The sequence below is a fragment of the Mya arenaria genome, chromosome 8 (assembly GCF_026914265.1).
Source record: "Mya arenaria isolate MELC-2E11 chromosome 8, ASM2691426v1".
NCBI lineage: Eukaryota > Metazoa > Mollusca > Bivalvia > Myida > Myidae > Mya > Mya arenaria.
The window spans coordinates 40,799,636-40,855,329 of NC_069129.1; the positions used below are offsets into that span (position 1 = coordinate 40,799,636).

At 36.4% G+C, this 55,694-nt stretch overlaps 3 protein-coding genes across 3 annotated transcripts; 1 reads left to right on the plus strand and 2 right to left on the minus strand.

Annotated features, from left to right (window-relative positions):
• Positions 1–1,673: 1,673 nt before the first annotated feature.
• Positions 1,674–2,612, plus strand: LOC128244188 (uncharacterized). The gene has a single exon (XM_052962204.1). It carries the CDS (start codon positions 1,674–1,676, stop codon positions 2,610–2,612), a length of 939 nt encoding a protein of 312 aa, XP_052818164.1.
• Positions 2,613–11,421: 8,809 nt separating this feature from the next.
• LOC128244189 (protein wech-like) lies at positions 11,422–16,257 on the minus strand. The gene is made up of 2 exons (XM_052962205.1): positions 15,363–16,257; positions 11,422–12,248 (listed from the first exon to the last, which is right to left on the minus strand). The coding sequence occupies exons 1-2, from the start codon at positions 16,255–16,257 to the stop codon at positions 11,422–11,424; spliced, it is 1,722 nt and encodes a 573-aa protein (XP_052818165.1).
• Positions 16,258–34,723: 18,466 nt separating this feature from the next.
• LOC128244190 (E3 ubiquitin-protein ligase TRIM71-like) lies at positions 34,724–43,500 on the minus strand. The gene is made up of 3 exons (XM_052962207.1): positions 43,418–43,500; positions 40,122–41,025; positions 34,724–35,553 (listed from the first exon to the last, which is right to left on the minus strand). The coding sequence occupies exons 2-3, from the start codon at positions 41,023–41,025 to the stop codon at positions 34,724–34,726; spliced, it is 1,734 nt and encodes a 577-aa protein (XP_052818167.1). The 5' UTR covers positions 43,418–43,500.
• Positions 43,501–55,694: the final 12,194 nt, after the last annotated feature.

Below are 55,694 nucleotides of genomic sequence, written 5' to 3' on the forward strand. Positions count from 1 at the left end.
TGTAAATATTTTGTCATTTGACCATTTAAAAACCATTGCTGCTTGGAAAAACGTATATGTTACAGTAAGATTGTGAAACCAGGGATTTCATGAAATCCCTGAAAATTTCAGTAATTTCACGAAATTACTGTTTCACTCAGGGAAATCATGAAATCCCTGCAAATTCCAGTTATTTCATGAAATCCCTGAAATATGGGCAGGGATTTTACACTATCTTACTGGCTGATTTCAGTAAATCTGTGTAATTCTGTTTTAGTTAACTTACTATACAGTTGTTGTTTTTTTTCTGATTATTACATCACTCATTAGCACAAACAGTGTCAGGAAGTCAATTCTACTGATGTGCACTACCAGGAAAAAGGTGTTGGTCAGGACAATAGGGGTTGTCTGTCTGACCATATGTCAATTATTTCTAGTCACACCAGGTCAATAGGTGTGAGCCTGGCAAATGGCTTCACCTGAGGCCTGTCCTATTAAAAAGGCATCCCATCCCGGTTCAGCCCATTCAGTATATATTTACTTTCATGCAAGGTGTCTTCTGATAGTATGGAAGACGTTTTCAGGCAAGAGTTGTTCAAAAGATATGAAGTATGTCAGAAGAAAAGAGATGACCAGGAACGAGTGTACCACAAAATCCCCTAGGTCCAAAAATGGCTAGGTAGTCAAAATCTCCTAGGTGTAAAATACAGCATACTCAAAATCCCCTCGAAGAATAATAGTAGAATTTTCTATATATGTCTTTATAAAATTATTGTAGAATATAAACAGCTATCATTACTAGATGATAGATAGACAGATAAATAGAGAGGAAGGTTTTTTTTGTCACTTTTAGATAATAGGTTAATCATTACAGTGTTTCTCCTTTAATCTATGGAATATATTTTAAATATTCCTCTCATTGTACATATTAATTGGATGTATCTGACAATTAGGTATTATTTTAACACCTATTTATTTTCGTTAATTGTTTTGTTAAATGATCTGAGTCATTACCGCTATGAAAACGATACGAGTTACTTAAATGTTATTTAATATAGTAATTAACCGCATTTCAGGTATGAGATTCTCCAGTGTGGTGATGTGGAGAAACTGATTAAGAAGCGTACACATCCAGAGGAGTCGCCTCTTTACTATGTTACTTTTGAGGACACATTTGATGTTATCAAGCGTGCCCACATTGCTACTGGTCATGGTGGTCGTGATCGCATGATCAAGGAACTACAACGAAAATATGCGAACATCACTACCAAGGCTCTAGAGCACTTCAAGTCACTTTGTGCGGAGTGTCAGAAAAAGAGGAAGCGTCCAATGACCAAGGGTGTAGTGGTGCGACCTATTCTGACCAAGGAGTTTGCATGTAGAGGCCAGGTTGATTTAATAGACATGCAGGCTATGGCACACTCCAACTACAAGTGGATCATGGTTTACCAGGACCACCTGACCAAATTTTGTGTCATCCGACCACTCACCACCAAGCGTGCCTCAGAGGTTGCCTTCCAGCTCCTGTCATTCTCCAGAGTGACCATGGTTCAGAGTTTACATCCCATGTGATCACAGAGCTGAAGGAGGTGTGGCCAACCCTTAAGCTTGTACATGGCAAACCCCGTCATCCACAAAGCCAAGGTTCTGTAGAACGTGCAAATGGAGACATCAAGGACATGTTAGTGGCATGGATGGCAGACAATGAAACACAGGACTGGGCTACAGGCATCAAGTCTGTACAATTCCAGAAGAACTCAGCACATCACTCGGGGATTAAGTGTTCACCATACTCGGCCATGTTTGGGTGTGAAGCTCGAGTGGGCTTAACCTCTTCAGCACTACCCACAGAAGTGATCTACAGGATGGAGAGTGAGGATGATCTTCTGGCTGCTTTCTCGTGTAGCACACCTCATACACAAGAAGCTGACATCATACAAGTCATCTCAAGCAGCACAACTCCTTCTCATGAAACTGACAGCATCACAGCCTCATCAAACAGCCCAGCTTCTTCTCATGAAACTGACAGCATACCAGCCTCCTCAAGCAGCCCAACATCTCCACATGAAACTGACAGTATACCAGCCGACTTAAGCAGCCAAACTCAGCCATCAGTCACCACCACACCAATCTTGGAAGACCACACTATCCAGATCAGGAAGCGTAGAGCTGAAGCCTATACAGCACTACTATCTCAGGCAGAGAGGATGGTGAAACGCAGCCGTGTGGATCTCAAAACCGGTGTGCCTGGGGACAATGTGGCTGTTCCTATACCGGCAGTAGATCGTGGCAGAGGGGATCCTCGTAACATTCTTGGTGTCATCGTCAACAGAGACGTCGACACTGACCAGTACAAGATTGCTGTAAAGGCGGGTGTTTTAAAGGGACAATACTCCAGGAACCAGTTTGATTTGTGTCCTCAGCGATTACTGACAGAAGCTGATGTCAGTCAGGAGAATGTAACGTCACTTCTTTCTGCTGTTATTGCGGAATCTTCATCTGGTGGGCAAGGTTTTACCAAGTGCAACTGCAACGGTCCAAAAAAGTGCCAGTCCAACAGATGCAAATGTTTTAAAGCAAAGCTGAAGTGTAACTCAAGATGTCATTCCAGCCTCACATGCTGCAACAAATAAACTGTTGATAGATATGCCCAATATACAATGGGAAATATCCCGCATTAATCAGTTACTGCATTGCACTGGTGCCTTTTTTAAACACAATCATCAAAGTGCTTTCCTTGAGGGTTTAATTGTCAATAAATTAGATGCCGGTAAATTGATGAGTTTTACTGTTTTCTCTCTGATTTGCAGTTTGTAATTTTGGCGAAAATATTGACCGAGTTATTCGTTTGCAGTTTGGTTGAACTACGCAAAAAACTATACCTGAAATGTATACCTGATTATTCAAATGTATAAATAAATAAAAAATCACCAGATGTATTGTCTGCTTATTTCCTTCAGGGATTTCATGAAATCCATGACTACATTTTTTAGGGATTTCACGAAATTAATGGAATTTTCAGGGATTTCATGAAATCCCTGAGTGAAAACAGTAATTTCGCGAAATTACTGAAATTTTCAGGGATTTCATGAACACGTATACTAGGGTAAATAATTGTCACATGATAACCCTATTTAACGTTCCTTTCGGAAGGTATTTACGGGGTGAGGCGCGTAATCGAACCTGTGACCCCTGCAGTGTCTTATTTAGTAAAAAACACCTCCCCCCACTGCCATCCCCTTACACCCCGCATACCTCCGCTACTGGATGCTATTTAGACCTTACACAGATATAATTGCGATCGTGTTTTCATTTAAAAGTAATGAGGATTTTTATCATAATTTGAATGTTGCAATTGCATATAGAAGGTTAAATTGTCGTAATAAATGAAGATAAATTTAAAATTGTGTAAACCGTCGACAACAATTTTGACATACACTAGTACTATGTTTATATGTTGTGCCAATAGTATTAAAAAAGTATTTTAGTCGTATTGATGAAGCTAAATTTGCTAAAGTATTAGTTTAATACAACTCCCACGTGATATTTTGTAACTATAATTTAAGGAAAATAATAAAGAAATGTGTGTCTTTAAAAAAATTATACTGTCAGATTTGTTTTTAAATTGTACGTATTTATTTACTTTCATTCTAACAGATAAAAACGAATAAAGACAATGTCGGCATCATCAAAAGTAGAAGCTAGAATAGGATTGGGTGGATTTTGATTTAATTATTTGAAAGTAAATAGCACTCCATTTTGATAGCATAAAATTCTCAAAGAAAGATCAAATAGCCAAACATACAATCGTAACAACTCGGCCATCTCTGGCAAGCTTCGAGATAGACTTCGTAAATGGTAGTTAGGATATACGAAAGTGCGATGCGGCCGCCGGCGATTAACCGTTTTCAATCCGCGTAAAGAAGGCCCATTGTAACAACAAGGACATGGATTGTGTTAAATTAAATGTGCTTTCTTAAGAGAAAATATTTATTGTAACATCAAAGAATGTTCGTTTTTTGAATACTTAGATGTTTTCTTATACCTGAAGCACTCTGTTTCCTCTAGAAAAATCGTGAACACACAGAAAAAGTACTTGACAGTAATTGAAATGATCATATGGTTCATGGCATGCATGAATCATTACATCGGATTAAATGCATGCATGGACTAAATCTCAGCATTTTCTCAACAGTCGTACGGTTACCCTATGAAATGTAAGTTTTAAGTCATACTTTGCTTGTGTTATTATTCACACATAATTCAGCTTTCCTTGCCATTAAAGCAACATAGCTATTCTGTAAAATCGTTGATTGCATTGTGCAGAGTTTTGTGGGTTGTGGTAGGGTGGGTGTGAGCTTGGCATCAAGTAAGCTTTATCAGCTGATAGCCACGCATGCCTTTACTTCAGTATTATTGGGTTTGGGCTGCAAAATCAATGTTTTTTGTTGTAAACTGTTCTGTGGGGTAGGGGTGGGCGGTGACTGGCCACGCAGTTAGCTCAATTGGTAGAGTACCAGTACAACGTTCATGGGATTGGGGCCAAAACGTTGAGTTAGCTAAGTTGGCAGAACTTGTCTTCAAATAGTATTTGTTCACGGCAGATCATGCTTCACTTTTCCTCATAGGCTGTAGATAAACCCACTCATTAATATTTCCTTACACATTATATGTCTTAATCAATAATTATAAGTCTTTATATCTTTGAGTAAAATGTCATTTTTAATTAAACACAACAACACCAAAACAATAACTGATAAGATACTCAATTGAAAATTATTCATTTTTGTAAATAAAAGCCTAAAACAAAATATTTAGCCAGGTTACTAAGCTTTCAGCAATGTATACCGGACCTTTTTTCAATAATACTTAATGTATTTTGAATAATTAGCCTTTAGATCACTTTTCACGCTATGACTCTTTTTAATGTCCAACTCAATAAAATGCAAACAAGTATAATTACAGTAACTTTCAGTTTTGATCAACATGTCCCTTAAATTTATTTTCAATATTAGTCAAGCAATAACAGTCGAGCCATCTGTATGCAATTCAATGTAAAATTAATGATAATTTAGGTTTTGCTCCCATTTTTACCTCCATTTCTGTGCAAAGACCTTTTAAGTGCATTGAGTATTTTGGGAGACTTCACATCTTTCTGGTGTTTAATCCCCATATATGGTTTTAATATGCCATACAAATTTAAGTCTTCATTATAAAAAAATACTGTATGTCTCAGTCCTACCATAAACACACAATAAGAGGACTAAAGCATTACCATGTGTCAGCATTATAGATCTTTCTATGCATTTTATTTGTCTAAATGTATTACCAGTATCTTTACCAATATCGTTGTGCCTCTTTGAGTACTTGGCTTGACGGTTTGGTTTTTATTACATTGTTTTGAATGTTTTATTTGCACACAACAATGATGATGATGATATTACTTTGCTATGCCAAAACATCAACACATGTTCTTCAAACAAAAACAAGGACATTCAGAATAACTTTTATTACATCCTTTTTAAAAAATAAACCCAAAAAAACAATGAAATAACCATGCATCTGTAAAATCACAAGTCATGTTATGTGTTCGTTAAATTTAACTTAATAAAGGAATTCAATCAATTTTTATAAACATTCCAACAGATTGAAAATCAAATCAACACATATGGAAAAACTGTTTGCAAGTCAGCTAGTATCTTATTTTATGCCTAATCAGATTGATATGCAAGCTGGTAGCTTACAAAATCACTGTCTGTTGCCTAAGTAGAAACAAGTACGAACATCCTTTTCCTGAGGTCATGAGAAAGTATCCTGGAGGGGCTTGAACAAACAACATTGGATTTGAGGCTAATCCTCTAGACCACTTTCACCTTTTCACATTTTAAAGAGCCCAGTTTACAACATGGCATTTGCAAGGATGTGCCCTATTTAAGGATTTTCTTAAGTCTGAAAATTGAACTGAACAGAATAGTTCTCCTTTATTTGGTTTGCCAATGCCATCTGTTTCTGTTTTTGTAGCTATCTTCCCTCCTTCATATCTTCATATAGGAAAACCTCTTTAAGCGTAGATAGATCCTTTACCACACAGTTTAATATATATATATATATGCACTTTCCATTGTTAAAAAAAAGTTCCACAGTGATAAAATATGTGTCCGGATGTATCTAATAATCACGGGCCAACAGATGACTTTTATCTGCAACTTAACATCAGTATGTAAGTCATCAAATATTTGAGATGACAAGATGTTCCACTGAACGCTTTGTTTCCATCTTGCACTCATTTTCCCATGGTAGGCGTTGCAGTTGTGTTAGATGATTTCCATGCATTGCCGGTCAATTCTCAGTACAATGGCATTTTTTATTACATTCGGATTTCAGTGCCTGAAATAGAAATCATAAAATACGATATATTTTCAGATCAATTATTTTAAAAGCCTGTTCAACAACATAAAAGTATTCACAAAAAACTAAGTGTCACACCAATTTAAAGCTGCATCCTCACAGATTTACTGTTCTGACACCTTTTTATTTTTGTCTTTTAACGAGCCAATTGGCAATTATTGTGCACATGTATAGAAACCAGTGATATTAGACTGCTGACATAATATCAGATCACAGTCTTTCATATGCAAGTTTGAAAATTTGGTATAAATTCTTTCTATTTAGTCATACAGTGAACTCGACAGTTCCGGGTCATCGACAGTTCCGGGTCATATCGAGAACAAAATGTTTATAATTCAAAAACAATACAGGATTTTTATCATTTGAATATATAGTTATATTTCCCAATCAGTTCGTTATTTGCACTTTAATTTCGGATGTTGTCATTTGAAACCGGAAGTCGTCATCACGAAACGCGTGACTGGAGCGTTCCAAAAATAAACCGTATGCGCGATATATTTGTTAACAAGGGGCAACAAAAAACGATGTTTGTACTGGTAATTTAAGGAATCCAGGTATAATTTACATGTTATTATTTAGTTAATTTCCTTTTAAATAAGAGTCATAAATTTAATTAGCATCGTCAAACTTGTTTTGACAAATGCAGCAAATACCTTGACCTAGCTAGCCTGTGACAGTTTCGGGTCAGCATCAGGAACTTTCTCAAAATTGTAAACGCATTGCAAAATAGGTTTTGACAGCTGTTTACTATTGATTTATTGTTTGTGATGATACACCACTGTTAAAAATTGCTAATTTATACAATTTCAATCGTTGTGCATACTAATTCGTGCCATAATGAGTTTAACTGTATGGAATGCAGTAGTTATTTTAAATGCATAATCTCATACAAGACTAACAAGTGCAAATAGTATCTAGTTTCCTTTTTTCGTTGTTTAAACATTTTTAAAAAAATGCATCATTTTGGTAGAATCATGGGTCCCAAGAGGAAGTTGACTTTTGCACATAGACTCAGTCCAGAAGTAAAGCAGACAAAGGTCATCTCCCAGAAATGCAAAAGGGGAAAGAGAATGTCTCCGGGGAAGTCTGAACGCGTACGTGTAAGCATTGTTTGATGTGTGTAAAAATACCATGTCACTTAGGAAAGCTTCTAGAGAATATGACCTGTCGTACAGTTTTCTTCAGAGAAGATGTTGAGGGGAAGTGGACATAGACAGCATCAATGGACCGTCTTCAGTGTTCACGCAGGCAGACACTGATGAATCATTTCAACAAAGAAACACAAGTGTTTCATAGCATCACAGTCTAGTTTAAGTATTTGTTCATCAATTTATGTAGTTTTATTTTTCTATTGTTTCCTTTCCAACAGACACGCTTCGTTTATTTCTTTACTGACCCGGAACTGTCGAGTTCACTGTATAAGGTCACACATAATAGAACAGACTTCAGTTGTTTGGAAAACAATTTTTCGCTATTGCTGAAACTAAAGCCATATATTTGTGTACATTTAATTTAATTACTCCTTTGATATCAATTGAGAGCTTTGAGGAATGACCAAGAAGAACTGTCAATCTGTGAGAGAGCAGCTTTTTGCTCTGAACTAAATTTAAGAATTTATGTAAAATGAAATTGTTATCATGTTGAAATTTCACTACAATGTTGATATGTTAATACTGTCATTCCTTGTTGATTAATTGTACAAACATGCAGGTACATTTGGGCTTAAACCAATAGGGTACTTGATTGTAAAATTATTGTCCGAATTTCAAAAATAGCATAACCATTACCTCATCTGCCAATTTGTATTAGAACAAGCCAGGAATTCAGAGTCGGCCACACCACTTGTACCATACTGCTCTCTGAAAATGACAATAAGATTAAAATTCAAATGGCGGCAATTCACGGGCACAGCAAAAGTGTCAGCATTTTTCAATGTTACTGCATCACCACCACTGGTGAATATCATAGAATATAAACTTGAAAGAAATGTGTGCTGGTTTATGTGTTCAAACTTATTTTGCTAGACCACTAGAATGAAGATCTAATTTATTTAGAGGGCTATATATATTAGTGAACAGGCATTCAATTGTGTCATAACATTAAGCTGTTTGATACCAACACTCATGGACATATAAACCATACATCCTTGGTTAAAAGAATGTAAATTGTTTGATACCAACACTCACGGACATATAAACCATACATCCTTGGTTAAAAGAATGTAAATTTTAATTTAAAAAAAAATGAGATGTAAATACACTGAGATAAGAACGTCTAACCATTTATCAATCTAAGTTAAGTCAGATTCAGGCTTACTTGTTATTTCAAAAAAATCAAATAAAGTAGTTGTGTTCTTAATTTTTGCCACTGATCACTGGAGCTTAAAAATTATTATTTACTATCTTAGAATCTGTCAAATGGAAGAAGACTTAACCCCACCCACTAAAAATTAATGACATGTCCATTTAGTTTCTCATTAGGGCTCTTTTAAAAACATTTTTATATTTTAATAAGATATATTAAGTATAAAAAAACACTTACACACAAATAACTCGTAAAAGTTCGTTCCACATTCTGTCTTTGGTCTAACATATCTCTTGGTTGTTTGAACATCTTCTTGGTCGGCCATGATGGACTATTTTCTTACGACCCGTATTATTTCCGAGGCCATATCTTGATAATAGCGGAGAAGTTCCGATTGCCAAACATAAGTAAAACATCTTCAACAGTGTAGTCTGCTGAAAAATATTTCCAAAATATTGCCAAAAGATAAAGAAAAAATAAAGTTGTATTTATAACAATTTCCTTCCCTTATTTTTTTATTTGACAATTTTTGACTGTAGAACCCTGCCAAAATCAAAATTACTCCTGGGGCTAACCAATTATCGCGTTTGATATTAACATGACATGAAATATCCATAGTTTACTCCAACTCGAGAATTGGAGCAAATTTTCCCGCCACAGTAGATTTACCCCCGTTGATATTTGCGTTTATATGAACACATTTGCCCCCGAGGGTAAGTTTCGTTGTATAAACGCATCATAAGTTATCAAGTTGTTAAAGTCTAGAGCTGATCAGTATCAGCACAGTTATTGGTCTTGGCTTACCAAACAATATATTAATATTTACCCCATGCGGAATATGTAAGGTAATGCTCATTTAAATTTATAACCGTTACAACCCTGGAAACTACAATTATGTTAGCAATGGTGATTACCATTCATACTGCCTACAATTGATCTGTTTTCATCGAGGGTCAAAACCTCATGCGTGAAAGGGTCATTCATTGACGGTCGTGGTTAGTTTTCAACATTAAAAAATGATCAGTACATAAGGGTCTATCTTCAACGGGGTCAAAATTTAATGTTACATCGGCTAAGAGAAGACGTTGACGTCATTTCTATTCAGGAACTGTAAGCTAGCCACTTGATAGCGTGTAGGATACTTTGTCCAACGTTTTGTCGCCTGACTCTTAATGCTGGCTGGCTTGTCAAGGACGTCGCAAAACGGTAAATTTACTTATACCGATACCATATGCTGTACTAGGGGCCGTTTGAAAATTACGGCGTCGCATAGACTGGTATCCTTGTTCTCTTTTCTCCAAAAGTTACGCAGGATACCAGTCTAGCGACGCAGTTGCGTGAACGTTATTAAACGGTCCGTTCATGCGTTTGTTACACATGGTCTGTCTGATCTGGGACGATCTTCGACAACTTTAGTTTGTTGAACGCTTACTTGAAGGCGATATATTTGTTGTCTGTGGCTTCCAAACGTTCTACTGACGTCAGTTAAGCTTTCACCCGAGCAAGCCTCAGCAATGTTTGAATAAGATGATGTTCAGTTAGTCTTGGCACTTCAATCTAACGCAGATTTGAAATCTGATATGATTTTAACTTTATAAAGGGCACATAGAAAGTGACCAAAACAAGTTTTGGTTGACATGTAGCTTCCCCACGGGTTGCACGTGCAAAAATATATTGGGATGTCATAAACGCTATACAGTCGAAATTTCACTACTTCAAATGGATATTTGATACGCTTGAGAGACAAGAAATGCTGCATAAAAGTAGTACTGTTACACCAAATTGCGGTCTGATTACTGTTGTTAAATCAGCGATATTTAAAAATAAAAGTTGAACATTTTCTTTTATTACCGAGTATTTAACATTCATTTAATCAAAACCATAGAAAGGTGTTTATGTTTCTGCAGTGTATATACATGTACACACACGTTAGGTGGAGTTTTGATTTAATCCATGATAATACAATTTTGAAAGTTTTTTGATAAATGTAATAGTAAAAGGTTAAGATACAAAACTAGTTGAACAATACAGACAGTGAACAGACAAAATATCTTATTGTAAAATTCGTTCCTCTGCGAATTTTTAAAGTATAAAGACATGCCGTTTTTTTCATCTTCATTTCAATGGTAAAAAAAACATTTGGGAAATTCACATTTAAAATATTTTTTTACAGTGAAATCAAAATTCTTTCACGCATTAACGTTAACCGTCATATCTTTCAGCGATGTCAGGTTAAACATATTTAAAAAGTATATATTTTTGAGTGAGAAATTAAACCTTTTTAATCCAAAATCTTGGTATTACACTATATAAAACACCTAATTTTATCTTTAAAACCAGGAAAAATATACATCTGTCTATAGAATAATTTGTAGAATAATTCTATATAAAATGAAGGTAAAATCATAGTTCTATTTATTCAACATTCAAAAAAAAAAAAAAAGCCAAAACAAATTCCGATTGAAAAAGTATTGAACAGAACAACAATATTTTCACTAATTCTTTATACAATTTATTAATAAATAAAACTGCCAAATTTGCTGAACATTTATTATATATACATGGATTTAAGCATCAATAGTTTTTCAATTGTATCATGAAAACACGTTTATAATAAATCAATACTGTATGCTTATGTCGTTAATTAAACTGATTGCTTAAACAGTATTGAATATACAGAAGTTTCTTTTATAGAAACAAACGAAATTCACGACTGATAACGAAGAGCTGTCAATTTGCATTAAAGACCTGTAGTGAGTGACAACTCCTCACACAAACAACTATGACACATGGGTTAGGACAAAAAGACACGGAGCAGGGATTGGTCAGTCCGTCCTTCCGTCCCAGTATTTCCCTCATCTTGCCACCCCTCTCCGTCAGCAGCATCACGTTCTGATTGCTCTGCCCACACACGAGCAGCTGACCTGGACCTACCTCCACCAGGGACGTGGGATATTTGAGCAGCTTGTCCCGGTACTCATGCAGGACCTTCCCGTCCAGGGACAGCTGGAGGACGGTGTAGGTAGTGTAGTCAGACACGTACAGGGTCGGTGGTATTGAAGCTGACACAGTCAGGTTATATGGTGTTTTGAAAAGTTTTCTGCCATCATCTGTTTGAAATGTACTTATAATATGACCATCCAATGTCATCACTTCGATACGCGGGTTTGATGTGTACGAAATGTATAATCTATTGTTGTAAGACGCAATACCATTACACCCGTATGATACTTTTATTTCCTTTCCACGCGTCAACTGTCCTCGCTTTGTAGACACCAGCTGAATCATGGAGTTAATCGGGAGAGTGACAGCGGCCTGGTCATCATGGAGCACACACACTTCCCAAGGCTTGACAGGCAGCTTGAGGAGGGAGGTGACGCTGCGGGCGGGGACGTTTACAAGTTTGACATTCTTGTTATTCCCGTCAGCCAGGAGTAAGATACCAGATGAGAGTAGGGCGGAGCCCGTGATACAGCAGATTTCAAGGTCCTGAGTTGTTTTAACGTTGATATCCGTCCCCTTCTTCCACGTCACAGTAGAGAGGTCAAGAACTGGAACTGAAACACAATACAGGACTACATGTATATCATGTTTCCCTTTAATCTTATATATATATAATTAAGCCAACGGTATAATTTAAACTTGTATTTAGCAATCTCTAACTTCAATACTCAGTATACTTCAGGTTAACAAGACAGACACCCGGAAATAAACATAATATTTTAATATAGGTTATGTAAGGAGGTTTTAGTTAGACAAATGTTTACTTCAACAATTGACTTTTGCAGATTTTGATCAATAAAACATTAAAACACTTATAGATTAAATTCTGATCAGGATCTAAGACGTCATCGGCAGTAATTTCTATTTAAAACCGCAATGATCTTTTATAAAGAAATATTATCGACTTTCGTGTCAATGTACCTAGCACATCAAAAGGCATTATGTCACATATATTTGATCATTTTTAAACAATATTCACTGCAAGGAATTATCTTAAAATCGTAGTGAAAATACGGTTTATCAGGAAAGATCTCAAATGTAAATTTAACTTATCATAGTGTAAAGTTTGGCTATTTTGTTACATATATGTGTGAATTAAACGTAAGCCACTTTTAAAAATAAAAATATATATATAAATTGTTTCGTTTTGTGACATTTATAAAGATGCACTCTTTGTCCCAAATACGATTTACCACAATTAATACCAATGTTTAATATATAAGAAGGATGAGCAAATGTCGAAAACAATTATTTATATGAAGGATACAGATTTTTTTTGAGAGAAAGGTGCAAAAAACACGATATTTCTACCTTATCACAGATAGTAGATAACAGTAAATATTTTAGCATCCACCAGTCATTTATCATTTATGCGTTTTCAGCTATCAAATAGACGGTTACAATCTTGTTATCAGTAACTTACATTTCCAAAAATGCATTATTTAGTAAGAAGTTAAAGGTTTATCATCCAAAATCTGATGTTTGTTATACATGTGAATGTTTTAATTTTGAATAAGAGTGTCACTTTAAGATTTTTTGAGATTACTACTACTTTAATCAAACTTGCCCAAGGAAAAGCGAAGTGTGTGTCGATCGGTCGGTGAAGAAAATAGTTGATATTTCTAGGTCAGACGATAAAAGGTCGTTTTATTAGTAATAGAAGACCCACGCCTTGATAGTAGAATCTCCGGACGTACCCACGGGCGACAGTAACGATGACAAGACGCAGTATTTTTGCCACACCCTGCACAAAAACAATGGTCAATAACAAAAATGATTGGTACATGATCATTACTCTCAAAAACCTAAATATCAACCAAAAATTGCACGAAAAAACCCAAATAATGACTATCATTACAGACAGACAAACAAGAGTTGATATGAATTATATAATAATATATTTGGATCTTTTTCGACGTGGAATATTTGTGTGATAATAAGGTTTTATTATCATAATCATGTTCCAAGTATTTTTGGTCTTGATTTTTAGGGGGGAGGGGCGTGGCAAACATGATTGGTCCTGTCAACGTGCCGCCTGTAAGTGTACGGAGCTATCTTAAAATATGATCATTTAAAATAAAAGAATCTTGTCAAAACCGTTAAAGATATTGTGGTGAATAAATATTTGTTTTAGTGCAAGAACGTAAATATAAAGTGTCAATCACGCAACAATGAATCGCTAAAACTCGTTAGTAACGATTTTGAAATGGGTGGTTTTAAAGCTGCACTCTCACAGATTAAACGTTTTGGAAAAAATAATATTTTTATGTTTTTGTCTTGGAACGAGCCAATTTTGAGAAAGTGCATGGGGACAAGTAATATAAGATTGCTGACAAAGTATCAGATCACAGGTTTTCATTTTATGATCATAAATCATTAATTTATAAACGTAAATATAAAAACTGCGCTGCGATCTTTTGTCAGCAGTCTTATATCACTGATTTTCATATATTTACGCAATAATTGGATCTTTCAAGACAAAAAAAATAATATCAAGTTGTCAAAATGGTTAATCTGTGAGAGTGCAGCTTAAAAGCTATTTAAGTTTTTGTCTCAGAATCTAGTTAATTTTGGTGGCAATGCCTTTAAATCAGTCATATTGGATAACTCACAATGGAAGAGATCTCAATAATATAGCACACCGCCAAAATAATAATTATTTTTCATAAAACGTAAGTAACTCTTTAGCTATAAATCATTAATTTCCAAACGTTAATATGAAAAACTGCTAACTTAGTTTTGTTTTACTGGTTTCCATATATTTACGCAAAAAATGGCTCAATTTAAGAAAAAAATAGTCAAAAGGGTCAACCTGTGAGAGCGCAGCTTTTAAAGACAATATTTGAGCAAAAATGAACATTTGTTGTAAGGTTCCAGCTTTCACTTTCTTAGTTTTTACCCTCCTAATGATAAAAATGCACCATTTCGGAATAGAAATTGTCCAGATTTTCGTCGGGGAATACCCGAACCCCACTGCCAACGCTTTAAACCGAATCCTTTTCGGTTTGGAGGAAGGATCGCAAGTCAAAAGGTTACGCCACTAAGTAACGCCCCCTCTATCGTTAAATCTTGTAACCGCCCCTGAATACTGTTTGTTAACATATTTACCGGCAACAACCGACTTGCAGACTTGTTGTTTGTGTTTCATAATTTTAGATACAGCTAAGACGAATATAAATTAATTGCTATTTGCGTTTCATTTTTTTTAAATAAGGGCGGGATAAGGGTAGACATTTGTTCATTAATATTTTAAGGTGTCTATATCACCGTTGAATATGTGTGCATGGTCTTTTTTATTGCATAGGAGCATGTATACATGTGTTAAGACGAACCATGAATACGGTCGTAACAATTCTCCTTTTTACGTGTCAATGTTATAAATCGACACCTTAGCTACACCTTAGGTATGAATAAACGTTGTTCCCGGACAGTTCCATTCTTTTTCATCAGAGGTTTGATCATAATAAATCTACGCATAGCATCACACCCCTGGTGAACGATCAAAATCTTGCAATTTAATTTAAAGTCGCCTTAGTGGGACAACTTTGACCATGAACACCGTAGACGACGCTAAGGCTATGCTATCTGGAGATTATCTAGGCTTTAAAAATTATGTATCGACAGCGTCATATTTAGGATAAAATGGTGTACATAATTATTATCCTTACGAAACTCTCCCGCAACGTCCAGTGTTCCCAGGCCCATGTTCGATCCCAGAAGACGTTCCGTGTCCTCGTCCTGAATAAACCGATACTTTCGGGCCTTTATCAGACCACTTATTTGCTCTTTCTTATCCAGAGTATTCCGTATGTCCTTCTCGGCTCGCCTCGCCGCCACGTACCTCTGGTTCACCGAGATGTCACCAGACGATAATTCCGCCCTCATGGCCTCAAGACCCGATTTCGCCGACTCACAGTCACTCTTTAAGGCATTCAACACGTTTTCATCATCGATCTCCACTTTCCGGATGTTGTCGAGCAACTCCTTCTCGTGGCGGTCCAGGTAGGTGTTGATTTCTGCTCGGAATTTCCTCAATCTGGCGATCTCATGCTTAGACTGGTTTTCGACCTCGTCCAAAAGCTCATCGACATTACTTATAGACCCAGATAGAAGATCTTCAGTTCGTTTAATCGATGGTCCCAGCTCTCTGAATTCATTTCCAATGACAAAATCTTGAGCCACATCAGCGATGTAATCGACTTCACAGCTGCGATGATTAAGTACGACACAGTCACCACAGCCAAGGTCGCAATGGGTCGGGCAGTAAAACTTGATCATCTCCTTAGGATGGGTTTTACAGTATTCAGTTTCGCCGATGTCTGACTTCTTGGAGGATGGGTAGAAGGACGGCATCTTGTCTTTGGACAACATAATGTGGTTCCTGGACACCTTAAATCTCTTATGGGCCTCGATACAGGGATCACACATGTACTCTTCGCAGGTCTGACAGAAGCCTCGGGCTACAGCGCGGAACCCGCCTTCGTCACATGGCTGACAGTAAACAGTTGTGTCTACGGAGCACTTGCCAAGGCCAGGGTCACGTATCTTTCCAGAGACCTCCATCTGTGAAAAAGGACTAACAAAATAACTTAATAATTGATTGTTTTTTTCTTGCGGTATTGATACAGATAAACATGTACAATCTTAACGTCGTTATCAAGCATGGAACGCAAGTCGCTAAAAGGCCATAATTAAAACATGAAATAAAATAACGGCTCTTTCATTGAAAAACCGTACAATGTTTGAATATTTTGAACTTTTAAAAACAAAGTAGCGTTCGAAGTTCTCATGTTTCATTTAGATAACAATTCATGTGTTAGAATTGTTTGCTATCATTAAAGCAAAGTTTGCATGTCGGTAGTTCTACAATTAATATATAATAAAATGAAAACATAAATGTTTACCTCGGTTTTAGTTGATCGTCAAATCTTGTAGACAAGTAGGTAACGGGTACAGAGTCGTTAAGAACACCAATGTTATCAGATACCATTGATATCCTATCATAAGATATTACTCTCATTACGATAACATGAACTATTTTTGAAGTTTTAAGAACATTTGTTTAAACTGCTCATCCAGACATCTACATCGAAACAAATGCTTTCTGAACATTATATATTAACTACTTTTGCAAGACATTTAATGACAGTTGTTAACACTGTTCAACTTTAACAGACTGGTGGAACACGTCCAGTCGCCGAATCTGTCTGTATTGCCTTACCTTTACATAGTTTTTAAGGTCTGGTGCTCTTAAACCGCAATAATTAATAGTTAATGATAAATCATTTGACCCCTTCAGTGGGGCCTTACACTGTGACGTTCTTCAACGGGGCCGTACACTGTGACGTTCTTCAACGGTGCCGTACACTGTGACGTTCTTCAACGGAGCCGTACACTGTGACGTTTTTCAACGGGGCCGTACACTGTGACATTCTTCAACGGGACCGTGCACTGTGACGTTATTCAACGGGCAGTACACTGTGACGTTATTCAACGGGGCCGTACACTGTGACATTCTACAACGTGGCCGTACACTGTGACTTTCTTCAACGGGGCCGTACACTGTGACGTTTTTCAACGGGGCCGTACACTGTGACGTAATTCAACAGGGAAGTACACTGTGACGTTCTTCAACGGGGCCGAACACTGTGACGTTCTTCAACGGGCCATACACTGTGACGTTTTTCAACGGGGCCGTACACTGTGACGTTCTTCAACGGGGCGGTACACTGTGACGTTATTCAACAGGGAAGTACACTGCGACGTTATTCAACGGGGCGGTACACTGTGACGTTTCTCAACGGACCGTACACTGTGACGTTCTTCAACGGGGCCGTACACTGTGACGTTCTTCAACAAGGCCAAACAATGTGACGTTCTTCAACGGGGTCATACACTGTGACGTTCTTCAACGGGCCGGACACTGTGACGTTCTTCAACGGGGCCGTACACTGTGTCGTTTTTCAGCGGGGCCTTACACTGTGACGTTCTTCAACGGGGCCGTTCACTGTGACGTTCTTCAACAGGGCTGTATACTGTGACGTTCTTCAACGGGGCCGTACACTGTGACGTTCTTCAACGGGGCCGTACACTGTGACGTTCTTCAGCGGGGCCTTACACTGTGACGTTCTTCAACGGGGCCGTTCACTATGACGTTATTCAAAAGGGCCGTACACTGTGACGTTTTTCAACGGGGCCGTACACGCTTACGTTCTTCAACGGGGCCGTACACTGTTAGGTTCTTCAACGTGGCCGCACAATCTGACGTTCTTCAAAGGGGCCGTAAACGCTTACGTTCTTCAACGAGGCCGAACATTCTGACGTTCTTCAAACTGGCCGTACACTCTGACGTTCTGCACACTCTGACGTTTTTCAACGGCGTCTTACACTGTGACGTTTTTCAACGGGGCCGTACACGCTGATGTTCTTCAAAGGGGCCGTTCACTGTGCCGTTCTTCAACGGGGCCGTACACTGTGACGTTCTTCAACGGGCCGTACACTGTGACGTTCTTCAACGGGGCCGTACACTGTGACGTTCTTCAACGGGGCCGTACACTGTGACGTTCTTCAACGGGCCGTACACTGTGACGTTCTTCAACGGGGCCGTACACTGTGACGTTCTTCAACGGAGCCGTACACTGTGACGTTCTTCAACGGGGCCGTACACTGTGACGTTCTTCAACAGGACCGTGCACTCTGGCGTTATTCAACGGGCCGTACACTGTGACATTATTCAACGAGGCCGTACACTGTGACGTTCTTCAACGGGCCGTACACTGTGACGTTCTTCAACGGGGCCGTACACTGTGACGTTCTTCAAGGGGGCCGTACACTGTGACGTTATTCAACAGGGCCGTTCACGGTGACGTTTTTCAACGGTGCCATACACTGTGACGTTCTTCAACGGAGCCGTACACTGTGACGTTCTTCAACGGGGTCGTACACTGTGACGTTCTTCAACGGGCCGGACACTGTGACGTTCTTCAACGGTGCCGTACACTGTGACGTTCTTCAGCGGGGCCTTACACTGTGACGTTCTTCAACGGGGCCGTTCACTGTGACGTTCTTCAACAGGGCTGTACACTGTGACGTTCTTCAACGGGGCCGTACACTGTGACGTTCTTTAACGAGACCGTTCACTATGACGTTCTTCAAAGGGGCCGTACTTTGTGACGTTCTTCAACGGGGCCGTACACGCTTACGTTATACAACGGGGCCGTACACTGTTAGGTTCTTCAACGGGGCCGCACACTCTGACGTTCTTCAAAGGGGTCGTAGACGCTTACGTTCTTGAACGAGGCCGAACATTCTGACGTTCTTCAAACGGGCCGTACAATCTGATGTTCTTCAAACGGGCCGTACACTGTGGCGTTTTTCAACAGCGTCATACACTGTGACATTTTTCAACGGGGCCGTACACGCTGATGTTCTTCAAAGGGGCCGTTTACTGTGACGTTCTTCAACGGGGCCGTACACTGTGACGTTCTTCAACGGGGCCGTACACTGTGACGTTTTTCAACGGGGCAGTAAACTGTGGCGTTTTTCAACTGTTATACGTGGTCAACATAACATATTATTTGTTTGTCCAATAAGAAGACAGAAAGCATACTTTAAATTTGCCAAAACGTTAATTTCAGTAAATCTGCTGTCAGCCGTAATTGATTTGAATCAGGTGATACGGAAATTATTATACGTTGTTAGTATGATAAAAATAAGGAAAAAGACATACATCACCAGAAAAGTAAAACATTCTTTGTATGTACTTACACAATATAAATGGTTATACGACAGCAGTGCGTCACGTAAAGCCATATATTTGTTTAAACATTTCGTTTTGTACTTGGGAATTAAATCATTTGTTTTACAATGTCCATGATAACCAATGACAACCTCCACTTGAAACTCTTCAATTTTAAAGTGTTGTTACGCGCAGGTCTACAGACCTTTTGAGGGTTTCAACGTACACCCAGAAGCACTTTTTCTGTTTATTATTTCATTAGCTAAGTCTATATTGCATTTTCATTAAAAAGTATTTCAATACTTTAGAACACATACATATTAGCTTCTTTGAAATTTTCATCACTTGCAACCCGGGTGAAATAGATGGTTGGGAATTTCAATTATTTTAAACAGAGACGGTAAAACTTGTAAGTGTTTGTGCATTATGTTCCCAAAAGGTTTAAGATAATAATAAATAAAAAATTGCCATAAACATTTCTAGAAATTGTTGATTTTGGTTCAAAACTTTGATGTTCTAATCTTACGCGGTCAAAATATTATGTTAAAATTGTAATACGGTATCATATCTGAGAGAATATTACCTTTTGTTACTCCAATACCATATCACTACCAAAATGTTGAAAAATAAAGGAAATAAAGGATTGTTCTTATCATTAGAGTTATATGTATTGTTTTGATCAATAATTCTGAAATGGGGGTAGGGTAATTAAAGTTAAAAACATGTTACTTGTCCGTAAATTTCTTTTAAATTTTGTTTATAAATCCAGAAAATGCTACACTGATTTGTACAAGCTATTCATACGGTTTGAAATGTTGCACATTAGGGTATTTCTTCCTTTGGTTGTGAAACACAAATTTTGTTAATAAGCAGCAGGGGGCGATCTAATCCTGTTTCAATTGGAATGTATGATATCGAGTTTCATAATGAAGGTTTGTTGTTGTTCCTGACAGATGAACGATTATAAAAGCTTATTTCTGTTTTCACATTGGAATTAATCAAAAGACATTTAGATGCATTAACCCACGTTAGATGTAAAAAATAACACCCATTAAGGCTTAATTAGTTGATTTCCATCAGCCCGCAACCATTTGTATCATTATCGTTATCGGCCCCTCCCGAACGCTGTGTATGAGCACCTACTTTGACCAGCGCCGCCCACGAAAGAGGTTACAATTCATGTTACATTGTCTATGTATCAAGTATACGTAACGATGCACTCGATTATACGCAACGATGTACTCGCGTATACGTAATGATTAACTCGAATATACGTAATGATGGACTCATATATACGTAATAATGCACTCGAGTATACGTAATGATGCACTCGAGTATAAGTAATGATGTACTTGAGTAAACAAAATAATGCACTCGAGTATATGTAATGATGCACTCGAAAATACGTAATGATGTTCTCGAGTACAGGTAATGATGCACTCGAGTGTACGTAATTATGCACTCGAGTATTCTTAATGATGCACTCGAGTATACGTAATGATGCACTCGAAAATACGTAATGATGTACTCGAGTAGAGATAATGATACACCCGAGTAAGCGTGATGATGTACTCGATTTTACGTAATGAGGCACTAGAATATAGGAAACGATGGATTCGAGTATACGTAATGATGCTCTCGATAAGACGCCATGATGCACTCGAGTATACGTAATGATGCTCTCGATAATACGTCATGATGCACTCGAGTATACGTAATGATGCACTCGAAAATACGTAATGATGTACTCGAGTACAGGTAATGATGCATTCGAGTAAACGTAATGATGCACTCGAGTATACATAATGATGCACTTGAGTATACATAATGATGCACTAGAAATACGAAATGATGTACCCGAGTACAGATAATGATGCACCCGAGTTTACGTGATGATGTACTCGATTTTACGTAATGATGCAGTATAATGTACGATATTATGCACTTGAGTATACGTAATGATGCACTCCAATATAGGAAATGATGCATTCGTGTTTCCGTAATGATGCTCTCGATAATACGTAATAATGCACTCAATTATAGGAAATGATGCATTCGAGTTTACGTAATGATGCTCTCGATAATACGTAATGATGCACTCCAATATAGATAATGATGCATTCGTGTTTCCGTAATGATGCTCTCGATAATACGTAATAATGCACTCAAGTATAGGAAATGATGCATTCGAGTTTACGTAATGATGCTCTCGATAATACGTAATGATGCACTCGAATATAGGAAATGATGCATTCGAGTATACGTAATGATGCTCTCGATAATACGTAATGATGCACTCAAGTATAGGAAATGATGCATTCGAGTTTACGTAATGATGCTCTCGATAATACGTAATGATGCACTCGAATATAGGAAATGATGCTTTCGAGTATACGTAATGATGCTCTCGATAATACGTAATGATGCTTTCGATTATACGTAATGAAGCACCCGAGTATACGTAATAATGTACTCGAATATACGTAATGATGCACTTGAGTATATGTAATGATGCACTCGAGTATACGTAATAATGCACATCAAAATACGCAATGATGCACTAGAGTATACGTAATAATGCACTCGAGTATACGTAATGAAGCACTCGAGTATACGAAATGATGCACTCGATTATACATCATAATGCACTCGAGTATACGTAATAATGCACTCGAATATACGTTATGATGCACTTAATTATACGTAATGAAGCACTCGAGTATTAGTAATGATGCACTTGAGTGCGAAAATCCTTGGCCAGTATTCAATACTGATCTTATCCTTATCCTTAGACATGCCTTAGTGATTCCATTCAGCCTGTTGGTCAGCTAGATACACAGACCAATCAAAACACTTTGTTTCTAATCTTGATTTAAGTTTAATTTAAATTGCTTATTGAATACAACTCCTGGCTGTCGGGAATAAACCGCTGTAGAACCTATTGTGACCTATAACGTACGCAACTCGATCCGAGGCAGATAGCATAAGGACAAATACCATTACACATATATACATGTAGGTCATATAAACACGGTTTCAAGTACACAAATTAACTGATTACTTTAACCATACGTGTCACTTGACAAAAAAATAGAAATGCAATGTGTCCAAACGGCGTAATGATGCAGACGTCTAAATAATTATTTCTTAAATTACGGTCATTCTTAATCGAGAGAAAAAACAGGAATGAAAAAAACACGTTTGGCACCCTCATATTACGGAATGCCGTTAGGGCCATTGATTTTGAATGCGTTAATCTGAAACGCGATACTCGATAGAACGATGATGAAAACGCGACATCACGATAACGAAAACGCGATTATACGACAGTACGATCATGATAATGCGATAAACAATTGTGTTTTCACCATCGTACTGTCACGTTTTCATCATCGTGGTTTCGTGATTTCGCGTTTTCAACATCGTAGTATCGTACTGTAACGTTTTCATTATAATCTATCGCGTTTTCATCATCGTACTATCGTGTTTTCATCATCGTATTATCGAGTTTTCATCATCGTACTTTCGCGTTTTCATCATCGTAGTGCCGTGTTTCATCATCGTACTATCGCGTTTTCACTATCGCGTTTTCATCATCGTACTATCGTGTTTTCATCATCGTACTGTCGTGTTTTCATCATTGTACTATCGCATTTTCACCATCGTACTGTCGTGTTTTCATCATCGTGCAGTCGCGTTTTCATCATCGTACTATCGTGTTTTCATCATCGTACTATCGTGTTTTCATCATCGTACTGTCGTGTTTTCTTCATCGTACTATCGCATTTTCATCATCGTACTGTCTTGTTTTCATCATCGTGCAGTCGCGTTTTCATCATCGTACTATCGTGTTTTCATCATCGTGCAGTCGCGTTTAGAAATGAAAAAATAACATTCAGCTTAATTGTTAGTTTTGAAAATGTTATTAGAAATAATGAACTTCAAAAAAATAATTCTATACTCTTTAATTCCCTCTTAATGTATAGTAGTTTTCACCCCCGTTCTATTTACTCATAAGAGTAAAATGTGTTCACAAAAACAAAACAAAAATGTATAAAGCCCGGAATACACATAACTGGTTTTCCCATGCCGGTTCAAATAAAAACTGAATTTCATGCTATTATAAATCATGTATTAGACCAATGACTCTTATTGTTTCCGTAGTAACGTGTGTATATTTTTGGTATAATTAAGTTTGTGCCGGAGGATAAGTTTGGGAAAACTAGAATATCTACAATTCCGGGCTTAAGCTATTGTAACAATAGTATCAACCATGATGTGCTTCGAACATATGTATACGCAAAATGTCATCATTGAAATAATAACCTTTTTTGGTTATCTACATGCACGTTTTTCTTCTTATTTCATTGCGCCGAGTTGATGCTATGCATCAACTCTTTTTCTTGTAGTACCAGTTTTAATTCCCCGAATAAGTCTGTCAATAGGGGAGCAATCGGAACACCTCGGCCAGTATCGAACAGAATTGACTGCCTCGAAGATGGCCGGAGATGGCCGAGCTGATACGACTGGTAGCGAAGTGGCTGGCAACGGAAGGGGCAGCTGTGATGGTGAGCAGCCGGAAACAGGCGAGTGTAGACAAGGCGGTCGGCAACCTCCGAAATAAGGGGCCAACCTGGATCACAGAACAGGACGCATTGAAAAGATGGAAACACGGTGAGATCAAAAAAGAGTATATTAATAGACGCAAAAATCAAAAACTTTTTTTTTCAAAAGTACGCATTCACAGAATTCTGGCCTAAATAATTTTAATTTTAAAAGCGGTATCAATCTTTTTTGGCAAAATGGAGTATTTCCTGTGACTTTATTAAATAGATAATTAACAAAATAGCTCTTATTTGAACATTTTCTTATGTTTTATTATTGTAATTATCATTTCGCACGAAATAATTCATGTCGATGTCTGACCCTATAAAACGTGGTCGAGTCCCTTCAATAGACAGACTTCTGAACGTGCTGTTGGTATGTAGGCTAGTGCAAGGAGTTTCATTCATTGTTAGGCCCCACACATCTCCACGGACCTATAATATAGGACCTTGTTTATAGGTCAGTGATATCGCGTACATTTCATAGTTCCATCATTTTATGTTGGGAGATTTTTCTTTGACAGCACTTGGAATATGCATGAGTGTGTGAAGATTAAAATGGCACTATATTATAAAGTACATGTAGTATGATTGTGTGATTATCTCCTTCTCCATAAGCATTTTATTATAGCTTTCATTTCAGACAGTGGAAGAATTTTGAGGACTGGATCTGCTTGTTTCAAATGCAGCCGTCAATCCCATATTTGGCCCGATTCTTAATGTAAGAATTTGATGAATACAAATATGATTCCCATGAAGTTCACAATATTGACTTTTCTTATACATACATTATTGTTCTGTAGCATATACATGACTTAGCGCTCATAACTGATGATGATGATGATGATGATGATGATGATGATTGTTGCATTCTTAATCTTAATGTATCTAAGGGACACAATTCTTTATATACTACAGCATATTTCTCTATTGTAGTTATTCATACTGAATACTATGTTTCATATATAGCTATGCCTGTAGTATTGTATTTCACTTGATGCTTGGGTATGAATGAATAAACATGTAACTCCATTTGAGATCTTATGAATCTAACCCATTCCACAGGTTGTTGTAAGAACTAAACCAACAACGCAACATGGTGTCAGAAGTTGGTGAACTGATTCTTATGGATTAAATTGAAATTAAATGGAATAATTAAATTGTAATTGTGAAGCTCATTCTAACAAAATGGCAAGCTTTAACAATATGCAAGGACAAACACCCAAAATGGACTGGGACAGCAGGGATTTGTCACAGTCATTCAAGTCGTTTAAGTCACATTCCGACTTTATGTTTAAGGGTCCTCTAAAGGAACAATCACAAGAAGTGAAGTGTAATTACCTAATGCTGTGGGTTGGAGAAAAAGGTCGTTCCATTTTTAGCACTTGGAGACCAACAGACGATCAACAAAAAGATCTTACATACTTCTACAACCAGTTCGAGAACTATAGTAAACCAAAATCAAACCGTATATATTCAAGATACATTTTCAAAATGAAAATACAAAAAGATGGCGAATCGTTTGAACAGTTTGTTACGGACTTGAGATTACTCACCAAAGAATGTGACTATCCAGAGGAAATTTTTGATGACATGATCCGGGATCACATTGTATTTGGTGTTCGATCTGTGAAACTCCGCGAAAAGTTCATAAGCGAAGGGAACGGTTTAACGTTACAGAAATCTTTGGACATTGCTAGAACGTATGAACTTACAAAATCACACATTCAACAAATGGACAACAATAAAAGTGTAAATGCCGTTACACCAAGGACATATCACCACCCAGAGGCAAAGAGGAATCCAAAACAAAGGTCGAGAGGCAATCTGAAGTATGCTAACGCTGGCACGAAGAAGGCTACGTGTTCAAACTGTGGATCAAAACACGAGACCAAGGACATATGCCCAGCAAGAGGAAAAGACTGTAACTACTGTGGGAAAAGAAATCACTTTGTTAGTGTATGCTACAAAAAGCAAAAGGAACAGAACAAACCACGAGTGCATGAGGTAAATGATTTTTCTTCCTCAGATCTAAGTGACAACTGTGATGGTTATTTTGTTAATACTGTTACTCATGACAAACACAAAAATCAAGCTTTTGTCAATATTTCAGTTGGCAACAACGGCACACAATTCAAATTCAAGATTGATTCTGGTGCACAAGTTAATATCATACCATACCACATGTACAAATCACTTGGTAGCAAAATTCAGTTGAAACACACAAACAGCAAATTGACAGCTTACAATGGCACATCACTCAAAGTACACGGTGTAGTTAGTCTTCAATGCTTGTACAATAATAAAATTTCAAGAAACGAATTTTACATTGTAGATACACCCTCATGTCCAATTTTAGGTCTTGACACTTGCCTTGCAATGAATCTACTCAAATTTGTATCAGCAGTAGAACCCGACGTTTCTTACACAAAAGACCAAGTTATTTCAAAATACCATGATGTATTTACTGGTCTGGGAACACTTCCAGGTGAATGTGACATACATATAAAATCAGATGCAATACCTGTAGTACACCCTCCAAGACGTGTACCTATTGCAATTAAGGACAGACTAAAAACAGAATTAGACAGAATGGTTAAAGACAAAGTCATTGTCAAATTGACAGAACCGTCTGTATGGGTCAACAGTATGGTAACTGTTGAAAAACCCAATGGCTCTTTAAGGGTATGCCTAGACCCTAAAGACCTGAATGAGGCAATAGTGAGACCACACTATCCATCTAGATCAATAGATGATATTTTGCCTGACTTGACAGGTGCAACCGTATTTTCCAAATTTGACGCGAGAACCGGTTATTGGTCTGTTAAACTGAACAAGAAATCATCATTTCTGACAGTTTTCAATACTCCATTTGGCAGATATAGGTATCTGAGACTTCCCTATGGTGTAAATTTTGCTCAAGACGTCTTCGTCCAGAAAATGGAGTCTTGTCTTGAAGGTTTGAATGGCGTCAAGGTCATTGTTGACGATATTGTTTGTTATGGCAAAGACAAACAAGAACATGACAGAAACTTGGACAAACTTATGGAAAGATGTCAACAAAAAGGTCTCAAACTCAATGCTGACAAAACCGAGATTGGTAAGTCAGAAATACCTTTCTTTGGACATTTACTGACGTCAGACGGACTGAAAATTGATCCTTCAAAGGTAAGAGCTGTCCAGGAAATGCCGTCTCCTAAGTCAAAGTCTGAGCTAGAGACTATATTAGGAATGGTGAATTATCTGCAACGATTTGCACCCAATATTGCAGAAATGACTAGTCTGTTACGACAGTTGCTGAAGAAAGACAGTATTTTCCGGTGGGACCCGGAACATGAAATTGCCTTGAACAAAATAAAAAGGGTAATAACTCAAAACCCAGGACAGGTACTCTCGTACTTTGATCCAAATATTGAAGTTGTGCTGCAAGTAGACGCATCACAAAATGGACTTGGTTGTGTTTTGCTTCAAAACGACAAACCAGTTTTCTTTGCTTCGAAAGCATTGACGTCTGCAGAAAGAAACTATGCGCAGATTACAAAAGAGCTCTATGCTGTATTGTATGGCATGACCAAGTTTCATCAAATGACATATGGACGACATGTTGTAGTCCAAAGTGATCACAAGCCACTTGTGAGTATAACACGCAAAAGTTTGCATGTTGCTCCGCCAAGATTGCAAAAGATGATTTTGCAATTACAGAAATACGATTATGAAATTGTTCATGTACCTGGAAAGGACATTCCAGTAGCTGATACACTAAGTCGCAACTATTTGCAAGATGAACAGATTGATGTATGCAAAGACATAGATGTTCATGTACATTCTGTCATGGAAAACATTGCTATGAGTGATCAGAAAATGACTCTGATCAAAAGCAAAACTGAGACTGATCAAGAGATGCAGACTCTGAAACACACAATATTAACAGGTTGGCCTGATAAGAGACAGAACTGTCCAAATAGTATTTTACAATATTGGAATTTCAGAGACGAACTAACAGTCATTGACGATTTTTTGTTGAAAGGAAACAATGTCATAATTCCCAAAGATTTGAGACATATGATGCTGGACAAAGTTCATGATTCACACTTAGGCATAAAGAAATGTACTCAGCGTGCAAGAAGTGTAATGTTTTGGCCCAATATGACCAAAGACATAAAGAACAAAGTACTCAATTGTCCCATATGTCTTGAACACAGAAACTCCAATGTCAAGGAACCAATGATTCCTAATCAGATTCCCAGCAGGCCATGGGAAGTTGTGGCTACTGATATTTTTCACTGGAATGACAGTAACTACATTGTTGTAGTTGATCTGTATAGCAGATATTTTGAATGCGGGTTACTCAGAAATATGAGAACTGACACGGTTATTCACAAATTGAAGGGCTATTTTGCTACACATGGAATACCCTCAAAAGTCATTAGTGACAATGCAGGACAATATTGTAGTCAGGAATTTGACAAATTTGCTAGAGAATGGGATTTTGAACATGTTACGTCATCGCCGTTACACTCACAAGGCAACGGTGTTGCTGAAAGATGTATTCAAACAATCAAAAAGATTTTCACAAAATCTCTACAAGATAACAAAGATCCGTATCTTGCAGTTCTCGAATACAGAAATGCACCGCTTTCATGTGGCAAATCACCAGTACAGTTACTAATGAGTAGGGAGACTAGGTCTATTTTGCCAGTAACACGCAAACACCTTGAGCCGAAAGTTCAAAATAGGCAAGAAATCAAAAGCAAAATGTCAAAATCAAAAATCAAATCAAAGACATGGTTTGATAAATCTGCCAAGCCACTCACACAATTGTCACAAGGAGAAACAATTAGAATCAAACAAGGTAAACGCTGGAAACAGGCAATTGTTAGGAAACAAGTGCATGACAGATCATACATTGTTGAAACTAATGATGGTGGTGTCTATAGACGAAACAGAAATCATTTGTTGAAGACAAATGAAAAACCATTTCATATCATAGATACACATCCATGCAATGGCAACGACATTCGTCTAACTGATCAATCACAAAATGACAGTGACAGAAACATACAAAATCAATCAGAGCGAAACTTTTCTCATGATAACACTCAGTCGCAACAACAACAACCATCAGCACCAACTAATGTTGCTGGCAATACTGATCAAAACTCTAACATGTACGTCACTAGATCAGGAAGACAGGTCAAAGTACCTCAAAGGTTGGATCTTTGAACTGATTTATGATGTGTTTTGGGTTATGTTGTATATATATTTGTGATACTTCAATATATTTCAAATGCAAAACTTTTCTTCAATATTCTGTGCTGTGAAGGAAATTCATAATCGCCTATATCCTGTAACCGTGTGAAAGTGATATTTGTGGACAATATTTCTACAATGTTAATTGGATATATCAACAGCTATCTGCGGTATGAAAACAAAACACTTTCAGATGACATTTCTGGGAGGATTCAAGTGTCCTTATCTGAACTGTTAACATTTAGTTAGAAGATATTCTCATTAATTTCCAGATACACTCTGCTGGAACAATTAATCTGTCAAGAAGATTTTCTGCTCAGCTGAAAATAATGATAACGCTAGGGTGTTGACCAAATTACTTTAGATTAAATGTGTTCTTCATAAATTTACTAATTCTTTTTAAAAGAAGAGAGATGTTGCATTCTTAATCTTAATGTATCTAAGGGACACAATTCTTTATATACAACAGCATATTTCTCTATTGTAGTTATTCATACTGAATACTATGTTCCATATATAGCTATGCCTGTAGTATTGTATTTCACTTGATGCTTGGGTATGAATGAATAAACATGTAACTCCATTTGAGATCTTATGAATCTAACCCATTCCACAGGTTGTTGTAAGAACTAAACCAACAACGCAACAATGATGATGATGATGATGACGATGAACGAATAAATGCATGAATGATGATGATTTACTATTTCTAGGCGTCAGAAGATGTCTTGGAAAAGATATTTGACATAAACGTAAATGCCACCTTCTTTCCCATCAAGGAGGCGATCACATACATGGAAAAACGAGTTTGAATTAAACAATATATTTTATTAAACTATATAAAGTACCCATAACTTGAGATATATAACAAATTTCACACCGTTTTAAATGAACCTATTATTCAAACAAAAATAAATTGCACAGTTGCTTCTCAGAAGTATAAAAATATATACCATTGTTGACCGATTATTCCAGGGGCGGTTCAGTAGTCATAGTACCATCGCTGGCTGGCTTGAGCCACTCAGAGATGGATCCATTTCTACTTGGCCAGTTGCAATATTAGAAGCTATTGCTCAACAAAAGATTTTTGTTATCGGAACTACATTAAATACGTTTTTTAATAAATCTACTTTAACTTTTAATCCTACTTTCTTTTTTCCTCAAAAGTTCGATACTGGCGCATTAATATAACGATGTATATCGCGGTTGTAACAAAGCTTCTCATCAGTGGGGTAAAATCTGGTTCATTCTGGTACATATATAAATCTCCGCTTAACTCTGACAGGGTCTTTTTTCATTCATCCAAGCGAACAAAAGATTGGTGTATACTACATTTCTATTATCGACGAATCTTTACTCTGATTTATTATTTAATTATTTTTTTTTTGAACTTTACAAAAACCCACTCGCTCAACCCTTTGGAAAGCTTTGTTGCGGACAAAATATTATAAGAACGGCTGCTTTCGTGGGAAATACTATAATATATTTAAGAGTAGCAGTCACTATGGCACCAGGATCCACCAGTTCAGATGTTCACGTTTGTCGATCGTGGCGTTTGTACAGGGGCGAGTGGTCAACAGGAATACAGAGATGACGTCAACAACGTGGTGGACCTTGAACGGACTTTGCACAAGGAAAGAGCGAGAGCACCACTTCACGGTATAAGAACACCAATAAACAGTATAAGACGTCGATGCGTAGCGCAATTGAGACAAGGGATGGCCATACGGGCTATTGACTTTAGCATTTCTTTTGACATTTAGACACCCATGTTAATATGAAGTGTAAAATACAAGAGTAATTTTGGCATTTTCTGTATATATTGTTATTAAGTGTTGGATATTTAATACAATATGTAGTCGGTCATTTGGTTTAACTTTATATTATTATTTCTCAAAATAATTGTACAAAGTTTAAATACTGACATAACTTTTGGTTCTTTGTATATATGTTTAAACGGGAGCTGTCAATGTAAATCCAGTATTTGCTTGATTTCTTTAAAATGGACAAAAAGGTATCTGAAACTTCCAGACTACCTTTTATTCGCACATTTAACAATTAGTTATTGTACACGCTGTGCACCTTAAATGAACAATCTGTGGCACACATTCATCTGAATGTAATTGACTTAAATTCAATGAGCTTTTAATAAGCTCTATGTTTAATAGTGCGTAAAGTTGTGCTCCATATTTTGCGTCAGACCAGGTTTGTGCATCAGAGATCACTATATCATAGGTTTGCCCTTGAACAAGTGATAAATAAACTGACATATGTATTCGCTGAAGTATGTGACATAAATAAATACATACGAAACTACAAGGACAAGCCAAGACGAAGAGCCTGTTCAACTGGCCTGACAGATTCTAATCGAGAGGCACAACACGGTACAATGCATCAACGATAGCCTTCACATTCCTCTAAACATATGTAGTATTAAGTGTTGCGTTTGTCCCTTTGAACGGTTTGCGAAAAATAAGTTTACATGAAGTCAAGAATCACTATAATAAAATGTTTTACATGTTATGTTGTTCACTCGAGGGTTGACTGCTAATTCCATTCAGACAATTCATTCTCTCGAGGTTCGACCTCTGATTTAGCACAATCAGATCATTGCCCATAGCTATGGCACTCGAGGTTAAACCTCTGATTTCACTTATTGAGACTCTAGTTATGGAACTCGAAGTTCGACCTTTGATCTGACTCAATGAGGCCATAGATTTGGCACTCGAGGTTTGACCTCTGATTTGACTCAATGAGACCATAGCTATGTTACTCGAGGTTTGACCTCTGATTTGACTCAATGAGACCATAGCTATGGTACTCGAGGTTCGACCTCTGATTTGACTCAATGAGGCCATAGCTATGGCACTCGAAATTCGACCTCTGATTTGACTCAATGAGGCCATAGCTATGTTACCCGAGGTTTGACCTCTGATTTGACTCAATGAGACCATAGCTATGGTACTCGAGGTTCGACCTCTGATTTGACTCAATGAGGCCATAGCTATGGCACTCGAAGATCGACCTCTGATTTGACTCAATGAGGCCATAGCTATGTTACTCGAGGTTTGACCTCTGATTTGACTCAATGAGGCGAGAGCTATGGTACTCGAGGTTCGACCTTTGATTTGACTCAATGTGGCCATATATTTGGCACTCGAGATTCGACCTCTGATTTCACTTAATGAGACCATAGTTATGGCACTCAAGGTTTGACCCCTAATTTCACTTAATGAGACTTTTGTTAAAGCACTCGAGGTTTGACCTCTGATTTCACTTCTTGAGACCATAGTTATGGTTCTCGAGGATCAACCTCTGATTTCACTTCTAGAGACCATAGTTATGGCTCTCGAGGTTTGACCTTTGATTTCACATAATAAGACCTTTGTTATGGCACTCGAGGTTTGACCTCTGATTTCACTTCTGGAAACCATAGTTATGGCACTCGAGGTTCAACCTCTGATTTCACTCAAATAATCCATAGTTATTTCACTCAAGTGGAAATGTATACGGAAATCATGAGAATATACAGTCGAGACCCGATGGCTCGAACTCCCAGGGATCAGCGAAAATAACTCGAGCCTCGTTAAATTCGAGCCAAGCGTTATTGCTTACATTCGGTAAAAAGAATCGATCCTTTACAACAAGTTCGAGCCAACGAGGAAAACGAGACAAGCGAGTTCGAGCCAACGGGATTCGATTTACACTCAAAATAAAATATTTTTTACTGGCAAAATTACCATTAGTCTGATGTTGAAAACGTTATTTTTGTTAGAAAATTGTAAATAAGTGATATTTATTAGTATGTTGCATTTTCACTGTAAAATGTGTATATATTCATTGTATGTTAAACTCTTCAGAAATGGAGGAATCAGATTTCTACACAATCTTAGTCAGACTGTTTGTCGATGTATTTAAGATTTGTTTTCTTTCAAAAGGTATACTGCGCGTAACTGCCTATACGCGAGTACGCTGCTGAATCCACACGATTCTGAACAAAACAATGCAGCCAAACTGACAGTATTCGTGCTTGACTATGCATTCGGTTACATACATATGGTTATTGAAATTGAAAATGTAATTATACAGTTCAATGGTAAAAAGGACCAAAAATTAGACTTTCGTTAGACAATCTGAATGCTATTAACATAATCGGGGCTTATTTGTTTGCTATCTAATAGAAACAAATCTGCCGAGTTTAGGGTTTATTTGTTGATTTATCAACCGAAAACTGTGCATTTTCCAGTACTAAATAACGCACCTCAGAACGCCCAGAATGCACCAGACTGCATATTTTTTTTCATAAATTTCAGGAGGGGGCATGCTCCCAGACCCCACTAGCACAATTTTAAATCCACATGAATAGAGGGCTAGCTTCGCCCCTGATAACAACAGCAAATTCCAATATGGTGCGAGGACATTTTAGAAGCCGTGTTCAACGCTGTGTTGTGTAGTTTTCAGTGACCTTCTCTTATGTGGATCATGGCATTGTGAGTGTGCATTGTTAAACTGATTGACAAAGTATGTGTACCTATTGAAGTTCAACGTCCCATATCAAAATAATATATATTCAAAACCATGAAAAGCTGGTTACGTTTCTGCAGTGTAAATACATGTACGTATGCGTTAGGTGCAGTTTTGAAGTTTTCCATAATAAGACGATTTTGAAAGTGTTCAGGTACATTTAATTGTAAAAGATTAAGATACAAAACCAGCATAGCAATACAGAGAGTGAACAGACAAAATATTTCGTTGTAAATTTCGTTCCTACCAACAATTTTAAAGCATAAAGACATATTGTATTTTTCATGTCCATTTGAATGGAAAACAATAAATTGGGAGAATTCCGATTTAAAATATTATTTTATAGTGAATTCAAAATTATTTGCATTAACATAAAATATTGTCATATCTTTGAGCGATGTCTTGTTAAACATATTTAACAAGTATTTAATTTGATTGAAATATTAAACCTTTTAAATCCAAAATCTTGGTTTAACAGTATGCGAAACACCTAATTTAAACTTTAAAACCAGGAAAAAATATACATCTGTATATAGAATATTTTCTAGAATAATTCTATATAATGTGATGTTCATGTCGTAAAATCAAAGTTCTATTTATTCAACATTCCAAACAAAACACCAAAAACAAATTCTTATTGAAAAAGTGTTGAACAGAACACCACTGTTTACATTAATTCTTTACACAATTTATTGTTAAACAAACTGCTAAATATGCTGAACATTTATTAGATATATGTACATGTATTTAAGCGACAATAGCTATTCAATTGTACCATTAAAACACTTTTTTAACCAATCAATTCTGTATGCTTATGTTGTAAATTAAATGTTATTGTATTTAACAAACAATATTGAATACACAGAAGTGTCTTATAAAGAAACAAAAAATCACGACTGATGTAGAAAAGCTGTCAATTTGCATTAAAGACCTTCAGTGAGTCATCATTATAGTTCATCCCGACAACTATGGCACGTGTGTGAGGACAGAAGGTCACGTAGTAGGGAGTGGTCAGTCCGTCCTTCTCTCCCAGTATTTCCGTCATCTTGCCATCCCTCTCCGTCAGCAGCAACACGTTGTTGCTGTCATTCCCACACACGAGCATCTGGCCGGGCCCTACCTCCACTAAGTACATGGGACTTCTGAGCTGCTTGTCTCGGTACTCACGCAGGACCTTCCCGTCCAGGGTCAGCTGAAGCACGGTGTAGGCATCGAAGTCAGACACGTAAAGGTTCGGTGGTGTTGAAGTTGACACAGTTATAGAACATGGTGTAAGGAAAAGTTGTCTTCCATCATCTGTTTGGAATGTACTTATGATATGACCATCCAATGTCATCACTTCAATACGCGGGTTTGATGTGTACGAAACGTATAATCTGTTGTTGTAGAACGCAATACCATGACAGTGAGGTGATACTTTAATTTTCTTTCCGCACGTCAACTCTCCTCGCTTTGTAGACACCAGCTGAATCATGAGATTATTCGGGAGAGTGACTGCCGCTTGGTCATCATGGAGCACACACACGTCCCAGGGTTGGCATGGCAGTTGGAGGCGGGACGTTACGGAGCGGGCGGGGACGTTTACAAGTTTGACACTCTTGTTATACGAGTCAGCCAGGAGAAAGAGACCAGAAGCAAGGACGGCGGAGCCTGTGATACGGCAGGTTTCCTGGTCCTGAGACGTTTTAACGTTGATATCCGTCCCCTTCTTCCATGTCACAGTAGAGAGGTCAAGAACTGGAACTGAAACACAAATAAAGGACTACATGTATATCATGTTTCCCTTTTATCTTATAAATGAGCCAACGGTATAAACTGGTATTTAGCCATATCAAACATCAATACTCAGTATACTTCAGGTTAACAGACAGACGGACACCCTGGAATAAACAGAAATTATATATATTAGTTTGGAGTTTATACTTGAACAAATGTTCACTTCAACAATTGACATCTAAAGACTTTGATCAATAAAACATTAAAACACTTTTAGATTAAATTCTAATCAGGATTTAAAACTAAAATCAGGAGTGATTTCTATTTAAGACAGCAATGATATTCAATAAAGAAATATTATCGACTTGCGTGTCAATGGACCTTACACATCAAATGCCATAATGTCACATATATTTTATTTTATTAATTAAGCCTATTTTTAAAATAGGACTGCTTTTCTTAAAAAAGTAATAAAAATGTGGTTGATCAGGAAAGATCTCAATTAAAAATTAAAATTATTATACTTTCCAATCAACACCACTTTTCAAAACTTAGCTACTAATAAAAAAGAGTTGCATTGCTTATATAACACGTGAAAATAATATAATAACATTTAGCGTAACGATTTCACTATTTTGTTACGTAAGTGTGTAAATTAAATGTAAGCCAGTTTAAAAAAAAAGAAATAAAAACAGTAAAAAACTGTTGCTTTTTGTGATATTTATTTAAGATTTTTGAAGTTAAACATGATATTTCAATATAACGGGCCCAAGGAAAGCGAAGTGTCGGTCGGTCGGTCAATGAATAGAAAAGTTCATATTTCTATAACTAGGTCAGACGAACAAAAAGTTCGTTTAATTAGTAGAAGACCCGTGCCTGGATGGTAGAATCTCCGAACGTACCCACAGGCGGCAGTAACGTTGACAAGGCCCATCCTATTTGCCACGCCCCGCACAAAAAAAATGTTCAATAACAAACATGATTGGAACATGATCATTAATCTCAAAAACCTAAATATCGACCAAAAATTGCACGAAAATTTTTTATTTACTTTTATTACATATATTTGATTTTATGTGGATTTTTTTGTTGATACTAAGGTTTTATTGGGATTTACAATCATGTTCCAATTATTTTTGGTGTGGATTTTTTAAGGGGGGTGGGGGACGTGGCCAACATGATGGGTCCTGTCAACGAAATTGCCTCGTATGGACGTACGGAGCTATCTTAAAATATGATCATTTAAAACAAAAGGATCTTGTCAAGGCAGTTAAACATATATTGTAGAGGATAAATGTTTGTTTCAGTGCAAGATCGTAATATATTGCACTGAGTAAGTACCAAAACCTACAGTCCTATAGAGTGCATTACCCACGAAAGAAATATTTACTTTTGGTGCCTGCTGACCCATGTAACTATGCGTTCATTTGAAATGTTTTTGCTGATTACTAATACAATCAAAATCTGTTATGTCGATATATCTAATGTCGATTTTCTCCGTTATGTCGAATTTGTCCGTTATGTCGATTATGTCGATTTTCTCCGTTATTTCGATTACCTCCATTATGTCGAATTTGTCCGTTATGTCGATTTTCTCTACTTGTCGAACGTTGTATGGCAAATTGATGACCGAAAATAAACTCCTGCGACATATCCTTGTATATAACTGAAGGATGTGTGCAGATTTTACCTTGTTTTATATAGTATGCGAGGAATGTTCTTGTCCATATAAAGAAATGGTTTTGGGGAGGGGAGGGAGGGGTTCATAGTTAAGTTTAAAGTACACGTTAGTCGAACTTGTAACGACAATAAGGTCACCTTAAGGTAACCGTTGTTTGTTGACTGTTGGTAAGCCATTTTGAATATCTCCATGGAAATGATATATAGGGTTCGTTCAAATCAAAATATTGAAAGCACATACGTACCAGTTGATTTTGGTAAAAATATAGACTAGATACACCGTATACTTTTAAAATAAAAAAGGAAGAAACTAGTCCGATAGTGTATATTTCTCAAAAATATCAATTTGATTTTATCAATGACCTTGACCTTGAAAATATGAAATTAACATAAACTTGAATCTGAACACGGTTTAATGTTAATATTCAAAGCTATTATGGGGTTAATTATTACTTACTAAATATCATTACAGCCCCTCATTTTATGGTTTCCTATACCTTGGAAATATTAAAATCGCAAATGTCACCAAGTGGCTAAAGTCCCTTTTCATAAACAATGGACTACAAATGGAAATAATTTGTATAATATCCTCGGCAATTTTTTCTCAAAATGAGGACTTGGAACCCAGACTACACGGGTTAAAACAAAACGTACGTTTTTTTAACGACTTAAACGAAATGCATATGAATATTATTTGTTTCTTGACTAGCTCACTTGACTGTCAGTCAATCGTTTGAATCCGATTTGAAGCGTTTGTTCCCCCTCTGACAATGATCGATCGTTGCTCATTATGTCGAAAAGAAATCAAAGTTCATTATTAATATAGTTCGATTTAACGCCCTCAGCCGTGAATACAAGGGATCGGTCTGAGACAAACACAGCCTTCTAATGGCAGTCAAGAATGGTTTTGTATTAATCACATGTGCCGTAAAATGTTTTGCAATAAAATGACAACAGGTTTATAGGGACTCGCTCATGTTCTTGGACCAAAACTATGTTTTTCCAAGAAATGCATCTGAAAACACTTATTTCATCATTATTTAACACCCTGATACCGAAACTGCAGAAAAATATAATTAAATTATAACAAATATCATCATTTCGGGATTGCGAACCCACGCAGCTAAAGTTTCGATCACGCAACAATGAATCGCTGAAACTCGTTAGTAACGCTTTTGGAAATGAGACGTTTTAAAACTGCACTTTCACAGATTGAACGTTTTGATTACTTTTTATTTATTTTTTGTCTTAAAACGAACTAATTTTGCGAATTGCATGGATACCAATTAATATAAGATTGCTGACAAAGTATCAGATCACAGGTTTTTATTTTATGATCAAAAAATGATGCTTTATGCATTTTTTATTAAAGCATTATTAATGCTTTTAGCCATAAATCATTAATTTTCAAACGTCAATATGAAAAACTGCGATGCGATCTTTTGTCAGCAGTCTTATATCGCTGATGTTCAGATATTTACGCAATAATTGGATCTTTCAAGACAAAAAATAATAAGTTGTCAAAATGGTTAATCTGTGGGAGTGCAGCTTAAAAGCTGCACTCTCACATATTGACTGTTTTGACATTTATTTATTTTTTACCTCAGAATCAGCTAATATTTGTGGCAATGCCTTTAAAGCAGTCAAATAGGATACCTCACAATAAAAGAGATCTCATTAATTAAGAAAACTGCCCAAAATTTCATTTTTCATAAAGCGTAAGTAACCCTTTAGCTATACGAACGAATATATGAAAAACTGCTAACTTAGTTTTGTATCATTAACACAAATAATGACTCATTTCAAGTTTCATTGTCAAAACTCTGTGAAAGTGCAGCTTTAAAAGAACATTTGCTAAAGGGTTTCAGCTGTCACTTTTTTAGTTTTAACACTCCTAATGATAAACATGTAAACAGTGATTTTTTTGGCGCAATTTACTGCCTTCTAAAGGCTGTTTCCCCTTGCGAAAAACTGTCCATATTTTCCAAAATTTTATAATTGTTTCCCAATTTGATAAATGCAGATTACGATAATGAATAAAAAAGCAATGAATTTCTTGAAATATCAACAAAATCTTGACAAGACTTACTCTTTCACAGCATAATGTATGCATAAAAAAGTTAAAACATCTATACATTTCCCATTATATAAGCTATTTTGGCCTGATTTTGTATTTTTCCCAAAGTTGACTTTTTTTCCCAATGTGCAAGGTACAAGGCGGTAATAATAATTTAAAAAAAAAATCACTGGTAATATAATACGCCTCAAATGCTCCATTTTGGAGTAGAAATTGTCAAGATTTTCTACGGGGAATACCCGAACCCCACTGCCAACAGTTTAAACCGAATCCTTTTCGGTTCGGATGAAGTAGAGCAAGTCACAAGGTAACGCCACTTAGCAACGCCCCCCCTACCGTTAAATCCTGGAACCGCCCCTGAATACTGTTTGTTACCATATTTAACGGCAACAGCTTACTAGTAGGCTTGTTGTTTGTGTACAATTTTAGTTACTGCTAAGGCCAATATGAATTAATTGCTATCTTTTTATCCATATTTTTAAAAAAAGGGGCGGGGGTGTAGACAATTGTTCATTATTATTCTTAGGTGACTATATCACCGTTCGATCATGATAAATCTACGCATAGCATCACACCTCTGGTGAACGAGAAATGGACAGTACCGGACCGATACGCAAATTCAGACCCATGTTCAACAGTTTTCTTCGAGTCAATAAAATTAAAGGCACGGCGGAAAAAGGAGCGGGGATCAACATTTTGCAATTTAATTAAAGTCGCCTAAGTGGGACAACTTTGAACATGGACACCGTAGACGACGTATGCTATCTGGAGAATAAATAGGTTTTAAACAAAATGTACCGACAACGTCATATAATTCAGAATAACATGATGTACATACTATCTTTACGAAACTCTCCGGCAACGTCCAGTGTTCCCAGGCCCATGTTCGATCCCAGAAGACGTTCCGTGTCCTCGTCTTTGGTAAATCGATACTTTCGGGCCTTTATCAGACCAGTCATCTCCTTGTTCTTTTCCAGAATACTCCGTAAGTCCTTTTCGGCTCGCCTCGCCGCCACGTAACGCTGGTTCACCGAGATGTCACCGGAAGATAGATCCGCCCTCATGGCCTCAAGACCCGATTTCGCCGACTCACAGTCAGTCTTTAATGTATTCAGCACGCTTTCATCATCGATCTTCACTTTCCGGATGTTGTCTAGCAACTCCTTCTCGCGGCGATCCAGGTAGGTGTTGATTTCTGCCCGGAACTTTCTCAATTTGGCGATCTCATCCTTAGACTGGTTTTCGACCTCGTCTAAAATTTCATTGGCATTACTTATTGACCAAGATAGTAGATCTTCAGCTCGTTTAATCGATGGTTCTAGCTCCCTGAATTCATTGCCAATGACAAAATCTTTAGCAACGTTAGCGATGTAATCGACTTTACAGCTGCGATGGTCGAGTACGACACAGTCACCACAGCCAAGGTCGCCGTGGTTCGGGCAGTAAAACTTGATCATCTCCTTAGGATGGGTTTTACAGTATTCAGTTTCGCCGATGTCTGACTGCTTGGTGTACGGGTAGAAGGAAGGCATCTTATCTTTAGTCAACATTATGTGGTTCCTGGACAGCTTGAACCTCTTGTGGGCCTCGATACAGGGATCACACATGTACTCCTCGCAGGTCTGACAGAATCCCTTGGCTACAGCGCGTTTCCCGCCTTCTTCACACGGCTGACAGTAGACAGTTGCGTCTGCGGAGCCCTTGTCAAAGTCAGGGTCACGTCTCTTTCCGGAAACCTCCATCTGTAAAAAGGAATTAAATATATAACTTAATAATTGGTTTTTTTTTTTTTTTTCTAATAATATTGAAGCGTTTCGATATCATGTACACTTTTCCACTCGCAATCTAGGAATATCACCGAGTGGGTATTATCCACGTATATTTACAATGGAGTACCAACTACTGAGTACTTTTTTATGTATAGATTTGACCTTTCGGAAGAATCCCGTCTATGCCATACCCTGGCTGATAACCTGCCTCAGTAGGCATTACTTTGAAGTATGTAATCTCGCTGTATATATTCTCTTCTCCTCAATAAACTTCCGAGTGCTGGTTACATACATGTAAGTTCTCGCACCTATGCTGATATATAGCTTTGATGTTCAAAAGGTTCGATATAGCCTGCAACAGCTACATTCAGTCATTTATTAACTTCACAGTCTTGTGAAAGTTCTGTCTTCATTATTGAACCCCCTCCCCCCTTGTAAACAATTAAAAATGGACTCTGGAAAAAATATCAAATGAAGCTTATTCTCATAGATGTCCTAAGTAATAATAAAACCAAAGATTACATGTTATCTATTTATTTGTAAATTTCCTAACAACTCTTCTGGAAGTGTGTTTATTAAACTCTGTGCAAATATTAAGAAAAGGAATGTTCAACAATAATCTACTTTGAGCAAAATATTAGTGCACAAATGTTTTGTAACCCCAGAATTTAAATAGAAAGTTCGCTCTTTCTATCTCACTGAAACTTTAAGTCAAGATATTTTTGAAAAATACCCTAATTCTATTGAAATTGGTAAAAAAGATTTTTTTTGTACTTGTATAGTGAATTTAGATAAATATAACAAAAATTTACATCAGAAATGAAAATTCAGCTTGTTGCTGTAAAAATGGTTGCCAGAATCCTTGATCGTCTGCGAGATCGAGCTTATATACTAGAGCCGAAGGAACATAAAAAATTGTTCCTTCGGTGTAAATTGTTCCTTCGTGAGTTTCCATAAAAATAGAACGTTTACCACTGCTTGAATTCAAACAGTGCAAACATTATTATGATGAATGAAACGTTTTCTAAAATTTTGTGTATGAATAGGATGACTGCCACAAAGGTTCAACAATGCAAAAAAGAGAGATTACAATGGAATCCTCGACAATCGGCAATATCATATCAGCATCTTGGCGGTTGCTACGGAAATTTCCAAGAATGCAATGCGGAAGTAGCTTCTTCAAAATGGCTGCCTACATACATAACAACTTGTTCTTAAATATTTATTCAAAGGCGAAGGGGTACAACTATATCATGATTGGGTAAAACTGAAACTGTTGTAATAACTTTTAAGGAAAAATGGATAACATATTTACAAAAGAAACGGCTTTCAATTACATGGAACTAAACGTCAAAAATACAAACATGTACATCCTGTATGAATAACGAAGTTTTGCTGAAAATTTGGGGATATTACAATATTGATACAGATAAACATGTACATTCTTAAATTCGTTAACAAGAATGAAGCCCACGACAGCTCAATCTGCAGGCGGTCAATATCGCGTCGCAATAAAAGCCGGCCCAATACTGACAAAGTACCGCTATATACATATCAATAACACCGTTACATGAAAAATATAAGGGCCCTTTAAAACAGTATATTGTTTGTCTATTTTCAAAACTTACTAACAAGGAAGTGATTTGATTCTAAGAGGGTGTACACTCGAGACAGGGGGCATCAAGTACCATTTGATAAGGGAGACTACTCTTATTACTCTCCAGTGGCGTAGCTACATATAGGCCTTATAGGCCAGGGCTTACAACTCTTTTGGAAAATGATAAATTTGAATAACCAAAAAATGCAACAAAAAATAAGAACTTCTCAAACACTTTGAACAACTCAAAAGTTTTATTTTTTGTTTTAACGAAAACGAGTTTGGAGTTTATTTAAACTACGTGCAGGGTGTATTGCTTGGTTTTATTGTAATCATTGCAAGTATTATTGAGTGTGTGTAATGTGCATATAAAAATTCCCAAACTCAAATAAAATCATCGGGCCTACAGGTTTTATAGCCCTTGCTACGCCCCTGCTCTCATTATAACTGCTTAATTAATAAGCATCGCTAACCTGATGATAAATCATGAATACACAGCTCAACCAGCAAGTAAACAATGGAAGTGGTGATATTTCAAGGTCCTACCATTTATATGTAACACATATAATACATTCAAAAATAAAGGACCTTTTATTGAGAAACATCCTTATATTTTGATATTTAAATCTTAAAAACGAAAGTAACGTTCAAAGTGCCCATTTTACATGTATATCAGGAACAATGGTTTAAAGGTGTTATAAAAACCAGTTTCCCATGTAGGTTATTCTACAAACACACATGTTATAAAAGAAATACACAAATATTTACCTCGATTTTCGTTTATCTTCAGAACTTACAAACAAGGAAGTAAATTGATTGTTTCTAAGGGGAGTGGAGTCGTGACAGGGGACATCACTGTATCAAATACCTATCGATTAGGGAGATTACTCTTAAACGCTCATCATTACAGCTGAAAAAGTATTTATCCAGTTTTCTGCATCAAACCAAATGCTCACTGGAAATCCTATTTTACAAGTTTTTACAAGACTTCGAATGTAATTGGTGGCAGTGGTAAACACAACCAGTGACAGAGATGATAACATCTAGTGACAGCGGTGAATACATCTAGTGACATTTCAAGAAGGGAATGCGAAAATGTTCTAAGTGACATTAAATAAAGAAACAGATAAAACCTTTTCGCTTTCATCCCTCGATGTTCATCAAGTGACAGTAGCAAAAAATATCTGGTGACCGTGGTGAATACATCTAGTGATAGTGACGAAAACATGAAGCGACAGTGGTGTATACATCTCGTGATAGTGGTGGGTACATCTAGTGACAGTGGTGGATATATCCAGTTATAGTTGTGGACGTTTTCAGCGACAGCGGTGAATACATCTAATGACATGGTGGGTACATCTAGTGACAGTGGTGAATACATCTAGTGACAGTGTTGAATACATCTGTTGACAGTGATGTACATCTAGTGACAGTGGTGAATACATCTAGTGACAGTGGTGAATACATCTAGTGACAGTGGTGAATACATCTAGTGACAGTGGTGAATACATCTAGTGACAGTGGTGAATACATCTAGTGACAGTGGTGGATACATCTAGTGACAGTGGTGAATACATCTAGTGACAGTGGTGGATACATCTAGTGACAGTGGTGAATACATCTAGTGACAGTGGTGAATACATCTAGTGACAGTGGTGAATACATCTAGTGACAGTGGTGAATACATCTAGTGACAGTGGTGAATACATCTAGTGACAGTGGTGAATACATCTAGTGACAGTGGTGAATACATCAAGTGACAGTGGTGGATACATCTAGTGACAGTGTTGGATACATCAAGTGACAGTGGTGGATACATCTAGTGACAGTGTTGAATACATCTAGTGACAGTGGTGGATACATCTAGTGACAGTGGTGGATACATCTAGTGACAGTTGTGGTAGAAACATCTAGTGGCATTGGTTGATACATCTATTGACAGTGGTGGATACATCTAGTGGCAGTGGTGGTGGATACATCTAGTGACAGTGGTGGATACATCTAGTGACAGTGGTGAATACATCTAGTGACAGTGGTGAATACATCTTGTGACAGTGGTGGATACATCTAGTGACAGTGGTGGATACATCTAGTGACAGTGGTGGTGGATACATCTTGTAACAGTGGTTAATATATCTAGTGACAGTGGTTCATATATCTTGTGATAGTTGTTAGTATATCTTGTGATCTACTGACATTGGTAAATACATATTGTGACAGTGGTGGATATAGTGACAGTAGTTCTGTTGGTACATAAAGTGATTGTGGTGGATATATCTAGTGACAGTAGTGGAAACATATAGTTACCAATTTGGCGGATATTTCACAAAAACAAAAACTCCTTTTTGTCCTTTATTGAAATAAATAGTTTGGTTATGTTTTGATAACTGATGTAAAGTCATGTTGGTGTATTTATATTTAAATAAGTGCTTGGGCTTATGCCAGCATATTTAAGTAAAGTAGTTTCATTTACAAACAATACAACATACCCATTAAGGTCCACTACTCACATAAATATCAATTCATTTGCTAAAACCAATCATGCTAAGAAATCGTTTTCCAAACATGTATGGAACACTACTTCAGTTCTTATTCGACAAGCCATTACGTTAAATATGTTTAAAGCTTTGTATAAAATTTACTTTATTTAAGATCAATAATTGAATATTGAACACTCGCATGTCTATTATAAATCCCTGTTGTATTATAAGAATTGCTGATTATTGTTTGTAGACTTTACGTGTAGGTACAATGGTTGATGATTGTTTTCATATAGTAGTTGAATCCCATATTTGTCTGATCACTGTTTTGTCGTAGTTGAAAACCACATTGTTAACAAGATACTGATGTGTCTTAATGTGTTATCTTCATATTATTATTATAATTATTATTATTATTATTATTATTATTATTATTATTATTATTATTATTATTATTATTATCATCATCATCATCATCATAATCATCATCATCATCACCATCACCATCATCATTATTACTATTATTATTATTATCATCATCATCATCATCATCATCATCATCATCATCATCATCATCATCATTATTATTATTATTATTTTTATTAGCTCAATCAATCGGATGCTTAATATTTAAAGATATAGTAAAAATTAAAAATTAGCTTAACATGAAGCGAAGCAGATGTGTGGTATTTAGAAATGCCTATAAAACTAGCAAATGGAACTTAATGTCCCAAACTTTTATCATTTTAATATCTGAAGGATATATTCGGAGCACACACTCGTCTCCCCTAACACAGGCATACACAGCGAGCGAACTCAAAATATTTCGCCAATGTAGAGAAGGATGTTTTGTATATATTGCTTGAAATACTTGCATTTTTAGAATTCATACATCGTAGATTCCTAGTGTTTCTTAGTTTGCAATTTAAAATATTCAGCGTATGTTATTATTTGTATTTAGAGCAAATCCATAGCGATTTGGTAACGCGCAAGAACTGTAGCAGAACCAGGCTTGATTATCCAACACCGTGCTGCAGCTGTCCATGGACGGAGAGGTCCTGCAGGAACACCAGAACGAGCAGCTGAAAGGTCCTATGTCCGTGGTAGCTGTTGGGTCGGGACAGTTGTTCGTATGTGGCGGGGACAGCAACAACGTTATGCTGCTCACAGAGAAGGTCGGCACAATGGTGAAAATACTGGAAGAGAAGGATGGACTTTCGAAGCCCTCTCTTCTGACAAAAATGCTCAGATTTTTACTCGGACCAAACGGGCTCTATTGCGTGACCTTCTGTCCTCGATCGCGTTACATTCTGAGCGGAAATTTATATTCTAACGCATTAAAAGTATTCAAAAAATATGATGAGGAAGAGGATGAGGAGAAAGAGGACAAGAAGAAGAGGGTAAGTTAAGGAAACTACGTTGTTTCACCCTATCTTATATTAAATGATTGAATGATAAAGATTCTTAGTGCCATCCTTTATTTGTAAAACTTAAACTGAAAACATATCGTATACCTTTTGAAAATAAGTATTGGTATGATATGTCTGCTAGTGATTTAATGATATATAGTTTTAGTTTTCATTTGTTTATTTTCAAACAGAATTACCTTAAAAATGTAAAAATAAAATTCTTTGTCTGAATGCGTTTCTGTTTTTGCGGTTGAGAACTCAACAGTGAATACAGCAGGTGTATTTAATTGTTATGGCAGTTCAATAAATAATACAATGAAAAATACAGGAACAAGTCTAGTTGTCGCAATTTCCAAATAATCCCTGTTTAGGGGCACAAGGCAAGGGACCAACCGACATGGCTAGGCGTATTGAAATAAAGGACTACCGGACTCAATCTCTGCAAAACTGAGAATTAAAACAACATAACATGTGAAATTACAAAGAATATTTTTTTCTGAGATGGGAACGGAGTGCTTGTTTATTAAGGTAAATGACTGTAAAATACTTTTTCCTGCAAACTTTGAGCTACGGAGTGATTTTTTCTCGACATGAATAGCCCCGCCTCATTTTCCCTTTAAAGACACCAATCTGAAAATATGTAAAAACAATCGTTAGAATTTTGCCTTATAACACCTGGAAGTACAGACCTAGAATTACGACGACCAATTGCTATCAAGTATTAATTTACAAGACTCCAAATTTACCTTAAAGTCCGCGAAGCTGTGTGGTAGTAGGTCATACTTTAGAAAGATCGAAATTGATATTAATTCAGTAAATTCATGATTTTCATGTTATGAAATTGCTACAGTTTTTTTACAATTCGTTTTCTACTAAATTACTATTCATGAGCACCACAACCTATTCATTGGCACCACAACGTTCAGAAAATCGAGCATAGTGCAGCAAGTATAACAAATAAAGTTCTAAAACTTGTAACGCGGCAACCTTTTGTAAATAAAACAGCCACACACATGTTAAGAAGATGCTTAAACCTAAGGTACAAGAACAATTTTCACGAAAATCCAGATTTTTAGGTTGTCAACACTAACCTCTAGCAAGTTATGCAAGTTCTAGACGATCAGATATTAAATTTTATTCAGAACTTTTACATTTAAAACAACTCAGGGCCATTCCTATGTGGAACTACATTCTCCATTTTTTTTAATTTACTTGTATATCTAAAAATAAAAATAAGAAACCATACTCACTGTTTACATCCATATTCCACTCATTGGCACTATAACGGAAGACGCGTTGGAGCATTTTCAACACATAACAAAATGTTATGGCTCCAATGATAACCCGGCGTGTAGATACCACTTGTAAAACACATTTATTTGTTATTTTTTTGAGGATATGAATACTAGAAGGAAGAGACTTTACTTGGTGAAAAGATTGAAACCTCGTACGTATCGGAAAGTTTCTAAATGTAGAGAAATGTTTAGCGAGCGAGATGTGGAATTCTTGGGCAACTTGATAAAGAATCCTAGGGGCACTTTTCACATTTGAAGTGACACTCTTATTCAAATTTAAAACATACACATGTATAACAAACATCAATTTTTACTGATAAACCTTTAACTACTTACTAAATGATGCATTTATTGAAATATTAATTACTGATAACAAGATTGTAAATATGTATTTAACAGCAGAAAACGCAAAACTATTAAATGATTGGTAAATGCTAAAATATTTACTGTGATCTACTTTAGTCTCATAAGGTAGAAATACCGTGTTTTATGCTCATTTCTTTGCAATTAAACTCAGTATCCATTGTTTTCGATATTTATTCCTTTTTGGAATATAAGAACAATATTATTAATTGTGGTAAATCTTATCTGGAGTAAGAGTGCATCTTGAAAAAAATTGTAAGAGTTAAGTATGAAATGGCTCCTAGAGTCTTGATGACATGGCCTCCTAAACGCCTGGTGTGAGTTGTAAAACATGTCAGAACTTTTGTTATTATGTAGAACTAATATTTTGTATGACTTATAAAGAACTAAAGAACAATTTAGATTAATATTTATGTCCCTTTTATATAATAACTTGTTATGAAATACAACTAAACATTAAGCGCTTATTGTAATGATAATTATTAAATACTTTGACATAATAATTAATTCAATGTTTATTCTTATGAAGTATGTGTGTACATAATTATTGTGTTAGGTTGTTCTTCAACAAAGTCAGACTTGCTTGTCACCTACATTATAGGTACCCGTAACAGTGTATTGTAACTTTCAGTTTTCAATTACTTGTTTTTGGAAAAGACCATATAAATTAAATTATTTGATATGTACTTGAATGTATATATTAGTTAACTTATATGTACTTTTTTAATTTGGTCCTAGACGAAATAATCATTAATAATCATTAAGTTGATATTTTCGTTTTGAAAATATCTTTTGTCGAATTATATGGGATCACACACTAATCATGTCAGTTAGTATGCACATGTATTTTCCTAAACTCCATACAGCAGTTACTTACCTTGCCGTACAGCTACTACTGCCACCATGCATGTCATATGATGACATCTAACCTATCAAACGTCATTCAAACAGTAAAAACTTTCTTTCATTTCAAATAAAATTTTATTTTTACATTTGAAACAGCGTTATTTAATAAAACTGGAATACACACACGCACCTTTTTTCAAAAACATCGACATTTGAAATCCAGCAGTCTGGTGGCAGCGTCTCTACTCGTCAAGGGAGATCACTGTGTAGAAGAATGGTGTTTACCAAAACGTACATGTTTCATGTAATTATACATTAAGTTTCACCAATTTTCTCAACTGTTAAATAAAATAACGAATGTGTGTTGGATTGTAGAGACATGCTTTTTGATGTAAACAGTGTATATCCTCCTGTTGTCAGTGTGTTGTGTAGTGTGGTTGATTTATTGATAAACAATAAAACAGTACAGTTCTTTGCATACATATTTTTACGAGTTATTTTAAGAATATACAGATAAGAAATTCAATGCTTATACTAATCGCAAATGAGGTCGGAAGCAAATTGTCTTAGTCCAATTAGTGTACAATTATGATATATTATAGGGGCAGCATTAACTTTGTAGTCAGCAGAACGTTATTATGCCCCTTTTGAAGTATCAGGAGTATATTGCTTTATTTGTCCTTGTAACTAGTGTATTCTTGTGCCTAATGTCCTCTTACTTGGAAGGGAGGTTGGTCATGACCAGCAGTTTACCCGATTGATTCTGAGGTCATTAGCTCATGGTCGCGGTGACCGTGAAAACCAATAAATAAACTATATCAGATCTATATTTAGAGAATGCTTAGACCTATAGTAATGACCTAAATTTTCCCATACATTTTATGTGAAATGACTTATTGGCTGCCAATAAGTATTGTGTTCTAATAATGACTGTCCGCCCGACAAGGACCACACAGGGCATTTGTCACGTGAATATGATAGCTAGTGTGATGTTGTTTTCAAAACTTCTATATACCATTTTGCATTATACAAAGGTCATGTTCGAATTATGGAAACAGATGGTTGACAAACACTATTTCCAATATCTATAAATGAAATTGAACTCAAAGGAACAAACCCAGTTACATTAGTCTACTATGGTTTAGTGATACTAGGATCAAAACCCCAACAGCTAAGCAGACAAGGGGCCGTTTTCACGGAAATCTTAGACGAGAAAATGTTCCAGTTTAAAAGCCTTCAATACTATACGCGACCCTAACGCTTCGATCAGATAGCATAAAAGGATTGCTTAGTACCGGTATGTTATGTATTTAAGTTTGTTTGTGAAACGGGGCTCAGATCCTCACTAGAAAACAAACAAAACATGCCAATATCTACATTGGAAAGAAAATTACTGGGGATTTAAACCTCCAATTGAGTTCTTAAACGCTAATATAACTAACGTAGAAATGGAAACTTTGGTGATACATGTACCTTGACATGGGAATTACTGGAATTTAAAATGCTTATGAATACTCATCCTCACACTTATCCTAACATGCCAATATTGATTGATGTATAATTGGAAGTTATGGTGTTTCCTTGGAACACAAGGACATCATTTTGTTCAATCTGTAATATTAGAAGCCTTTGTCAAATCATTACTAAATTTGGACAGAAAGTGTTTAGTGTCACTATCTTGAATTAGTTCGTTAATCAGCCACATTGCTTGAATCACCTAAGAGTTGTCGCCGTTTAATTATAGAAATTACCTAAAATCGGAATTGTGTTATATTTTATTTTACAAACCTTTGTTCCAATCATTACAAAATTCGGACAAATTTTAGTCTCTTGAGAATTATTGTTAGTAATAGAAATAACCTATCATCGGGCATGTCCGATCATTAACTTTAAGCCTTTGTCAAACCATCACCAATGAGACATGAATTTCATTTGAAACATTAATTTTCGAACGGAAATATGACGTGATGTTTCTTTAAAAAAACTGAAAATGTATTCATATCTCTTCTGAATTGATTGGAATACAATTATAATTGGACAATGCACGGACATTTTTGGTCGAATTACCACGTTTGGACGCGTTTATAGTATCGACTGTAATGTTTAACGATGCATATTTTCATTACATATATAGATCAAATACAACTCAATAACTTTTTAAGAAACAATAGTATGTTGAAAGAAAAATAATGTTCTGCTGTACAAAGTTCGTTGAAAAAAAATACCCTCAAATATCAACTTCAATCTTCAAATATCGGTAGAAGTTAAAGATGCACTTTTACTTCCAAATAAGATTTAGCACACTATTGTTTTAATATATCAAAAAGATGAATAAATGATGAAAACAATGGTTCTTATGAAGGATACTCAATTTGAAAGAAAGGTGTAGAAAACACGGAATTTCTACCTTATGAAATGATAGTAGATCACAGTAAATCTTATATCATTCACCAATCATTTAATATTTTTGTGTTTTCAGCTATTAAATCTTGTTATCAGTAATTACTATGTTTCATAAATGCATTATTTAGTAAGCAGTTAAAGGATTATCAGTTAAAATGTATGTTTGTTTTATAATGAACGTGAAGTTAGCGGCCTAGCGGCGTGAAGTTAGCGGCCTAGCGGCGTAATACACAAACTGTCAATCTGAAGTCGATCAAGTAGTAGGCGGGAAGTAGGCGGCCTGGCGGCCTAGCGGCCTAGCGGCCCGGCGGCTTAGCGGCCTAAAATAGTATCCTATCTAAAACCATGTCTACATGCCTTTTCTTAAAAAAATGATATATTAACGGTTTCTATGCACAAATTATCACTCTGAAGCGAAATTCAACAAAAAAAAAAATAAAAAATGTCGATCAAGCAGACAGCTATTTCAAAGCATGTAAACAGACCTGTTCTTCTAAAACAATGATATATTTACAGTTTTTATGCACACATTTTCTCTCTGAAGCCTTTTTCAACTTTTATTAAAAAAAGTCGATCAAACACTTCAGCGGTCTAGCGGCCTAACGGCGTGAAGTTAGCGGCCTGGCGGCCTAGCTGCCTTAAATGGCTTCCTATTCCAGAAAAAAACATTGATTTTTAATGAAATTTAACGATATCAGCGTCTTTTTCCATATACATGCATTAAAAAAGATAACGAAGAAGAGTAAAACTTGTATACTATGATCCAACAATTTTCAATAGGGAATACATATTTATGTTTGTCATTTTTGAAAATAACGTAATTCAATTAATGTATCATATATACGTGTAGTTGACCATCACACTTCTGTATTGTTCTCAATATCATCAATACAAGTGTATATTCATGGTTAGAAATATATTGAGAACAATCATTTTAAATGTTTTGTTGTTCATTGAAATATATTCAGAATTTGCTGCAATCTGTAAAACACAACCTTGCTCCATATGACATTACATTTGTTGATTTAATGCAAATATATCCAGAAGAAAAACATGTTTTGTCAGTATTTTCTTTTTGGTCAAACTAAAACATTTTTGATAGTTTTAATTTAAAAATTTATATACAACATGTGATTTACCTGGTTTTCGATGAAATATGGTGTTAAATTTATTTCACATTGTGAACACCACACCACCACTCGTGAAATGAAGCTTTTAGTGCTCACCCAGTGACATTCGATATTTAAAGTTTCATTCAGTAGATGGGCGTTTTAATTTTATCATGTGTACATGCCCTGTTTAATGAACAAGTGCTTTCGTGGATTCACTATTACTATTTTGAACATTGTTGCATTTATAAAAGTCAAAAACATATTTGAAGTAAAAAAACGAGTAAAAACTATAAGAAAACGACTCAGAGTTTTTGCCACGAACCGGAAATAAAAGATTGACAGCTACGCCATCAGCTATAATTTTGCGTGAAGTTTTTTTTAAATAATTACAATACTTATAAAACTCCGAATTACGACAGTCGTACAGTTGTTTTTTTTAGTAAATCACGTGTACCACGTGTACAAGATAAAATGGATGATCAGTTTGTCGGCAATTGATCTAAGTGAATAGGGGTAATGGTCAAATTTCGACTTAGCATATCGACAACAATCATGGGTCGTCGCCAAAGTTTGTCGTCAGATAAACGTAACATCGCTTGAGGATTGTTGGAAGCTGGGGTACAAGTACGTGCCGATGTAGCTCACCGTGTTGGTGTTCATAAACGGACAGTTTATCTGCAAGCACGATTCCTAGAAACGGGTAGCTTCAAGGACTGGCCGCGCTCAGGTAGACCTCGTAAAATGACGCCACTCCGAAATTGGTAAAGTGTGACGTCATATCGACGTCATCGTGTCATGGACGCCCTAAAACTTGTTGATCGACTAAGTACTGCCCCAGGAACCAGAATACGGTTTTAAAGCTGCACTCTCACAGATTCACCGTTTTGACAAGTTTTTGATTTTTTTTTTGTCTTTGAATGAGCCAATTTTTGCGTAAATATCTGAAAACTAGTCATAAAAGACTGCTGACAAAAGATCAGATCGCAGATTTTCATATTTCCGTTCGAAAATTAATGTTTTATGGCTAAAAGCGTTACTAAAGGTTGAAGAAAAAATGCATAAAACATCAATTTTTGAACTTAAATATGAAAATCTGCGATCTGATTTTTTGTCAGCAGTCTTATATCATTGGTTTCCATTCATTTTCGCATAACTTGGCTCGTTCCAAGACAAAAAGTTGTGAAAATCTTCGATCTGTGAGAATGCAGCTTTAAGGCCTGTAACTTCGTGCTCGTCGCCGAGACATCGGCATTCTGTTTACTGCGCGTTACCGTGCAGCTGGACTAAATTCGCTCCTCGAACATTTTGGCTTGACTAGATTGCATGGGAACATGATCGTCTTCACAGATGAACCAGCCCCTATTTCTCGAAACTTCTCAAGCTAAATAGGCCAAAGAAGCTTATTTCAATCAGCCGAAATGCACACTTACATTGGAATTTAATCAATGAAAAAAAGGTTTATTGTGATTATCATAAAGATAATTTATATATGAAGTTTGAAAACTCTTAAAGAAGAAAATATTACGCAAACAATTGAAAAACAAAAATAGTGAGCTTAGCTTAATCTTGTTATAAGGGACTTAAGAGGTTTCGAGAAATTGGGGCCAAAATGTACAACGGGCAGATGACAGTATTCGTGTATTGAGACGAAAGGATGTACGGCTGGACCCTGCTTACGTCATCCAACGTGATCGGTACGTTGGTGAAAGTGTTATGGGGCTGGATTTCACACAGTGGGAAACATAACTTAAACAGTGCGTTATAATCGAAATACTCGCTATGTATTGTGCTGAACTCAGTGTCCCCGTAATCGTACCGTACACAGCCAACCTTCATGCTGATGTTTTACACGAAGATAACGCTGCCACACGGCACGTTACACATTAAATGTTTTGGCGGGACATATATGTTCATGGAATCCTAGGGAATATACACTCAAAATAAAATATTTTGTACTGGCAAAATAACCACTTGTCTAATGTTTGGACCGTAATTTATGTCAGAAATTGTAAATAAGTGATATGTAATAATACGTTGGATTTTCACTGTATGAAATATTAGTTGAATGTTAAACTCCTCAGAAATGGAGGAAACAGATTTCTACCCAATCTTGTTTTTGTTGAAAGAACACATCCTCTGCAGAACTAACTTATGTTTGCAAAAGAACTCAGCGGTTCAAGATTTCGAAGCAGTGAATAGTCACTGTGTGATATCAGTGAAAACACACGTACCATTTTAGCTTTTAAAGACCGCCAGCTATTTGTGTGTATGTACATATACATTATCTTGTCAAAAATATCACTACATTTAAACTGCCATCGTGCGCTGAAACAAACCTCAAAGATGGCTACGCCACCCATATAATAACAACAGCAATAAATGCCTGAATAATGCGAGGACATTTTAGAAGCCGTGTTCAATGCTGTTTCGTGTAGTACTCAGTGATCTACTCTTAGGTGAATCATGGCATTGTGATTGTGCATTGTTAAACTGATTGACAAGTATGTGTACCTATTGGAGTTCAAGGTCCCAGGCGGTCACAGGGTCCAAATCGAGACAATGTATATTTAAAACCATACACAGGTGGTTATGTTTCTGCAGTATATACATGTACACATACGTAAGGTGCAGTTTTGAAGTAATCCATAATAAGACCATTTTGAAAGTTTTTAGATACATTTAATAGTAAAAGGTTGAAATACAAAACTAGTTGAACAATACAGACAGTGAATAGACAAAATATTTCGTTTTAAAATTCATTCCTACCCGAATTTATAAAGACAGTTTTCATCTCCATTTGAATGGAAAAAATACATTGGGGGAATTCCCATTTAAAATATCATTTTTATAGTGAATTCAAAACTATTTTCATAAACGTAAACTGTTGTCATATCTTTGAGCGATGTCAGGTTAAACATATTTAACAAGTATATAATTTGAGTGAGAAATTTAACCTCTTAAATCCAAAATCGTGGTTTTACAGTATGTGAAACATCTAATTTTAACTTTAAAACCAGGAAAAATATACATCTGTACATAGAATATTTTGTAGAATAATTCTATAAAAGGTGATGATAATGTTGTAAAATCATAGTTATACTCATTCTATATTCCAAACAAAACACCAAAACATATAC

Bases quoted from the DNA above. Each gene is read 5' to 3' on its own strand.
- LOC128244188 (XM_052962204.1), top strand. From the start codon at position 1,674: ATGGCAGACAATGAAACACAGGACTGGGCTACAGGCATCAAGTCTGTA.
- LOC128244190 (XM_052962207.1), bottom strand. From the start codon at position 41,025: ATGGAGGTTTCCGGAAAGAGACGTGACCCTGACTTTGACAAGGGCTCC. The intron at 35,554-40,121 runs GTATGTACATCA...TTTGTGTTTCAG, and splicing joins CGGAGAGTTTCGTAAAGATA to TTCCAGTTCTTGACCTCTCT.
- LOC128244189 (XM_052962205.1), bottom strand. From the start codon at position 16,257: ATGGAGGTCTCTGGAAAGATACGTGACCCTGGCCTTGGCAAGTGCTCC. The intron at 12,249-15,362 runs GTAAGGATAATA...ATTGTGTTTCAG, and splicing joins GGACGTTGCGGGAGAGTTTC to TTCCAGTTCTTGACCTCTCT.